This window comes from Ceratosolen solmsi, unplaced genomic scaffold (genome assembly GCF_000503995.2).
Source record: "Ceratosolen solmsi marchali unplaced genomic scaffold, CerSol_1.0 scaffold10, whole genome shotgun sequence".
NCBI lineage: Eukaryota > Metazoa > Arthropoda > Insecta > Hymenoptera > Agaonidae > Ceratosolen > Ceratosolen solmsi.
The window spans coordinates 15,657,184-15,729,272 of NW_011948412.1; the positions used below are offsets into that span (position 1 = coordinate 15,657,184).

The window sequence follows — 72,089 nt, forward strand, 5'->3', positions numbered from 1 at the left end:
CTTTTTCATGTGTTTGATGTCATGCCATTTTTCGGTACGACGAATTTTCGTCTGAACGAGATGGCGAAATCGCACTTTGATCGGATAATGTTTAAAGACAATAATAATACCAACGTTACAAACACTAAGAACAAAAACAATAACAACGTATTTGAAAAAGGAGATGTAAAAAGTTCATTATATTTCAGAGACCTACAGAGGGAACAATCTAAACATGAGGTAACTTATCGTTTAATTATTATATTATTTTAATTTACTTTCTATAAGCATTTTAAAAACAGTTAGAAAATGTATTGTAATATATAGCGATATTTATCTATTATTTCGTAAGCGCTCTTTTTATTAAGGTAAACGAATGTAATGCTATATGTTTACAATTTGTCTATATATCATAAACAATAACGATATTTTTTACATAAAAGTAAAATTAAATCAATAATTTTAATTAAGTTTAAAGCTAAAGTTAGATATATCTATATAAACTTCCGTTTATCTGACTTCTATTTACTTTGTGCATTATAAAACATCTAAAATTGTCGTCAAGTGCTTTATTTTCGTTCCTTTATATAGTTATATAATACATAATTGTTATATATGTATTTAATATTGAAATACAACTACCTTAAATTACATTCTCAATGAATGTAATTATATATATATATATATATATATTATATTATGATTAATCTGTTATCTCAATGCTTTTTACATTTGAATAATTTTCTAATGTTTTTTACACATATTAACAGCAAATCTTTAATGATTAAATATTTTTTAAGATTTAATGTAATTTTTAATAGATAGCCAGTAAGTTATATTAAAAATATATATTATTAAAATCAGTATACTGCCTAGATAATATATTGAATTTCAAATAATTTTGTTTTCCAAAAAAAATTAATAATCAATAAAATAAATTTTTACTTAATATTTATATTTTTATAATATTTATATTATTCTATTAATACTTATAATATTAATATTTATATTATAAAAATATTTACTTAAATATTGTAGAAATGTGTCGTTTAAGAATGTAGTTCTTTAAATCACCCGTTCGAAGAAAACATTGAAAGCATAGACAAAAATGAAAATATTTCAATTTATAAAATATTTAAAATATCATTCATAATTCATATTAAAAATATCAACACTTTGCCTTTATAAATAGCGCCTTCAAATTTAAATTATAAACAATATAAAATTATACAAGATACATGCAATGCATATTAAAAAAGCAATAGATAATGATAAAAAACGTTATATTAACCAAGTAACCTCTAAACTTAAATTATTAATATAGACATTTTTATAATATATTAAACCAAAAATAAAATTTATATCAAATATCAAATAAAATATACAGAAAACTATTTTTATAAATGTTTATATGTAGATACTATCAAGATAAATTAAAACTTTTGAAAAACACGTAATCAACCATTTTCTATCTCAATACTTTAATAATTCCAGACATACGATTTTTGTGTTTAAAATATTTCTAGAATAGATCCTAAATGATCCTGAATAAATCCTGAACTATAAATATAACTAGTGATTGTTTCACTGAATAACGAAGATATTATGTTGTGTTGAAAGTTTGGAACTATTATCTTATTTGAACTATTATCTAACCAAATTACCAGAGAATATTATTCAACTATTAATTATCTTCAAATCGTTAAGAGTTGTTGGTGCTCTATTAATAGAACGAATAGTGTTAATATGGGTGATTTTTTTAATTATTTCTTTTTAATTTTTTTAATTTAATAAATTAGTAATTTTTAATGTTTTACAATAGAAAATATTGAAAATAAAATAATAAAAGTGAAAGATTTTCAATAATATATATTCAATACTAAATTATATTAAAGAAATTTTAATTAATCTTTCTTTATTTATATCATAAAATGAAAAACGCTTCAAATATTTTAATAACTTATTGAAATATTTAATGTTAATAGGAAAGAGAAAAGAAATTAAAATATTTAATGATAAATTTTCTTGGAAAAAGACAAGAAATAATATAAACCTAATCTATATCATCAGGATTAGTTTTTATTCATCATTATATTCAGTTTGCAACATTATAAATGTAAATCATATATATTTCAAAATTTTATTATTACACTTCAATGAATGAATATTAAATGTAGATTAAAATAATTAGTTTAAGATAATCGATCATTTTCAAATAATTCAAGTTCAGAAACATCTTTTTGCATCCATTACAAAAATGAATTTATTGATAGGTTAAAAAGTTTAGTTATATTTCTCTGACAATTAATAAATATCATAAATAGGTAAAAAATTATATAAATTTTACTTTGTTAATAAACGTTCTTAATAATCATTCGAATATTATTTATATAGAATAATAATATTTATATACTTTATTTTTTACACACACAAGTTACGTAATATTTTTTAACCTTCAGTTTCAATATAAAATTTTTGTCTATTATAAAATACATGAATACATTTTTAAATATGCAGTTTAAATGCATGAATATTATAATATTTGAATAATTATTATATTTTATCTGTATTTCTTTTAGAATCATTTAACGTCCATTAATATATCATTAAAACGAATGTATATCTAAACAAGTTTGTAAATTATTTTCATAAAAGACATTCTTAAATAGTTGTAGATAAAATTCTTTAAACTTCTAATCTATAAACAGTAGGAGTAATTACGTCGTAACAAAGGTGTATTCGTTCACATTAATGAAGCTCACATTTCATATCTGCCTGTGCATGTTCACAAACTAGGCCTTACAGTTGTATAATGAACCATCATATATCCGCTTATGTATAATATCAAATAAGCATAACTACTAAGTATTCTTTACTATTTATAACTATTTATAATTGGTTTATAAATTATGAAATAACTCTATTAAAACTTAAAATTATATTACGAAATTATTATTAATTTTGTTATTGAGTATCTTAATTTATTAATATTTCTTGCCAATCATAAATAATAAAATAGTAAATACTTATAATGTTTATTTACAATAGCTAAAATATTAAAATGACTATCATTTAAGAAAACGTATTAAAATTATTATTTGGCAATGTTAATTGTTTTATTTTATAAATAGAATTCTTTAATTAAAGAAATATCATTGATTTTATTTTCAGTATTTCTGAACATTCATATTGATAATAAAAATAGATACTACATACTACTATAAAAATAGATATAACAGAAATTTATGTAATAAAACTTAGTATGCATATTTGTTTATATGTGATATATGCGTGTTTAAAATAAAATCCATTATAATTTTTTATTTGCATAAAAAGTTAACAATTTATAAATTTCATTGGTTATAATGAGTATAAAATAAATATTCTATGAAAATGAAAACTCGTAATATTAAAATTTTTTTTTAATTCTCAAACTAAATCAAGTTATTACTTTTGCGGTTTAAAATTTAGTAGTAAACAATTGTTCGTTGGTATAACTTTAAATTTCTTGTATTTAATATCTCATATTAGACTATGCAATAACACATTTCAATTAAATTTACTAATACAATTGCTCCATGCCAATTTCAATGTACAAGCAATGATACATAGTCAATTTTTGTAAATTTTTAAACAAATTACAATTAATTGCGATAGAATGACGATGAATATATCTCTGTTTTCATGAAATTAAAATAACTGTAATAGAAAATTATACATTTCTGTGATTAAAATATTGGTTATAATATAACTAGAATAATTTGTTAATATACTAATCTTAATATTTAATAATTAATTCACTATTTTGTTAAGCAATTATAAAAAATATACATTAATATAAAAATTATATAAAAAAATAATATAAAAAATTTTCATTAATGTATTTAATTAAAATAGTTATATAAAATACATGGCTTTATATAGAAAATTATTTTATCATTCAGTTTGAGCTTTTAATAAATTTAGAGAATAATATTTCTTACGTCTTATTTTACTATAATATTTAAAAATTAGCAATTAAAACTTACTATAATATTTAAAATTGTTACTTATACTTTCCAGATTTAAGATATAATACAAAGTTTACTTCATAATAATTTAATTGTTTGATTATTATCTTTCATAATAATTTTATAATTTTAAAATATATAGTAAATAAATGTTAACTTATATGAAAAGTTATTCATATTTTCACTTTTTTTCTTATTTAAATGTTTATAAAAATAATAAATAATTTGTATTTTTTATACAAATAATATCCAATAAGTGCCCAATTATTAAATCAGTAAATAATGTATTAAAAATTTATATCAAATTTTCTATGATTATATATAAACTAAAGTGTAGAAAATTTATAACTGTATATGTTTATGTATGAAATTTAAACGTAAAATTATAAAAAAATATATGTAAAATATATAAAGTATATATAAATTAAAGTGTTATATTCCGAAACAATTAATAAATGATTGCATAATTTAAATTACAGAAATCCTTAAGATGTTTTCAATGTCAATGTGACAGGTTTAAAAGTCATCATGTGATTTGTTATTCAAAAGTCAATTTTAATTATTTTTTTAGATCAATTTGGATTCATCAAATTAAAAATGCCGTAAATGTAAAATTAATTTATTATTTTATTTATAAAATTACTTATAATATAACCAAATACATGTTTCATTATTGATTTCAGATTTTTGCTACTTTTGCTCTAAGTTCCTCAACCTGGGGAATAATTAGTGGTTGTGCAATTTTTTTACTTACGAATGCAGATCCGCAGAATACTCTGTAAATATATTGCTTGTGTACAGAAGAACAAAATGTAAAATGCAAATATTATCGGCGAATTTTTAAAATTGTATTTCATTAATTGATGTTAAATTTATTCTTATGTTAATTTTACATCGAAGAAAGGGTTCGTCAGCTAATTCGTCCGATTTGCTCCTCATGGTTATATTATTTTATATTTTTTTTTAATTATATCTAATGCAGCGAGCTTGCATTTGTGTTTAATATATTCCAATCTGGGATAGTATTACAATGAAGTTATAAAAAATTCTAAATTAAATTCATTGACAAAAATTGGAAAATGCAATGATGGGCTATTTAAAACGAATGGAAGATTGTATAACACGTAATAAAATTCTTTATTACCTGATTATCCAATCAAAAAAATGACTTGAATATATAATAAATTATTTCAGAATATTGAAAATAAAATCAAATGATTGAAAATTTTAAAAGGTCTTTCACGTCTCTTATAATGATTATTCTTACCAGTCAAATTTCAAATGATATTGATAATTTCTTTATATTTCACCAAATTCAAAGTAGTCTATAAAATATTTGATAACCTAGTCTAATTACATATGCTATTAAAAATGGCCTTTTATTACACTAGTATTCTAATAATTAAATTAATACAATCAATGAAATTAAAGAATAACGTTGAATGTTTTAGTGACTGTGATAAGGTGACGAATAAATATTTCATGATAAAACGTACAAATCTCAACAAAACTAGCAACTGTAGTTATAAAAGAATCTAGTTTTCGTATTATAAAGTATTAACATTTTTGAGAATTAAATTCAATAAGTAATAAAAATACTCTTCATAAAGAAAAACGAGTAATGAATATCAATTTGAGTATGGAATCCAAAATTTAATATACTATTATCTATGCTTACCTGATTAAATATAAATAAAATATATAGTTAAAGTTTTTCTGTCAAAAGTTAGAAAAATTTTTTATAAGTTTTTTCAGAATAAAATAAAAATTGTTGCTTAATACAATAATATTTAGTGTATTTTTTATAATCTGTCGACATCTATAATCATACAATATACTTTTACAACTACACGAAATTTATCAGTAATTGAAAGATATTTTATACACCACTAATTTAACTTTATCGGTAATCCAATAACTCTGTATCAAATTACTTTAAGATTCTCGATGATATCATCAAGGATAATTCATTCAAATGCAGAATTGTAATTTCGTAAATTTTTTCTTTCTGATTATTTTGTATACAAACTACTATAGGAATAGATTTGGCAAAAAAAATTTAGTGCCATGCATCAATCTTGGGTAATAGTAAAAATATATAGAAACATTTTTGTACGCAAACCAAGTCTATGAATTTTGTTAAATTTCGTCGAAATCTATTAATGTTCAGTATAATAAATATTTTAAATCACAGTATTTGAGACATAAGTTATATTAGTTACGGTCTGTTTCATTGTATTATATGCAAATAAATCGCAGAATAAAAATTTAATTAATCTACACTAAATTTAAAATCTTAAAACAATAATCAATAGAGTTTTATACGTTATATACTTGCTCAATAAGTTAACTAATAAAATGAACGTGTAAATGAACGAACGAATATAATAAGATTTTATATATAACTTTTATTGTATTTGCATTATTGCTCAAAATGTTACGCGAACTGGCTATATTTTTGTTTCTAGTGAAATTTTAAATACATATTCTTGTTAGCAAATGATTTAAATTTTTAAATGATTCAAATTTATATATATATATATATACATATAAACCTGATCTGAATGAACAATTGTAAGATTGGTGATTATGGTTAATGATGAATCGAATTTTTTTGTAAGGAAAGAAACATTATAGAAAACATTAGTACAACATTAAAAAAACTACAGCTTAACATCACACGTTATAAAATCGAAAATTATGTCAAAGAATTGAAGGGAGATTCGATGGCCTTGGTTAAGGTATAGAATTTTTCTTTGTATGAAATAGAATTACAATAAAATTAAAAAACTTCTTTTTGTGACTGATAAGGCATGCAAGTAATATAAAAATTTCGATTATGACGAAAAATAAGATAACAAAACGACCAACTATTAGGTAGTAATTCTATGTATATAATAATAAATAAATAGATGATTTAAATTGGATCTTGTAAATATAAATTTATATTCATTTATTTTTCAATTTTATTTTTATGCTTTAATCGCTGCTCTTTCAAAAGAGAGAAAAAACTATACATGCATACATATAATCATAGCGTAATTCGAAAATGCATCTAAAACAATATATTTACTGTTTTACGACAAGAAAAGAATTGGTTTTTATACGTCATTTGTTATTACCTCTTCTTGCGATGTTTATCGTATTGCCATATTATTTTATAATATTTCTCGATATTGTACATAATATATCGACATAACATTTGTAATTAATATATTATAAATAAATACATAAGCATAAGCAATTAAATAAACTACCCAGTCTTGAACTAGATATATCGACGCATATTTTGTCAACAATGATTAAAGTCTAAAATTTACATCCGTATCTACGATGCAAATTTGCATTGGCTGATCATGATCAACTTTCAAGAATTTCTATCTGCTATATAAACATAAATTAATTTATGCTATGTAGAGTTAAAAAGTTTTCAACTTTGTTTTTCGATAGGACAGACGTCAATCCGTATTGTACAGTCAGAAATCTAATGATTCTTTAATGGCATTGCACTGATCGCTATATTATAAAGTGCAATTTACGAAAGACTCAAATATTCTGTTTAAATTATCAAGTAATTAAGCAAAAAAAAACAATTATTTTTATTTTCACGAATTTTTATATTAAACATGATGGCTCTTCAAAAATTAGCTTTTATGTTTTTTGGTGCAGATACAAAATAACTTTTTTATCTTCACTCCAATTTATATTAAATCTATTTTGTAATCATAGTAACTATTTATAATAATAAATAATGCATTTTGTAATGACAAGTAAAAAATTGTATTTATTTACTTTAGTCTTCTTCGGCAGTTTTCATTATAAATATATATAAACATATAAAGTATATATTAATAAATGACATTAATTAATCTTATTTATGTAATGTATGTAATGTAATCGCCTATTAATACATTAATGAAAATAAATAATATTCAAAAATTAATTCTAATTATAATTGTTTAACATTTTTTAAATCATTACACTACAACATTTTTTTCCATTTTACATAGAATATCCATATAAAAATAAACAACCTATTGAAAAGTATATCATAATTGATATTTATAATGAATTTTCATGTATTACTTAAAATTAAAATCAAATAAAAATTAATATATAATAATTAATTTATTTTCATGTAGTATTGTATGCTATAGTATCGTACACTGTAAAGTTAGATATTAATTTAATTCCATATAAAATATTTAAATACATTTATTTTTTATATATAATGTCTTGTTACGAATATCATTAAATAAGTGACTGAAAGGAAATCTTACTTATCTTTTTTATAATTATATTAATATTATATTAATCAGTCATACAATATATAGTTAAAATATTTTAATAAATAACTTTATTAAATGCGAATTTTTAATAAGCATTTGATGAATCATCAAGTTAATAATATATTATAAGTTTGATTAAACTGGCAAATAGTGAAATAATGACAGTTAATTAAAATTATCTTAATGTTATTATTTCGATAAAAAGTGAAATCCAATATTTAACCATAATTTTTTACTTCGGATAGAGTGGGTTAGCAGTTTATTAATGATTGTATATATATTTAAATGCATTAGATTTAAAATTCTAATAATTATATTTCAATAATATTTAAATGCATTTATTTATGAAGCATGCTTTTATTTCTTATGAATTCGAACAATAATAACTTGTATTTGATAATAAAGAATGTTAAATATGCCAATAATGTACTGCTAAATACTAATTTTAATTAATAAATTACTTACAGTAATAATAAATTATATGCTAAACTTACTTAAAATGATCTAATAAATATTTATATATCATATAAACAATATCATATATTTTGATATATCATATAATTGAACAGAAGATCATAAGATAATTAGATTTTTCAGTCATTTTATTTATACATTTCTATTTTTAAACAAATAAATATTTTTTTTGCAAAATTTTTTTTTTCATTTAATCTTTTAACGTTAATTTCAATTGAAATTTTATTCATATGTATTATAGCAATAGCTCGAATAAGTTTATATCACACGATGTAGTTTTTTTATAGGGTAATAAAAATAATTTACTAGGATAATAAAGATTGCAGTAATAGTTGCTGTTAATTTTTTCAATTAGGTTTAAAGTTTACTTTATTTTTTATTTTTTTACGTTCCATTATACACACATTTATATTTTAATTTTTTTGATAGGTTCTTAGAAAAAAATTAATGGCAGTTATAAAAATACATAAATAAGGAGAAAACTGATATTGGAACGACTTGAATCTCCCACATAGATGACGACCAATGATCATCATAGCTTTGTAAGTAGGCGTGCCGAATTCTATCCATTTTGAAAATTAATTCAATTTGTGGACTGCAGAGTGCGTTTACGTAGCACCGGAGTGAACATTATAGATCGATTTTTCCCGCCAAACTAATCCGTTCGGTGATTTGTATTGTTGTGATTTGATTTTAATTTATTCGTGTTTTATTAAATTAATAATTTACCGTTAAATATGGATTTAGGCGATGTACCTGCTCGACAATTAAAAGTTCGTGATGATATCGGAATACAAACCCAAAAATTATTTCAAAATTTCCTCGAAGAGTTAGTTAATATTGTTATTATTCATATATATATATATTAAATTCTTTTTCTTGCTAGTGAAATAAATGTTATTATTAAATTCATTGATAAATTAGAATTGATATAAATGCAATTCATTTTTAATTTTAGATTTAAAGAAGAAGGTGAGGTAAAATATCTGGAGCCAGCTAAAGAACTTGTGAGTCCGGAGCGTAGCACATTGGAAGTGTCTTTTGAAGATATTGAAAAGTACAATCAAGTTTTATCCACAACTATAATAGAAGAATATTATAGGTACATAGTTATATTACTATATGAATAAATATATTATATAAATATATTTTTTTAATATTATATGACATTTTCAATTGATGTAATAAGTATTCTTTTAATAATCAAAAATGGTTATTATATACCATAGATATTGAAATATCTTTAGTAAAGAAAAAAAAAAATTCTATATTTAATCACAGTTTCTTATTTATTAGTATTATTATCTAATGTTTCATTTATAAATCAATCAATATTGTATCACAAAGAAATTATTTGTAGTTTAAAAATTTACAGAATAATTTATTTAAAATGTTCTTTTAATTTTTAATAAGAATCAATAAATATTTTATAATATATTAAAATAATATTAAAAATTCTTTTTTTATATATTATGTTTTTTAAAAGCGTCTTAATAAAAACATTACAGTTTAATTAAGTCATAATGGTAGAAAATTAAATTAAGCTAAATATTAAGTAATCTGTTGGGAAAATATTTTTTTTTGTAAATATTGTTATTTTACATTATGTAAAAGTAAATTTTATTTGTAAAACTAATACCAAATGTGATTCATTATTCTTTTAAAAATTAGAATACCATTTCGACTGCACTATATTATCTATCTCTATTTATTTTTATCTTTCATATTACAATACTATCAATTTGTATTTATATTTATCATTTCTATTAGAATGTAATAATAATTTATAAAATTTAAAATACCTTTATTTTCAATTTACAGAATTTATCCTTATTTATGTCAAGCTATTTGCAATTTTGTAACAGATCATGGTGGCTTGACAAAAGAAAAAGAATGTTATATTAGTTTGACTGATGTACCAACGAGACACAAACTTAGAGAACTTACAACTGCAAAAATAGGAACCTTAATTCGTATTTCAGGTCAAGTAATCAGAACTCATCCCGTTCATCCAGAATTAGTACTTGGAGCATTTTTGTGTCTTGATTGTAATATTCTAATTAAAAATGTTGAGCAGCAATTCAAAGTAAGATATTTAAAAATTAATAATATGAAAACTATATATAATATTCAGTCACAGTGATTAATTTTTCTCCTTTATAATTTCTTAAAAATATACTAGAATTATTCATAATTTTCAAATGTATAATTGGAAAATATAATAAATATTAATAATGAATTTTTTAGATTTCAATATTTATAAACATGTGTTTTCATTTATAAATTTTCTTGAAGAGTTTTTTGTTTAATCACTCTTATAGATATTTTTTAATTTGTTTTAATTTTTATTTTAACAATATTATATGTTTTAGTTTACAAATCCAACAATTTGTATCAATCCAGTTTGTAGTAATAGACGAAGATTTTTACTAGATTTAGATCACTCAGTATTTGTTGACTTTCAAAAAGTTAGAATTCAAGAAACTCAGGAAGAATTACCACGTGGATGTATCCCTCGTTCTCTCGAAATTATCTTAAGAGCAGAATCTGTTGAAACTGTTCAAGCTGGTGATCGGTACAAATCTTTATAAAATAATTTCAATACGAAATTTATTCGACGTAAAATGTATAATGTAATGACTAATTATTCATAGATACGATTTTACTGGAACATTAATTGTGGTACCTGATGTTGGAGTACTTTCAATGCCTGGGGCAAAAGCTGAACTAGGTTCGAGGCATAAAAAAGGTGATCAAGCTGATGGTATTAGGGGGTTAAAAGCTCTTGGAGTTAGGGATCTTAATTATAAAATGGCATTTCTTGGATGTAGTATTACACCAACTAGTTTAAGGGTAAAAATAATACTCAATATTTTTGTAAATTTTATATTTTACTGTTTTAACTATTTTTCTTTTGAATAATATAAGCAGTTTTCTATTACATATTTAATTTATATTGTATAATTATTTTTATTAAAAATTTTTAAATAGTTTGGAGGTACAGAAATGGCATTAGATGAGATTTCACAAGAAACAATGAAGAAGCAAATGACAACTGATGAGTGGAATAAAATTTATGACATGAGTAAAGATAAAAATCTCTATCAAAACTTAGTTTCGAGCTTATTCCCTTCCATACATGGCAATGATGAAGTAAAGAAAGGAGTGGTATTGATGTTATTCAGTGGAGTAGCCAAAAATACAACTGAAGGAACTACACTACGTGGTGATATTAATATTTGCATCGTTGGTGATCCTAGTACCGCAAAGTCCCAATTGCTTAAGCAGGTTGTTGAAATATCTCCAAGAGCTATTTACACGTCAGGAAAGGCATCTACCGCAGCTGGTTTAACTGCCGCAGTTGTTAAAGATGAGGAATCATCTGATTTTGTTATTGAAGCAGGTGCTTTAATGTTGGCTGACAATGGTATTTGTTGTATTGATGAATTTGATAAAATGGATCTAAAGGATCAAGTCGCAATTCACGAGGCTATGGAGCAACAAACTATTTCATTTGCTAAGGTAGGTAATAAGTGATAAATTAAAAAAATTAATATTTTATTAAAATCATGATATCATAGATAGATTGAAAAAATATTATTTTATATTTTATTATGATAGGCTGGTATAAGAGCAACTTTAAATGCCCGTACATCAATTCTTGCAGCTGCTAATCCCATCGGTGGTCGTTATGATAGATCAAAATCCTTACAGCAAAATGTTATGTTGACTGCTCCAATCATGTCAAGATTTGATCTCTTTTTTATTTTAGTAGACGAATGCAATGAAATTATTGACAATGCTATCGCTAAAAAGATAGTTGATTTGCACAGCAATAATTTTGTTACAATAGAGACTGTTTACACTCAAGCAGAAATTCTACGATACATAAATTTTGCAAGGCACTTTAAGCCTATTCTAAATGAGGTAAATATACGATTCATTTATTTTTAAAATGATGAAATCATTGTTGAAATATGATTAATTGGAGTGACTGTTTGCTATTATTTGTTATTTATTCAAAAGCATTTTATGTTTAATAGAAAGCCGGAGAATTGTTGATAAAAACATACACTGACCTACGTCAGAGAGAAAGTCAAGGAGGCGCAAAATCTACATGGAGAGTGACTGTAAGACAATTAGAGAGTTTGGTTCGATTATCAGAGGCACTCGCGAAATTAGAATGTCAGGATGAAGTGACTGAAAAGCATGTGAAGGAGGCTCGTCGTTTGCTTAGTAAAAGTATAATTCGAGTAGAACAGCCAGATATCGACCTTGAGGAAGGGATGGAAGCTGCCAATGAAATGGACGTAGATGAAGCTCCACCACTTATGGCAGCATTTAATAAAATGGATAATAATGGTGATAATGCATGTAAGGTTTCTAAATTTTTTCATGTAATAATTAAATCAATATATTAATTAGCTTTTATTACATGTATATATTAATCATTTTTAGTTAATTGTATTTTTCATTTGTTTTAATTAGATTTAATTCATTAGTTTTAATCTTCAATTAATAAATTGCAATAGATTTGTAATATAATATAATATAAAATTATTTTATAAATTAATTAATATTTTATTAATCAATAATTATCTTATTAATTAGTTAATTTTTAGGTTTCTTTTAAATTAATAATTAAATATAAATTTAAATATAAATAAAATAAATAAAATATAAATATGAATATAAATATAAATATTATCTCTATAGCTCACGTTGATGATGCTCAGGCATCACAGTCAAAGAAAAAGCTGTCAATGTCTTATGAAGAATATAAAAATCTTACTAATATGTTGGCGATATACATGAGAGGCGAAGAAGCTCGAATAGAAAGAGAAGGTCTGTATAAATTAAATGTATAACTGCCTTAAAAGTACACATTCAAATTTATGCACAATAATGTATAAAATTCTTAATATTCAAAGTACTATATCATTTCTAAAAATGTGCTTATCAATCTTTAAATGATATATAAGATTTTAGATAGATAGACAATTTACAAATTTGAAGTATAATTTACATAAAATATGAAATTATAAAATGACTTATTATTCGATTTAAATAAATATGAATTTAAGAAGTAATTTTTTTTATTTAATATTTCTAAATTATATAGGTGAGAATAAAGAAGGTATTAGAAAGTCTGAACTGGTTGCTTGGTATCTTGATAAAATACAAGATCAAATTGATTCTGAAGCCGAATTATTAGAACGAAAATCTTTGATAGAGAAAATCATTGACAGACTTATATATCATGATCAAATTATTATCCCGTTAACAACGAATGCTGCAAAATTGGAAGGCGAAGATGAAGATCATATGCTAGTTGTACATCCTAACTATATTATAGATTAAAATTCATGTATAGAATTAAATTTAAAACTTAAAATTAAGTCAAACACATTGTATTATAATAAGGAAAATTGATACAGTTTTTATATTATATTTTTTTACCATGTAAAATAGTATAAGAGTTTTGCAAGAAATTTTTACTATATGTTTAAAATTATTAAAAATTTTACATAATGCAGGTCCATATGAAAATATCAGTCTATTTCACTTTGAGTTGACGAGTGTTTTATAATATCGAATTAAATTGATAAAGCTTTTAATATCTGACATAATTTAGAATTCTTTTTTTTTAATAAACCAGAAAGTATGTAAGTTTTATATTTTTTGACAAATTTATTTGTAATGTAAATATTTATGCATTTTTTAATTTTTTTTATTAAACTAAAAATGTTTTAATTATATAATTAGATAACTAAATTTATTTGCGTTTATTAAGTAATTTTTTTAATGCTTATATGCGATTTAATTTAATAAATAAGATTTAATTAGAAATACATTAGTATTATTCATTTACACATACCTTACTGAGTAATTAACTGTTATATTTTATTATTTTCTGTATATCTTTAATGTGAGAAATTATTTTTAAATGTATTTATTAAATAACTTGTTATTAGATGGTATTCTGTAATTTCTATCAAGGTTTTTATAAATTTTCGTTTTCGATTTATTCATAACTACTAATTTACGATGCAAGCATAACAAAAGTTTCTATAAATGACGCAGAAAAACAGAAAGCGAAATCTCACAGATAGCAAATATTCCTTTTATTCTAATAAACAGTGTATGAATGATTAAAAATAATGTACATTTATTTTTGCTTTCTCATCATAATGCATTTATAGAAGATAATCCCCTAGTGATTGGCTATTCACAGTTGATTTGTAGTCATGATTACAACTACAATTAAGACGCTCTTTATCTACATCTACAAATACAATATCTACATAGCATGTAATAAAACTGAAGAGTATATTATATGTTAATATTTTATCGATAAAAGTTTCATACTACAAAAAAGCAATCTATCTTTCATTATAAGGAATAGTGTATACATGAAGGTCTGTCTCTCGATTTCATTATCCGTAAATTTATTGACGTAACTTATAAAAAATCTCGATTATACCTACATTGAATCATGAAATGTTATGCATTACCATTTATAAAATTTTTATAAAAATAATTAAAAAAACTATATATATATATCTGTGTATGTGTGCGTGCGCGCGCGTGTATGTGTGTGTGTGTCTATAATATATTACAATATGATGCATATAATATAATAACACATAAAAAATATACAGACTAATTGTTTAAGAAAAATAGTTAATAATTAATATAATATTAATCACAAAATCATTAAAATTGGGTATACGTATGAAAAATTTGAATCTTTATTATTGTGATGATAATATTCTTCAAATAATAAAATATTTATTTGAAGTAATTATATCATGCAAGTATAGGTATTGGTTTCAATTTATATATTTTATCAATGAATCAGCATAAAATTCAAAAATGTTTAAAAACTCGATAACTATTTATATTAGGTATAGTATGAAAAATTTTATAATTAAATTTTATCTGAATTGAAAAGGTTTGGTAAAGAATACATCGGTATGATAAATGTTTTATAAAAAGAATATATGCATCTGTAGACTAATCTATAGCTCTATAGACTAATATTTCTTGTACTACATACTGCAATTGAAACTGATTTTTTATTCGATTGATTAGGCGTAATTTTCGTAAAAAATAATATTTTCGCACGATGGAAAGTTTGAAACCTCTTTCGGGTAGATAATATAAATGAAAATTCAATTATTATGTTTACATTTATTATAATTACATTTTTAATACTTTCAATTGCCTTTAATGAAACAACGAATTATGATATTAACAATAAATATTTATTAAGGATAGTGAACAAATCATACTTGTAAACAATCAAATAAATATTATTTATTTATTTAGTAATCCATTACAATAAGTAATGTAATTCATTATTTAACTACACGGGAGAATTATTAAAATAGTGTAAATTAATGTAATAGAAAATCGTGCCGATGTCCATGTACATTAACATATGCACGATACAGAAACTGATTAACGCTAAGTCTCACCTCGCTTTTCCTTCACGGCGAACTCTCTAATTTGATATCTGAAAGAAGCGATAGTAAGTGCTTGCTCAAGACTTATTATCTTGGAAAGCAATACTTAGCGTTAACTTAATAAACTCCATCTCGGGCAGTAATCGGTATTCGTCGCTCGAAGACTCTTTATATCTCTATATGTCCGAGAAAAAATCGTTAGTCGGCTTCAGTTATTCGATGGTTAGCGGTTGTCGCTCTTACCGATCAGGATGACTACCGGGGAATGGATAAATTCCGAGCAGCTGCAATCAATTGACGATCCCGAAGAGGATCACCTCCAAAAGAAAAAGGTAATCATAAATTCCATGATTTCTCGATATTCCAATGCTATCATTGATATGGCTTTGCTACTAGGCAATTCATATTTAATTTTTCAATTTCAACGTTGAAAATAGTACAATAATAATTGTCATGTTTTTTTGGTGGGCACGTCTTTCAAATTTTTTCAAATTTAATTTCTGAATGAAATGTTTTAAGAATAAATATTAAGCTGTTTTTTTGTATTGGATTAATGATAATCGTGTGACAGTTTTGCGTAAGATAATAATGTTTTACATTTTTGGTATGATGCCAGTCATTAATTTTTAAATAATAAAAAGGTAAATGAGTAAAAATTAAACATTTTTCTTTCAAACATTGATTCGTAATACAACTCGCAAATATATACTTGTTTTAATGTGTTAGTAATATAGTAAACAGTAAATAGTTATAATACTTTAAGGGCTTTAAAAATCATGATATGGTTATATTATTGCTTTAAGAGGCTCAATAAAACAACAAAGCGATAAATGGTGGTGGGAGAAATCATGCCATAAACATATTTCTATTTCTCAATGTGTTTGTAGATAAATTTAGCCCTCGTTAATGTACATTTCTATTTAGCCGAGAAATGGTTGGACGATTGGTGGCGATTGTCCCATTCTACGAAAGTACTTGGAAAATAAAGATAGTATAGGCTGGATGGTCTTAAAATTTTTCGTTGCCTTTACCCGAGGATTTTCTCAGGTATGTTGTTACTTTATTAAGACAAGGAAATTAATTATATGATCAGTGTTCACAATAAATCGTAATATGGTTTGTATCTCATTACAAATATAAAAAATCAATATGTTTTATAAAACAACTATTAATACGTTTCATTATAAAAGATTCCCGAATATTATTATTTTAAATATTTATAAAATAGCAACCAATTTTTAATATAGCTAATTTAATTCAAAGTATATAAACCGTGTATTTATATTAATGCTGAATATATTTCTTATAATTATTTAATCTCAATATTTTTATCGCTGCACTTATTTATTATTATACTTTCTTTTATCTTGAATTTTATCTATTACGTTAGAATTAGTAAAAAAAACACCTTTTCATTATGCATTTTTTTGCTTTGCAATGACGACATTATATCATATATTACAATCGATATGTCACTATGATAAGAATTATTTAATATCTAAAATTTATAATATAAATCCATACTATTAATATTTTTAAATTATTGATCAATAAAAACAATTAATAGTTTTGGTGTTTTTATTTATTCGTTTTATTTATTATTTGTTTTTATTATTCGTTATTCTTTATTATTCGTTTTCAATATTAATTGTTCTTTATAGTTAGATTCATCTTAAATATTAAGTATTTGTTACATATCATACAATAAAAATACAAACGCTCAATTTATCCACATCTTATTTTAAAAAGATTTTAAATAAATTATAATTAATTCTTTAATATAATTCATTCTTTGACTAAAAGATTATAGTATTTGTACTTTTAGTTTTACAATTTATTAAATAGTAGAGATTGTTAATCTGAAATAAAAAAATTTTGAATATAAGATATATTAATATTAATTTGTGCCTATGAATTAATAATATTAATAATTGAATAGTATTTTGAATTACTTAATACGGCTAGATAAAGCTACTTTACTGTACAGTTACTTACTAGGTCTTTCATTTTTTTACATATTACTTGAAATATAAAAACTATATTCGATATTTATATGAAAAAATAAAAGATTTAGTTATTTTGTTATTTAATACTTAGAATATTTATAAATGTTAATTGAAATGTCTTAAATAATATACTGAAATTAACGCGAATGGATTTTGAAATTGATGGAAAATAAATAAAAATGAAACTTAAAATGAAGTTGATAAATATATGATATATAAATTTACTATTTTATTTTATCACTTAATAATTTTATATTTGAAAAGTTATTAGAATTTTTATTAAAATATGTATTGATTGAGCATTTTCAAAGCAATTTTAATATCTATTATTAATGATTATGCATTATTCATTATTATATATTATATACACCAATTATTTTTGATGTACAAAAAAATTATTTAAGAAAATAGCATTATATTATTTTGATATTATTTTAATTAACGAGTTATATATTCATATATATATATATATATATATTATTTTAAATAAATGTAAAAAATAATTAATATTTTATGGTTCTTTAATTTTAATTATATTTCTGTGCGCATATAGACTGATTGATTAAAAATTATTATACAAAAATATAGCAAGTGAATAATAGTTTTTTATTAAATATATTTTATATTATTAAAGATTATTATAAATATATAACATTATAGAATATATCCTCCGAGTAATTTGATTTGCAAAATTATTTGTAAATTTTTTATTACATCATTACATTATTCACGGCCTAATACATTGGTAATAAAAAAAAAGCTGAAGAGAAAAGAATAAAAAAGGATTACATTTTAGAAAACAGCTATTTTTTTCTAGTGTAATTGTCTTCAGATTTAAACAAATGCATATATTTTTTAATGATGTCATTTTATTTAATTAAAAAATAATAAAAATAATATTTTTAAACATCGTTTTCATAAAATGATTTAATTCATTTATTGAGATGATTTCCTGCGTAATATTCTTATTATTATTTATTTACAAAAGCATAACGCAACAATTTATAAATAAGTTTAATTTTCAGGTTACTTTTGCTAACAATCCAATAACTGGAATTATCTTAATGATTGGTGTTGCATCGATTGTGCCAGGAACCTTTGTTGCCTGTTCAATAACTGGTTTTCTTGGCCAATTAATATCAATGGCAAGTACTATATTAGAATTATATTAATTTATTTATTAATGATTTTATGATCTAAATAAGAATTAATCATTATATTTACTTTATTATTTTTGTTCATTTAATAATAATGATAAGAATTTGGAAAATGAAAATAACAATCTACGTGAATTTACAATTCATATAAAATTTCTTTTTCAAAATAATTAAAATTATAATTGTTTTTTAAAATTAGATGTTTTCTGTTATACGACTATATATTATTAATTTATTTATTTATAATAATTTATTTTTACCACATTTCGTAAATATAAAAATATTTAACGTTCCAATTTTTACTTTTAATTAAAGTTAAATATTTCTATAGATTTTAAAGATATTTAAAATATTATTTTATAATATTTTTTAGTTCAAAATAATTTAATATCATTTTATCTAAATTATATTACCATACAGTGCTAAACAATCACTGCTCTGATAAATAAGATATTAGATAAATAAGAGTTAAGAATTGGTGAAAATATTATCTTATGCACATATTATTAATGTAAAGTTTGATGATAAGGTGGAAGCTATTCTGATAATTTCAATATTAATCGGCGTATATATAATTATACACGAATACAGCATATTTAATACAACATATTTCTATATTGTAAGAAATTATATTCAATATAATAGTTTCAAGTATAATATTTATACTTGATTTTACTCTACTGTAAGTGATTTTATGCTAATTTAGTTCATCATTTCATCAGAACTTATTATAAATGTTATTTTTATGAAAAAGTGGTTAATTTTCAATCATTTTTTCACAACACTTAGAAAGTAATGAAATATCGAATATAGGAATAACTGAAAAAGGTTGAATAGTAATATAAAATTTGCAAAAAGAGTATTTTTGTTTATAAATCATTTATTTTTTAACTTTTCTGTTTGTATTCAATTTTTGTACTGAATTACTTGTACCATTTGTTATTAATAATATACTAATAATATTTTTTTTATTATTTTATAATTATTTAAGTAATATCTTTCCATAAATTAAGTAAGCACTATAAACATTGAAGTAATATGATTTATCGTAAATAAAGAAAGAACATTAAAGCATTATTTATATATTGATTAAAATTCTAAAAGTACAAGCTTAAAGGTTTTTTAACAAAAACAATTTTTATACGTGATTTTGAATATAAAATAATAATATGATAGATTTTTAATCACCCCGAAATTCTTAATGCTGTATAAAATCCATATTTATCTGCTACACAAGTCGATATTGCAATAATGAGCACCATAATTTAATATTTAGAGCATAATGTCCAATGAAGTGTTGAAATATTAAATATAATCACAAAAATAAATGTGCAATAATTAGTAAATCCTAGTAATCAATATTATGTGTATATGTATAAGTTCAAGTTGTAGCTATGTGCTGATAATTTTGTAGAGATAAACACAATATTAAATTTATTGCAATTTAACATAATTATATCATACAAATTAATTGTTTCGAGAAAATTCAAAGCTTTTAAAGGTAAATGTTAAATTATATCTTTTCACTGATAAGTATTACAAAAACAGCTGATTTTTGATATTAAGATTAATAATTCAGTCTTTATGAAATTAATTTTTCTTAACATAGAATAAAATGTAAAATTTGACATTATTAATCTAATTATTGTTATTTTGAAAATAGTTTTTTTTTAAATCACCCTAAAATATTTAGTTTAGCTAACTAGTAAAAAATTGAATTCAAAATGTTAATATAACATTTAATCGTATGCAGTTAGTGAACATTTTTTGTGCAATTTTACACAAGTCTTTAGAGTTTTCGTAAATGCTAAAATTTTTTAGAAATTTTTAAGAAGATTGTGTACTTGTGTGATTCAATCGGTGATTGACAGGTATTATTTTATGTGATGAAATTAGTGAGCGGGTGAAGGGGAGGAGTATAGAAACCAAGCGATTAAAGGGTTACACCCCATATAGAAATTGTAGGTATTTTCTATAGATGACTAGAAAATAGAAAATTTATATAAATAGACGAGTCCTTTATACTTTATCGTAACAACAGACGGAGTTGACCTATTTAAGTTATGTACAGCTGTTTTGATGAGTCCAATAAGCTGACCCGAAATGAACTTTGTGTACTTTATCGAAAATCACTTCTTGTAAATATCTAAATCTATATCAATGTCTCTACATATAAATAATGTAAATTTTTGTTATTGTTCTACATTATTTAGTAGTAGTCCAACAATCTATCGGTATATTGTATTATTTACAAATTTTATATTCTGGGTTAAATAATGAATATTAATAATTTAATATTTCAAATATATAAAGTCCGTTCCTTTCATAGTTCCATGTAAGTATTTATTGAAGTAATTACTTTTATATCGGACAATATCATACATCTAGTAACACGATTTGTTAATATTTTTTTCCACTTGAATAATTCAATAAATATAGATTAAAAATTTTAATATTTTAAAATTACTATATATCCTTTGTTTATAAATTTTATTGTTCATAAAACATTATATCGTTTACTTGTTCAAATATTAGTATTTATTCAATAACATCAACTATGAGATATTTAAGCATAAATTCATATTATTAAAAATGATACTTTTTGCTTATAATTTTTGAAATTATTATTTATAATTAAAAGAACTGATAATTTATAAAAATAATATAAAAGTTTTAATTAAATTTAACAAATGAATCTTTAATAAATTAAATTTTATGCACAGTATACGTTTATATTTTATTGAACAATAATATGTATGTTTTACACTATATTCCTTTATATATATATATATATATATATTTTTTTTTTTTTAATGTCAATATATGGCATATTATTTTAATTTATTTATAGTTATTGAAAGAACCAAAAGAAAACATAGATAATGGATTGACTGTCTTTAATCCATTAATTTTTGGCGCAGTATCGTATTATTTTGTACCTATCATATATGGAAAATTTGATGGGTTCAGTATGTTAATGATACTATTAGGAGTTATATTTATGTAAGTAATTGTTCCTTTATCAATGGTTTTCTCATATGTAAAATTCTTTTAATTAATTTTATTGTCCAATAAATACAATAACCTTTTTTTATACGATTATAAATGTTATCTTATTTAATTTCTTTATTTATGGAAACTACATATTGTTAATGTATTTTATTGTCTCACTTATAAATTTCTAAGTATAAAATTTATTTCAGATAAAATTCTATGAAAGGGTTTTAAACAATAGTTTAATAATTTAAAAATTTATATATTTATCAATAAAATAGAGCATCTTAAAATAGCTTTAAGCGACTTTTTAAAGATATAATACAAATCAGTAAAATATAATATTTTATGTTCTATGTTAACTAATGATTTCATTTGTTATTATTGATTTATAGATATTTATGTATTCATTTCTTTAATTAAATTCATTATTCAATAGCTCAAAATTATTAGAAAAGACAAATTTCTCATTTATAAATATAATTCATAATAAATTATATTATGATACTTAATTATTATATTTGTGTTTGTTAATTTCTTAATGCAATTTATATGTTTGCCATACATTTAATTTAGTATAATAATAATATATGTTCAGTTAATATCATATAAGCCATTAAATTATATTTAATATATTGTGTATATAGTATATTTATTTTCAATTTTTAAATAAGTTGCGAGTTATTTAACGAGCCACTTGAAAGTCTAATAAGAAATAATTTAGCCTATTAAGACTTATCAAGAAAAATAAAACAAGAATAATATTGCATAGAATAAAGCATCGCATTGATAATAAGATAAATATAATTGATAATTGAGAAGGTACTTTGTGAGTCTTATCTATTAATCGAGATTCGCCTAAATATATTATCAGAGATAAGAGTTAAGAAAACTAAAAATGTTACTTTTACTATAGAGTTTCAGGAATTCATAGTTAAATAGAAATTAATCTTATGCCGACAGTAAAAATATTTAAAAATAGTTATACATATTTGAAAATAAGTATTCATAAATTATGTAATAATGGAAAGATATCGAAGGAAAATAAGATATTCTAGATTTAAAAATTTCAGCTTATAATCAGACAATGTAAAATAATTAAAGCTTATAATATATAAGATTTATAGTATTTTAGATAATAACTTGAAAGTTCTATTTTTTCTTAAATATGTCAAAATACTTTATTCCAGTGCGTATTTTTGGAGAGCATGTGAAAATAGTTGTGTTCCATGTTTAACTATGCCATTCAATTTAGCTGAGCTTATATTACTCTTTACATTGAAAAATGCAAACAGTCAGCTAGATATATCAACATCTGAAATATTAACATGGCCATTATTAAGTATGGTAAGTTTTTTTTTTATAAATCTCCAATTTTTATCCTTTATATTCAATTTATATATTATGTATATAAATAATAATTTTATTATGTGACATTTTATATATTTTTTTTTACTAATAACTGTTCCCCATTGTATGAAGAACGTATAAAAATATTAAATGCTTAGAAATTAGAATTTTCTACATATTAAAAAATGTCGCAAATTATCTTTATTATTTACATTAAAAATTTCAATATATTTATGTGTTCTTATTATATCTAATATATTTAATTTTGTCACAAGAATTATCATCATTATATATAATAATAATATTCTTTGCCGTTTAGAAATTCATAATTAATCATTTATTCGAAATATTTTTAAATTCATTGATATTAGCACCATTATTAATTATCGATAATTATAACTTTAATGTTAAAAATTAAATTAATGAAAGAAATATGTTTTGATAAATTGCAATATATTTTAATTATTTAATTAAGATATTATTTTCATTTTAATATATTGAAATTGCAAATAATTTTAAATCACTAGAATTATGTTAAAAAATATTTGATATCTATTTCTAAAGATTATTTAAATAATATTAGATATGAAAGAATATATAAATTAGAATATTTACTTCATAAATATTTTAAAAATTGATACAAAATTCAATTCTCAGAATATTTTCTTAAATATTTTATAAAAATTATAAATAAATTTCTGAATATAGTTTCTTTAATTATCGATATATTTAGTAATAATTTATTATTATTTAAATTATTATATTTTACTTACTAATATTATTTTTAATTTTACTTACTGTCAATTCATTTTCTAAATTTCTTTGCTTGTTATCCTAAAAGTATTCATTTAATTAATTCATATATGTAAATAATCTAAGATGAAACAAATAACTTGTAAGAAACTAAAATATAGATTTTTGACATGCATACAATTATTAAAATTGTTCAACAATAATAACTAAATTATTTCAACTAGATGTCATTTAAAAACCTAAAAGTCGGATTTCTTCTTTTATGAAGCTAACATTTTTATATTTCACTAATGACAATTTTTATAGAATTATACGTGCATCTTATAATGAGAAATGAATTTTATTTTATTGTGCTTTTTCAAAAAAAAAGAAAGTATCTAATAATAAAGCTGTAAAAAATTCTCGTCAATGACAGTATCACTGTAAGAATTCTAACTCACCTGCTTTAAATTATATATTATTCTTTTCTACTCTTTTTTAATTTTCTTAGTTTAATTTACTATATACTTGCAAATTTTTAGTTTTTGAACAAGTTGCATATATTTAATATTGGCTTAAAATATTGTTAATAATAATGTTAATAATAATAAAATATGTTTATTGAATTTAATATTATTAATAGTATCACATGTAAGCTGAATATTTATATTACTTATACAGACGGTGTTTTAGGTAGTATTTAAACTGAGTTTTAAATTAATATTAAATGTTTTATATCCTTTCGTCAAATAGATATTGTAAAAAGAATATACTAAAGTTCAAAATTAATTTAAATTAATATAGTTATTAATCTCTGAAAAGGTCATTAAAAGCTACACAAAATGTGTTTTTGTAAAAAATAATTTAAATGACTCGAATATGTTCATAAAATTAAAGTAATTAAAAAATAGTTATCATTTAATTAACTAATACAATACAATCAAATGTAAATTATATTCCTAAAGGTATCTCAAATGATTAATAATAACATTAGAAGAGCAGCACGATATAAGATAATTTTCTATGAAGTGTATTACCCTGTATAGAGTAGCTATTGCTATAAACTTGATAATTAAATATATAAAAATTTATGTTAAATATAAATGTGGTTAAAAATCTAAATTAACGTAAAAAATCAGTATTGAATAATTAATTGTAAATTTTGTTTGCTGATTTTGTATACTGAATCTGAAAAAAAATTTTAATAATTGGTTCAACATCATTTGTTCTACCAAGTAAAATGATTCTACCGAGTAAAATACATTTTATTTATATGATTCAATACTCATTGAGTAAAAATTATATCTATCTCAATTTTTAGTACTTATTACTTCTTTTTATTACGATGGAACAACAACGGTTATATAATACCGTTGATTTAATCAGTTATTTTATAATTCATGATTGATGGATTATTCACACGTGCTTTTGTATAATCATAAAATTCTTAAATTCTCATGGCATTTATTAAATCACGATTAGATATCAATAAAAAAGTGTGCATTATTTCAAAGTGAAAGTAAATTTCATGATATCAAAGTCTTTGTTGGACGGGCGCAATATATTATGTACGAATCCCAAGCTCACATAACACATCGGTATCATCTCGTTTTCCAGAACAATGTGACGGCACCGGTAACGACGATAGCAGCTACTACGGATGCAAGCAAGCGCTTTGTCGAGAATGCGACAATTGTCGTCCACGACCTCGACTGGGGAATGGTGAGGATGCGCGTGCTATTTATTGTTTTCGAGTCGGGTGACAAACAGATATGGCCTACTGCGGCTTGTATATCATACAGATCATTTTTACACTTGCTTTAGCATTTATGTAGATTTCCCTGATTTTATCCTGTATTTGTTTCATTATATTCATTTTTGTTTTTGTTTGAAAAAGTACATATAATTGCATATAGGCAATGTAATTACGTAAACTTAGCTGTGAAATTCTTTGCTAACATAAAGTTTATTCAGAAAATTCTTATAAATACTTGGCAAAAGAACTTTGAAATTCTGAATAATTTTAATAACTTTCAAATGAACTTATCTATTTACACTTTGATAGCATCTATTTGTATGTCTATTTATATTTAAATCTTTTTATGTATATACGTAGCTATATTAACTCGCAATAGAATATCTACTATTAAATAAAAAAAAAAAAAAAAAAAAAAAAAAAAAAAACTGAAGCTACATTGAATATTAATTTGAAAAGAAGATATTCATTTACTGTCTCGTTATTAATATAAGTGGATTAAATAAAACAAATGATTGGTTTCCTTATGTCGTATGAAATACTTCTATTGAAATTCATGAAATATATATAATATACTATAATGGAATCATAAACGATAATAAAGTTTAGCATACAAGATTATGCAAAAAAATGTTGAATACTGTGAGATGAATATGATTAAATATTTCTTTCGAAAGTACAACCTAATGTTTAATAAAACTATATTTATAATAACAATTTAGACACAATAAAATACTAAATGTAATTAAAACGTGCTACTGAATATAGCAGTCAGAACGAAAAACTTTCAAATTTTTTAATCATAAATTAAATAATAAATTATTATGGAATTAATTTTCAAAAGTAATTCAATGGTAATAAAGTTATATAATTGAGTATTATGTATTTAGATAGTACGTGCATCAGTGACTTCAGCATCGCAGTTGTTTGCAACTGACAGCGTACCTTTGGGCGCTATTCTATATTTAAGTGTTTTAATATATTCACCAATTACGTGTCTTTTTGGATATATGGGCTCATTAATTGGCTCACTCGTTGGTAAGTTTTAATTTTGTATATATCAAATAAATTATCACCTCGGAAGCCAGGCTTATTATTGGAGCACACTATTACATTCTTAATAACATATAACAAACAATTGTAAAGATACAGTTAATCTTTAATAGGGAAATACCTAAAATATCTATATTTCAATAGTATGAAGTATTAGAACATATGAATTTTAATTAACAAAAATTACAAAGAAATTTAATATTTATTGAACATTAATAAATTAAATGAACTTTACATATATATAAGTAATATTGAAAATTGACTTGTGAATTTAATCGTAAAATATGTTCCAAAAAGAATTATAAAACCAGTTCAGAAAAATAGTAAAATATAACGTGCAATACCGCATGCCTAAAACAAAAAATCAGGAACAAATTATAAGAGATTTATAAAGTCTTCGAAGTTAATTATATATATTTATATTCTTTGTTAGAAATACGTGTAAAAGTATTTAATATAACAAATTTCATTATCACTTTAGGTTTTCAGATTGGTGCGACTTATGAGAGTGTGTATTGTGGTTTGTGGGGGTTTAATGGCTACTTGATAGGAACAAGTTTAGGAGGCAGTTTTCTAGTGCTGAATGGCCAAGTTGCCATTGCTACATTTGTTGCTGTTGTTCTCTCGGCCTTTCTACAACACGTATTGCAGATAATTTTTTTACCGGTAATCAATATTAAGTATAATGTATTATTTTAAATGTAAGCTTTATATGTATTATAAAGTTTTTTTTCATTAATTTACGTACTATTGTGTGTATATGAATTTAAAAAAACGTATTTACTTGTTTCTTTCTTTTTAATTTTATATGTAAGAAATAAAACTGAAATAATTTGTTTTCGATCTTATACGGAAATAATTGCAAATATAAATTAAATATTTTAGATAGGCCTTCCTGTTGGCACAATACCTTACGTACTGACAACTTGGTTATTTATTGGACTTGGTAAATCTTCTAACGGAACGTTTTCTTATCCTATTACAATATCATTTCCCGAAGCGCAACGCCACGAACTTTTATTACGTCATCGGATTGCACAATTGAAAAAGGTGGATGGGTGATTTTTTAAATTACATATTAATAATAAATCTTTAATACTTTTATTATCTTAAAAACTTTTATAAATATTGAAATTTGTTCCTAGCACTTTCAATCGATTATTTCTTGGAATATCGTGTTATTTTTTCATTTATTATTAAATTCCAATAAAACTATAATTATTTAAATCCTTCTCCTTAATTGTACCAAATAACTTAACTTTGTAATTAACTTTAAATATTTAAAAATAGCTCGAATTAATTTTCGAAAAACTAATTTACTTTATTATTTTAGAATAAAAAAGAATGCGATCCAGAGCTTCATATTCTTAATGGAAAAGAGCCTCCAACGTAACTAACTTATTAAGCGTATGTCCTACTAGATAAATGAAATGAATTTCCTTTTCACTGAACAGATTAGTCCTTGAATGCATATATAGTAAAAATATTTTATCTCAAGAAAATATATTATAATACCAAGTATGAATGTTCAAGCCCTCGGTACACTCCTGTGATTAGTTATGGATTTAATGTAAATATGAAGATTTCACATTAGTACTGAACTCGTTAGTATTGAAACCTTCATCTCATCGATATTTTTTTTTGTTTTTTTTTTCTAGTATAACAAAGATAAATATTAATAAATATTTGTATTTTATCGAAATTTATTTAACCAAAAAAAGATGTTACATGGTTGAAGATCTGAGTATATTACAGATTATTAGAAAAATTTGCAAAATATTTCAATATTTTATCTATTATTATATCAAATAAATCCACAAAAATAAATTTAGTCACCGTATTTATTTATCTTTTGACAATAATGTATAAAAATTGAATTCAAAAACATACAAATATTATAATAAAGTATACTATTAAAATATATTGTATTTTTTGCAATTAATATTTATACATAATGTATTAATGCTTATAAAATATGCATGTTTATCATTTATTTCAATATATTTTCAAACTCTATATTGTAATAAAAAAAAAGAAAGTCTTTAAGGTAAATTGAAATATAACGCCTAAAAAATGTGTGTGTATATAGAAAAATGTATGGAATGTAATTCTTTTTAATAAAAAATTAGATTTTAAAATAAATTTTAATTAATTTACTTCTTTAGACATTTATTAATTATAACATAGATCATTGATTTATAACTAAATTATGTAAATGGTTATTTTATATTTAATCTTTGAATGTTTATTTTAATTGAACTTTATTTATATTATTTATATAGACATATAATAATTAATTTATATAATTATGCTTGTGGTTTAATATTTTAGCGTGTTAGTTATTATAGGTTGAATTAAATTTTGAAAAATAATAAATCGTTAATTAAAAATGTATTTACAATTAATAAGGATTTATATTTTATTATATATTTTAGACTCATTATTTAGTATGTTTATTTTTTCGATTTTTTCTGAATTAAAAACTTTATATTATGTTTTATAATGTTATAATTACATTCAATTGTATTTATACATTTTTATCCGAAGAAAATTTTATATGTGAATATAAAATTCTGCTTATGAATATATAATTACCAATTGTTAAATGCTTTTACAAATAGTTTATTGCCACTTAGTAATATCTAATAAACCCATCATATTTAAAAAAAAATTAATTAATTTTCACTTGGTGCAGTGGATTTTGTCGAGGCATGTGGGATATATTGAATTCATATTATACTCCATTTATCTGCTTGTATCGAAATATTTTTATTCTTATTTATACATAAATAAACGAACTAAATAATAAATTTCTTTTAATAGAGTATATACTCTTTTATTTTATTTTACTCAAACTATTTTATACGCTCTATTTTTTGACTTGATCGCATAAAAATCCAACAAGTCTTCTTAACTAAAAATTAAATTGTCTTCCTCCTCTCTTCGCTCATTCTTCGTTTGTTGGCTCGTGAGATGATTTTAACGTCATGCACTATATTGAAACTATTTTTTATTGTATGCAGGGATTATAACTTTATAAAATATTGTAGTAGTTTTAATAGTGAAGTGTTATAAAATTTGAAGTTTGAGTTTGCAAGTCACGTATTGCATTGTGTTAAAAGTTATACCTTAAATATTGCTTTGTTTTTAACAATCTTTATTGTTATAACAATAACAATAACATCTTACATTTATAAAAGATGTTTTAGTAATTTATTTGAATTCTTACACTTTAAAGTCGGAATAAAAAGGCCTTATTAGTAATTAAAGTAAACCATAATAAAATGTTTATTAAATACTCTCGGATTTTTTTCTAATTAATAACTATATATATATGTAATATTGGATTGTTTATAATTATGCTACAAAATATCAATTAGTAGCTTCTTTACTTTCGTTATTTAATTATGTAGTAGCAATCCCCGTATAATTTAAAAATATGAAGATTAAAGAAGTAATTAGGAATAATCGCCTCGAAGTTTAGAATGTGAACTGAGTTCAACAATGCACAATCGTACATTGTTGACATAATTTTTCGAGTCGCTGTTCTACATATCTTATTTTCTTACAATGTGTAATTTCTCTTGAATTGATATTCACTCTTTTATAGCTATATGCATTTAACTTATATTATAGCGACGCCAAACGTGAAAAGTATCTCATTCTAGTCGTAACATTTTCAAATGAGAACTTTAATTACCTGAATTTGTACGGTCATATAGTAGGATTTGAAACATTGATAAAACAATAGTATATTATTTTGCAATTGACATAGCATAAGAATATATCTTATGCCACTAATTAGTATATCGATTTAATTTTAGGTTCAAACAGCAATGCAAATATTTACATAAAATTCTGTTGCAGAATTTTGCATGAATAATATTTAGAATCCACGGAATATAAAAATTATTTTAATACAGATAGGCTTTTTATGAAATGGCATATTAGAATACTATGTTATGTAATTAAAATACTTAGGATAAACTTAAAGTTGTAAATAGTGTAAGATTTAAATAAAAAATCAGTATAAAAATAATTATTGTGATATTATATTAGAAGATTCTTAAGGATGCATGATCATTAATTGGATCTTGCAGTAGATGACTTTTTTATTTTAATTATATATTTAATTCATATATTCATGCATATGTAATAACTATATTGTTTTTAACTATTTTAGTTAAAATAACAGCCACATATACATTATACATATGTGGCTTATAAAATATTAAAATGATTTCATTATAATGACTATCGTATTTTAGCCCAATTTTGACAATTATTACATTATTGTATTAAACCCAAATTAGTACAATTAGAAACTTCAAATAGCTCATAAAATAAAATTATTATATTTATATAAGTAAGTAATTAAATAACTGATTAAAATATATGAAATGCTTTCAAAAATTGAATGAACATTTTAAAAATATATTTAAAAATATTTTGTTTATAAAATGTTTGATATATTCAATATTACATAATATAAATAACTAAAGTTTTTAATAATCAAATTTGAATTAAATGTTCGTAACTAATTAGTGCAACTCAAGAATTAAAATATTTGTAGATTAAAATTCGAAAATTTATAAATATAAATTTTTATATTTATATTTATATTCAATATATTTTTATATTTCAATTAATATTATATTTTAATCTGTATATTGGAAATTCACAATATTAATTTCATTAATATTTAACCAAATAATACATATATAATTGATAAAATTTCTATTTAGAATTTTCACAAATATTACTATTCTACCTCTAATAAATTGAGAAATTCCAAGTTGCAAAATAAATTAGATATCTTTATCGATTTTTTTCCTGTTGATTATGATAAAATATTATTTAAATAAGTTTTCCTTTTTATATATACAAAACTCAGTTAGAAAATTGACTTTCAATAAATAATGGATTATAAATTGAATATAGTTTAGCAATATACTATTTTGGTATGAATAGGAAAAAATTGAATACGTGATTCAAATATCAAAAAGCTACATAACTATTTTCGTTTAATTCATAATTATTTGGTAATTAATATTAATTTAAGATCTAAATTCTATATTGATAATTGTACTACTGTTTTATGTGTCATTTATTTAAATGTAATTAATTTAATTGTTTATGTTATATTGACATGAAAATTTTTCATTTTATTAATATCATAAAAATTTGAATCAAACCTGCCAATATACTATTAAAGATGAGTTAGTAATTAATAGAAAAAGTAACTAAATACAAGATAATAACTAGTTACTAATATTTTAATGTAGCCGATTAAACTATGCAAATGCCATTCCAATGTACTTTTCACTTTCCATCGTGTGCACTAAAACTTTTGAATATTGAAAAATGTTATGAATTTTATTGCTGTATTTGTGGAGACATTGCATCCCTTCAAATATTCAAACCACGTTTCAAACACGATTATCTATTCATACAGGTATGCAGCGTAATTTAGAACATAAATTTTTAAGCTTGGCTATGGCACAAATAGTTTTCACAATTATTCTTAAAAAATAAATCTTAAAAAATCCATTTCCATTAAGAAATCCATTAATAAAGTAGAAGATATAATACTTAATGCATTATGCTAACTAATTTGTGAGAGTCACAGCAAACACTTATAAAGGCAATTATGACAATTTATGGTAATTATAATTATTTTTGACTAATTATTTATAGAATATTTAAATCAAATAAAGATATAAAATATGGAATGTTTTAAATCTAAATTTAAAGAAAAAAACTACTTTTTTTACTTTCAATATCGATAGTAAAGGCCTAAGATTATAATGTTGAAAAATATGTTAGAAATTTTATATTAAACAATATTGTATTGTTTTAAACTAGCGATATCTAGTCAAACTTGTTCATATGTATGACAATATGTTCGTGCAAATAACAATTTTAGGATTACAGTATTATGGCTTCTAACCTCTTCATAAAAATCAATTTCATAAAGAATATTTCTCAAGCTTCTACTATGAAGTAGGGAAGAACAGATCCAAGTGACGCGGGGACAAATATTTACACATGAAACTCTTTAGTGAAATAATTATGAGCATATCAACCAATCCATAGTAATAAGTAAAGAAAAGTGTGAAAAACAGATGAGTCATCCAAAAGATGAACAAAGAGCAATCTAGAGAATCAATAGAAGCCGTTTAGCAATAGAAGTAGTTTGGCAAATGTACAATTTTTTCAATTATAAACCATACTGAATAACAAGATCAATATAAATATTAGTAATAATTTATATTGATGATTACGCGTTAATTGTCATTATTTTATGATCAGGCTTATTTAACAACAAAATAATATAGTACTATGCTTTTATTAAAATATTAAAGACAATATACTACTGTGATATAAAATTTTCATTTCGACATTCATATTTACTAATTTACTAAATAAATACATTTCAAAAGATAATTTAACGATCATCTCAGATCAGTGATTTAACCATTTTAAAAATTATAATCGCTTAATTGTTATAAATTTTCATATGTTGATTAAATAATTAATTCTTGAAATATTTTATTTCCAATTAGTAAGTTACTTAAAATATTAACAAAATTATATATTCAACGTAATAAAAACAATGAAGGAAGCATATTTTATATATTATGTACATTCTTTACATAATTAATTGCCAAACTTTGTATAAATAGCTATTGTTTAACTAATACAAGTTTGACTATTTTAATAATTACCTAAATGAGAAAAACTTTAATAATATATCATTTTCTGACAATAATGGTTTATAATTTATCTTGATAAATTATATATTTGTTAATATTTGAAACTATCATATTTAATTGTATATCTGTATCTGTGCATATATCTTGAATTTTCTAACTAAAAATAATAATATCTGAAAATTTATGACCACGTGCACAAGATATTTGATTGTTTTAAGGGAATAATTAGGTACATAATACATTATAAAATATATTGTTTTTCAAGTTGAGTTTAAAATTGATTCATATTTTTTTAAGACGACAATAATTTTTTTTTTTTAATACACAAAATGATTTATTAAGAATATAAAATATCATGTACTATTTAGAACTTTCAATTTTTATATGCAAATTTGTATAGATAATTGAATACGATTAGTACTTTTGGGTAAACATATTGATTTATTAGTAAATTATATTCGAAAACTCTTATTAACACTTGTTATTCAGATATAAATTTTTTTAATAAATACATACAAAACTATTAAATTTAATTTATAATAAAACTAATAAAATTATTTGTACAAAAATGAACTATCAAATATCATTAATTACAAATCTCTTATACATAATTATTTATAATCACTGAAAATAAAGGTGATTTTAAAATAATATTTAAAAGAGTTAATCTTTTAATATTGTTATTTTATTAATTTATTCTTAAACATTAAAGAACGATCCCTTTAAAAAAAAATAGCTTAAATTTGAGTAATATATATCACTTAACTTTCAACAATTCATATGAGATAAATAAATGTTCCTCATAAGAGCCCATATCTGAAAAAATAATGCAGATATTGCTGGTATGTTTAAATTTCGCAATTTATTGCATATATAATATTCTCTTTAAATTTATTACTATTTATAAAGTGGAAATTTATAATGATTTTAATATCGTGTACATATAGATGAAAGTATACTATATATTTTATGATAATATATTTTTTAATTATTCATATCTATAAAGTTATTATTTTAATTAAAATCTAATTTAATATAAAATTAAATTTCTCAACATATTTTTGAAATATATATTTATTTATTGTATATAAATATCGTTGATGATTATTATTAATTTTTAAATAAATATATAAATATAATGATTATAACATTAAAGAGTGAATAATGTCGTATGCTAATTTTATCTATACTACAATATCTAGTCAATTATAATCGGAAGTATATATTTATCATAATATTGATTTCAAATAATTTAATATATAATCTAAAATATTTGGACTTAGTTTATATGATATTCCAAGAATGTATTGATATTTGTACTTTATTGAAAGTTTGTAAATAAATTTATCTGTACTTCGTATCATATACGTATCATATAATGAGTATAAATAATAATGATATGGCTATGAATATTAGTAATATATAATGGAGAATTAATTTTTATCAATAACTAAAGAAGAAATGTTATGAAAGGGAAAATAAATTCCTTCATAAAAAAAAATTCTTTCTCATATATAACATTTCGGTGTAAATTACATCATATATAATTAATCTTAACCATTTTCTAATACAAATAAACAATCGGTTGTAATGTAGGGAATATTTAAATTTCATAGTATGTTATTTTAAGAATGCGTATTCTATTTTATTTAAGCTTTTATATCTTAAAAATCTTTACTATAAAGTTATAAAAAGCAAATATTTTTATTTTTCATCACCTTCCGTACATATCTGTCTGTTTTATGTATTCTAAATATTTTTAAATATTTCACACATTATCAATAAATAGTCATTTCTTTTAATTTCTTTTAATTATTTTGTTTTCCATCTGGATTAACTATTCACTTTAGATAAGTATAGAGCCATAATTCTTTTGGTATAGGAAAAATTTATTAAGAAATACGTTGTATTTTATAAAAAAACATTTAATTAAAATTACGATTTCTTCATATATTAATAGTGTTATTTATTTGAAATAGATATAGTGAAATTAAAGAAAAAAAATTGTATTTTCAAAGTTTAAGTGTCTTAAGAATATCAAATTTAATTATTAAAAATATAAATTTAATGAATATTTGTTTTAATCTAAATTTGATATGTTATTTTAATTTTTGTACATTGCATTTTTCATCTGGTACTTGAAAATAATTTATTCGTTTTTTTATTATTATTTTTATACATTATATATATATGTATGAGTATGCGCGTGTGAGATGTCTGTGTGTGCAAAAATACGCAATTTGCATTTGCGCAGCCGCTTCATATCGCCCATCGACGTCATATGAACGCAAAACTACCCTCCTGACCCGGCTCTCCACATCTGTCTCTCTTTCACTTCGCCTCTTTCTCTCCCTCCATATTCCTGGAGCCCTATTCTCTCTTTTATTTAATCACCGATTGCCCGTTTTAATTTTATGGTATCGACCAGAGTTTTTTATTTATGAAATTAGCAGTATGTCAACATTATATAATTATTAAAATTACTAAAGAATCGATGGAACAGATTTTTGGTCGTTGTTGCTTAAGTGGTATAGGAGGGAGAGGTCAAATGAGGGCGACCTAAACCAGTCAACAAAAAGATAAAAAGTGAAAAAAGGGAAATAGGTGGATAGACTTTTAAAGGGGAGTCATAAATAATATTTTTAAATAAAAAAGCATTAAAGCTAATGTTATTATTCTTCTTAATCTGTAGTATATAATTATTGCAATTTTATAATAAACTTAACGTATTGTAATTTTAATTTAAAATCTATAGAGAAAATATAAAAAAATTATATAACTTTAAATATATTATTGAATTTAAATACTCTTACATGTTTTATAAATTATATTTTTAATTTTTAAACTATTGTATGAAATAGTTAATGAAACATTACTCTTTTTTATTTATTAATGTAATATTTATACTAAAAGGTATTTGAAAGATTGATGATAGCATACTATATATATTGACAAAAGTATTTTTATTAGTAACATTTATAGAACATTATAGAAAAGATTTCTATATTTTGCATTTTACATTAGTTTATAATTGTATTTACTGGCATTTTATATGGCGGAAATATCAAGTAAATTCGAGAATCTAAGAATGCAATACTTTTAAGAGATATGATAAATGAAGTAATATAGTTTAATAAACATAAGAGATTGATTATAATATATATATATATATTTTTTTTTTTAAATATTTTGTTTTTTATATTTGTAAAATTAGGAACTTTAAATATTATAATAAATTACGTTGGAATCATTGTTTTTAGTAAACATAATCTTTCGTGACTGCAATGAATCCCTATTAATTAGAATTAATTGCACTATAAAGATTATTATTGTAATCTGCAAAAAATTTCATTATTTTATATTTATTGTAAGTTATTAAATAAGTCTTTGAAACGGGGCTAATATCTTTAATTAATTAATATATTAAAAGAATTTTGCTACAATTTAAAAAACTTTAATGGAATCATTCATATACTTTCAGTTAATAATATTATTTATGATATATAACCATTGTCTAATGCTGATGTATTTGAAAACAGTTTATTGCTATGAGTATTGTCTTTATAATGTCCTGTTATTATTAAAGTATACTGTTTATATATTATTTATATTGCATGTGATTAATCTGCATTAAATATAATAAATATCTACTAGATTTTCCAAAAAAATTAAATAAATTTTATTTTATCTATTAAATATAGAAAATTAAATAAAATAATGCGATAAGTTTTTTATTTTCATTATTATTGTTTTAAAACTAAATCTGCATTTTGGCAATAAAGCTGATTTACAATTTAAATTAAAATTTTGATTCTCCTTGCTAAGTTGATGAAATTATTAATTAGAATATAACGGAGTGATTTGAAATGAACATCTTAATTTTGCAGAGTTATTTAAGATAGAAATCGAGTATCTTCAAATCGAAATTGTATCGTGTTTTTCTGCATTAGACAATGGGGTATGTCTTGGAATTCATGTCGAATTGATAAGAGACGAAGAAGACTTCCTAATGAAAGGCTACATACACTTGATTTTACGAGTCATCATTGATAACGTGATGATGGTAGCGTTGGTGGTGGTTTTTAATGCACTCTTCCCTCCCCCGCCCCTTAACTCCCAAATAACCCAATTGAAAAGTCCAAAGGTGCACTTGGTTGAGTTCAGCCACCCGCTGAGAAAGGGCCAGGAGAGCGCATGTACCCGACTTCTCCTTCTCTCGCCGGTGTCAGCCCGAATGCAGCGGCCTGGATGATGCCAGGCGACGCAAGCGCCCGCCCGAGCACATGGGCTTCATCCAGATTTAGCGTCGCGACGCCACTGCTGCGCAGATCGCGACAGAAGGGGACGTGGAGGAATAGCGGAGCTGAGGAGAGGCGGCAGTTTCGCTCTGGGTTCCAAGAAGGCCTCCAGTCTCACGCGGGGCCAGCGTCACGAGCCTTCCGAGGCTGCGTCCCCGAGGTGCCTGGCTGGTACGGACGGCTCGAGGTATCTGCGTTCTCGTCTGTGACAATACTAGGCACCGCGGAGAATATTAGGTAAATTACTTGTTGAATACCTTGTGCGTAATGACGCGTGCTACTTCCTTTTGGGAGAGACAGCGAAAGTGTGGTGCGGATTTCTACGACTCGTTGCATCACATTACGTTTGTGGGCGAAGGGAATCTTAGCTTTTTTAATTTGCGCTTCGGATCTGCTGGGCTTTTCTTTTCGTGCTAATTAAACAGATACGTTACTGGCCTATATATACCAATCTACACACAAACACTCGCACATTCACACACACGCACAAGCACATATATAATATATATATATATATATATATATATATGATATATAGGCTTTTGTATTTTTAGTAGAACGCGAATGTAATTCTTTTAAGCATTACTTGAAAGATTAATTGCTTGGATTCTTATTGTTGTAAACTACTGTTTGCTTAAGGTTCGCTCATACCACCTTGCGAATGGGGATACATATCGTTTGGGAAACTCGTGTGAGTACTTCAATGATGTTGATACATAATATATTCTTTCGAATAAATCAATTTCCCAAAGTTATTTGATATTTTGAATAAATATCAATAATTTTATCCTTTTTATTTACTGTATGAAATTCAGAAAATGATATTCCATATATCGCCATTTTACAAAACTAATGTATGTAATATTTATGAAGAACTTGTTGATCCAAAGGTTAAAGTAACATTTTATTTTCAAACATAAAAGCAAATTAATTAATGCGTATTGTCACATAAGTAAAATGAAAATAATTAATTACTAAAGAAACAGAATTCATTGTAAAATAAATTATTTCATTTATGCAAATATACACAAAATAGTTTTAAATTGCAAAATTCACATTTAACCTTAATCTTTATAAGAATCTTTTAATTGTCAATTCTTTTAATTTACTTTCATGTATTTATTATCAGTTTACAAAATCATTAAAATTTTTTTATTTTGCATATGAAAAAATTGTATTCATAAAATGAAAATTCAACAACATATATCATTTATTATTTGGAATATAATATTTTATTCTTAATTTAAAAAGTAAATTGATTTTTAATTAAAAAATTCAAATAATTGTACTTATCTTTTCACTGAAAAGCATAAAATTATAAAAGTATGGGAAAAATTTTAAGCCACCAAAGAATTTAAATAACAAAAAAATTAAAACATTGCAAGCTAATGAGATTTAATATAATACAAAGCATTAATAATTATAGTTTATTTAGTTATTTTATAAATTTTTCAATGTTACAAAGTATTGTATCATTAGAATACTATAGTGAATATTGAAATATTGATGAAATTTAACAAAGTTAATTTTATTACCTTTTTAAAGATATTTCTATTCGAGTTCAAATAATGAGACTTTTATTTACAAAATATACATATATCAAACGTGTACATATACACTAATCAAACATTTATTATTTATAATGTATTATTTTAGTTATTATTGAAATAAGATTTTATTATTTTTTGATAATTATTATTAACATTATTTTTTGAAGATGATTGAAGATTGAATATTTATTACAAGATATCTTTGTATTAAAAAACAACAAACGTAATTAAAACAATTGCTAAATATCGTCAACTTTCATGGGGTTTAAAACTTACTAAAAAATTAAAAAACTGGCCATTTAATGTGATTGAATGATATTGACTTAAATAACAAAATAAAGAAATCTTATAAGAGATCTTAAACTCATTTAAATTAGAATGAAAATACCATCTTTTTTGCATTTTCTTAATTGAATAGCTGTATATAATATATTCACTTTTCATTCATAGATAAACGCAAACTGAAACAATTTAATTGTTTTATATATTCTTTAACGATCTTCTCATTATATTGAAATTAATATTTTGGGAATAATATATAATTAAATTTGAAATTACAGTAGTATAAAAAATTACTAAAATATCAATAATCAAATATTTTATCACTTCGCTAATTTATTTTTAATAATATTAATAAAATGATTGAATAAATCATATGAAAAAAAAATTGTATTAAATAATTGTGATAGACTCTCGTAATACCTTATTAATTAATTGTACCGTTATTCTTTATTATTTCTAGCATTATTTCTATTATTATCATGGATTTTATTATTGTCAGTAATATTGTTAAAATAGTAAGATTACTCCATAATATTCACTTCGTATAATCATAAAGTACACATATAGAAAAAATGATTTCTGATTTTTATATAATTCGATTTGAAAATATATACAGACAAGATTTATTTCAATTCTTATTGAATAGAAAAGATCGTTATATATTTAATTATGCATAATCAATAAGCTCCGATTTAAGAAGCAATTGTGGAAATAACTATTTTATTTTGATTTTGACCTACTGACTTACAAAAGTAATTTTTTTATTTAAAATAAGACAAGTATTAGATTCATTTTAAAAAAAAATATGCATATTTATATATCAATTCTTTCCGATTTGTATGTCATAATGAAAATGTATTTCCAGATTAAACCCTATCATTTATCTATATAAATAATTATTAAGTTATACTGAAATTATGGAATTCATATTGCTATAAGTGTGTTTATAGATATATTTTTATTTAATATAGTTTTATAAAAAAATATTGTATACATGTTACTATTATTTTTATATGTATATATAAGAATAATATTTTATATTTTCAGTTTATACAAGGTGTGCTATACTCTTTAACTTTTAATAATAAATTTTCACGCGTATTGAAAACTCTATTTATTAGTTATTAATTTATTATGTATATTTATAGTGTTTTATTTATTTTATACAGTGAGAAATTGTGATGTGTGTTATAAGACTTTAAAATTATTTATATAAGTTATTATGTAATATTATCATACAAATAGATACAAATTTTTATAATTAATAGTTAACTTTGTTTTTTTACTCCTGATGTCTGGCGCCAATAGTAACATCGAGGTATATTTTTTATTATTCATTTTTTATATTCTCGTATATTAATGTCTTATTACAATTTGCAATTACGCTTTTACCTGTGACCCAGTTTAATTGATGGTTCTTCCTTACAACTTCGTTACATTTCTTATTATGCCCGTAACTTATACAAACTTTCTACACGTAAGATTGAAATATTAATAGATAAATGTTATGCAACGCTGGTACATTAATTATCATAAATATAGTAGATTAAAGGATTATAAAATGATATAAAATTGATCCTTATTTTATATATTGTACTAATAAGAAATAATAAATTACGTGTTTAATATAAATTTACAGTTTATTAGATGAATATTTATATAAATCTTATAAAGTATTTATGATATTTGCGTTAAAACTATTATTGCAATATATTATAATGATACTAATATTAAATTTAAGTTAATTTGATATTTACTATAAATTTACTACAATATACTAAATGTCGTAATATAAATATTTTCATTCTAAGCTTTGATTGTCGTTTTTGTGATTAGTTTCACTATTGATCAGAATGTGTTCTACTTTCAGAAAGTTAATTTTAAACAAAAAAAAAGATTGACTTGATGAAATTAATTGTAATTATAAGATCATTTAATAATATGGTAAATATTAAAAGTATTGGATTATAATTTGGTATTTATCTAATTTTTATTAATTAAGGTTACAATACGGAAATTGTATGCACAATTTTTTTATTACTTCTTTTTATTGAATTAATTCTTAATTTGTGGTGGATTCTAATAGGTATAAAGGATTGAAAATTTGATCTGTGCAAGCAAAACAAACATATTCAATAGCAATTTGGTATAAATCTTCTTACGTAGTTCGGATAAACTCATCTCTAATATATTAAATATTTGAAAAGCTCTCATTAACATTGTTTTAAATATTGAATAAAGCAGATAGAGATGAAAATTTTTATATTTGAAAAATTGGAACTTTGGAAACTATGAATTTTTAAATATTTTAATTATTTTTTTAATTTCTATACATATTTTACGTGCATGTTTTTTTTTATGAATATTGCGCAGTAACACTGTTTTTATGCTAAATTCTATTTTATGTGTAATAAAATAATAAACAGTGTTAATTTGTAGCAATAATTTGTATAATAAAGTCGCACGAAAGAATGATGTATATTTTCATTTTTAATATGCAAATTTAGGAGAAATAGAATGCTTTTCTATTATTATATCAGTGACATTGTTATTAGTATTGTTAAAAAATTCTATTACATGTCTCTCCGTGTAGCAAAAGAATCTTAGATCTTATAAAAGAAGACATATTTTCTACGAATAGAGTCATGAATTCCTCAATTTTGTAAAAGGAAGGCGACATGAGAGAGCAACATAGAGATACGCAACGATAACGATCGCGTAAAGAATACGCGCCTTCGTACAGGTGCGCATGCACCAATACAAGTGCACAAGCAATCAAGCTTATCGTCCGCAACCTTTTTTTCTCTATTTCAATCCCGATGTTTTCGCTGGATTCACGGACGGAAATATGAACATATAACTTGTTTATCTTTGTTTCAATTTTACATCATAAATTGTTGGTAAAAATTGTAAATTGTTGGCAAATCAAGATTTGGTATAATAAATTTATAATCTCTGCCTCCCTATATCTTCTTTTTCAATTGGACTAGAAAACTTACCACATACCAATACATGAAAATTGTATTACAATGAGTTTACCCAATTTGTTCTTTTCGTGGAATTATTGAAAATACGTCTGCTTTTTCCTCGAGCTTTTAGTTTTTTTAGTATGTGGATATGTACTTGCAGTTTGTATACATAAGTATGTCGTTGAATTGCTGCGTCATGTAGATTGCATTGAATTATTCGTGTAATTCCGCTTCTCACCACAGGCTATTTCAAACGAAAAGAAATATTTTATTATTTATTTATGCTGTCAATGATAATAAAGATAACATATTTTCACATAGTCTTTCTTAATATTATAAAAATGTAATGATAATCCATGCAGTGAAGGTCAATGAAATTTTGGAAACTTATACTGTTACTAAAGTAGCCGAGTATTCTATTTGATTATTAAGTGACGATTAATATATTTTAAAAATATTCTATATAACATATAATAGATTTAGATGATTTAAAAGCTTAATTTAAAAAACTTATTTCGAATTTAAATATAAGCTATCTCTAATAAATATTGATAGAATGTTAAAGAAGTGATATGTTTCATGTAAGTTTCTTTAAGGACATTTAATTATTTTATTTATAATAAAATAATGTATTATATCGAGTTGTATTTTGCTCATATTATCGTAACATGATATATATATTCAGATAAATCTAAACAATTTCGTATGTACGTGTATTAAATAGAACCGTTATAAAAATGCACTATGTTATATTAATAACATTAACAATTCATAAAATCAAAGTGGATCGTTATAAATCAAAATGTTTTAATAATTTCAAATCTGAACCTCAACTTCCATATAGTTTTAATTAATTAATTCATAAATCTTAATATTAGAGATTATGTTTATGTAAATTATTTAGTTTCATAATATTATGATGAATACTTCTTATGCTAACATAATGATTAATATAAAATCTGAGCAATAACTTTGCTTTGCAAAAGATCTCTAGAGTATAACTTGTAAATGTAAATTATATTTGCAAGTATGTAAGCAGGTCAGACTAAGAGATTAGGTGTCCTCATCTTGAATCATGAGGTTAAATATGCTGAAAATAGTTAATCATTCATAAGAACATATACTTAATACGATAATAAATTCTTAAACCACACGAAATACATAATATTTATTTATGCGTATAAAAATATTTCACATAACGCAATAGTTGTATTAAATTTCTTCTCTTACATTGCTGTACTAAATGAACGTTGAAATTATTTAAAATTTTCATTATACAGTTCATAGTTATAAATTCTGTAGCGATATTTTTAGAGGAAATACATTAAACGTTAATTATGATTTAATTTTTTTTGTATTAAAAATATGTTATATTTATTTTAATATAATCTAATACCTACGATTTTTTATTTCTGTAATTATATTAAATTATTAATTTTTTTTAAACGAGCGTCATTAATTTCAACTTATAATAACAAGATATGTTAATTTTACGACTAGAAGTTTATTATTCTGTTATTAAGATTAATAAAATTAATAATAAGCGCTTAGTTATAATTATTTATCGTTATTTATAGTTTTTAAATAAAAATGTATAAATAATTCTTACCAATTATTCTAAAAGGATTTAAAATTTATTTAGCATACATCCAAAATATTATTAATAACTATATATGGAAGCTGCTGATTACTTGTTTTTATCATACTATTGTCTAAAACGAATTATTAACTCAATTTCTATATATGAATTAAGTTCGAAGTTAAGTTTCCTTTGTTATTTAGACGGAACAAATATGCAGAAATAGCTGCTATTCACATTGTGAATGACGATGAATACAATAAATTCGAAAATCATCTTAAAGTCACCGGCCAACAACACGCTACAGTAGAGCATTGCCATACCAAGAACAATGATTTATCATTGTAAGCCGAATAACGCTTTCCAAGATCTATCGTCTTGAATTTGTAGTAGATTAGTAAACATATATATTAAGGTAATATCGTTGTACGAAAGCAGCGAGTAACAAAAAGCTTCCTGTTAAGATGGCCAATGGGATAGCGATTCTTACGATATTTACAAAAGTGTCATTGATCTGTCGAGCAATAAAAGCCTGGTGTAGTTATCGGTAGTTGGACATGACGCGAATCTCATCAAGTGAGCTGCGTACGGAAGTGCATGACGACTCGAGTGAGTACCTGCAACAGAGGAGAGTACTACAGAGGTAATGTGACGTGCTTGCACGTTGTTATATTATGACGGTAATGCCGTCGAGTTCCGATGTCGCGGACAAAGCGGTTTCGACGGAGGATGCATCCAGCGGGATGGAGGTGGCTCGCCTCGAGGCTGTACTCGCGGCCCTGGTGGAGACAAAAGTTGAAGCGATGAAGGCCTCTTCATCACTCGCTGCAATGACGAGACGCGCTGGCAGTGCCCCACCCAGTCCTAGGCGCCCGAGGCTCACCTCCTCCTCGACGCTCTCCTCTTCCCAGAATCACCATCAGCAACAATTTTATCAATGCCAGCACCACCACCAACAACCACAACAACAACAACAACAACAGCAACAACAGCAACAACAGCAACATCATCAGCACCAAAAACATAGGCATCATCATCACCATCGTCGTCTGCATTATCATGAGAAGAAGAGACGCCAGGGGCAGAAGCATCGACGCCATGGCTCAGCACCCTGCGGTGATTCCATCCACAGGACTATTGCACACCATCATAAGCAAGCACATGGTAAGTTAAAATTGAACATTCGGGTCTTTAGCGATACTTGTAACTCTATGGCTTTGCAACGATTCTTATCTCAATGTGCCTATAGTTTCTAGAAGCAAGTATGAATGACACTTTATGGTGATACATTCACTGTTTTCTCTTCATTATTGGATCATAATATTATTATTATATTTAATGGGAAAGACTAGTTTATTAATTTGAAAACTTGAAAATGACGTCATAATTACTACTATTCATGAAATTGTTGAACCTTCTATTATAATATTCACTCCACTGTGTCATACTTACATTTTAATCAGTAATTTATGTAGTAAAATCATTTTTTTTAATATAATAAACTAATTTATGAATTAAATATTAATAATTGTAATAATTTAGATCTCGTACTTTATGTAAAATTGAATATTATTTTCAATTTTTTACATTTACAATTTTATTTAACTTCAAATTTTAATTTAATATAAAACTTCAATTTTTAAACTATATTATTTATGTTACGCTATATTTTACTATATCAAATAAATTGTATATTAATAAATTTTTGCTGAAATTGCTGGATGTACTACTTTAAACAAAATACTAAAACGTTCTTGAATAAGATGAACTATATTGACTATAATATATTAACTCTCATTTTAAAACCTTCCGTTTCAAAAATATACAGTGATAATAATATAAATATACATTACTATTAGCTTAATAATTCAAATATATAATATGCATAGCACGTATATAAAAAAATATATATATAATATATTTTCAAGGTAAATATAATAAGGATAAAGAAAAAAAGTAGATAATTAAGTCAATATTATTTTATTTTAATAATATAGATTTTACACAAATTGATTAAATACGATTATAAATAATTATATTTTTAAACAATATTTAAATGTAGACGTATATGTATACTAATATATACGTATAAGTGAGTAATTTGTGATAGTTTTCAAAATATAATTCTTCAATATTTTTTGTTAATTCGGCACTTTATGCTTATTATTTTTATGATATAGAATAGATCATCGAAAATAATTTCAAATTGGAATATTTATTGTATTTATTTTCGTAATATGTTTTGTATTTTTATTATAAGAAATAGTTTACTTTAGATATAGAACTTAACAAAGAGTTGGATAGAACTGTAGCATTTCAGTCACGAAGTAGAAGAAGTCGAATTTAGTCAGGCTGAAAATAGTTGCTTAAAGTTACATCAAGGGACACTTTACTCGCAGGTGCTTACTCTTTTCTGTCTTATTTTATTTATAGAACAACTAAAGTTTGAAATTTAAAGATCATTATAATGTGTGTGCGTGTGTGTATTTATGTGTGTGCGATTTTTTAATTTAATCCGTCGGTGAAGATAAGTTTAAAAAAGCATTGATCCACATTGATTACATAAGAAATATAAACAGATTTTTATTTAGAAATTGTTTTATTACTTAATTATAATAAACGGTATTGTTTAGCAAAAAGTATAATCAATAATTATGATTAGGAGATATACATATAGAATTAACTATATAAAATGAGAAAAAATTTATTTAAAGTTAAAACTTTCAAAAATATTACGTATTTAATAGAATGAATATTTAATAGATTTACATACTTTTGCGCGCGCGCGCACACACACACACATCACATACACATTTTTAATTAACATAAGTATATTTACTCTGATACATTTTTATGATATAGCATATTTATTTGACTGTAATTAATGAAAACAAAGGGGCATACAGATGAAATGATTAATTCAACGTTGTGTACTATGCTATTACACTGCTATTTCCTTTTTTTCGATGACCTATATTACAGACTCGCATCATTAAGATATTTGAGATTTGTATTGTACAATTTATTAGACATTGAGTTACTTAAATGGAATGACCATTATTATTATAAATATAAATATATAATAAATATGAATAGAAATACAGAAAATTTAATTACTAAATTATGATTATGATTGTAAAGATACATACATTTATAAAATACTAGTGCTTTATAATGGAAGATATATTATAACGTAAATTTCATTACAAATGCTGAATAATAATAAATAATTAAAATATTATATATCATAAAAAAAGAAGGAATGTAATTAATATATTTGCATATAGTTGTCTTGTATCTATATATTAATATCAATGAACAAGCTCATTTTTTTGTATATATAAGGTATTTTTCAGGAATTGTATGTGTATATTCTATGAATTTTTATATATAATTTTTTTCTCTGAATTTTAACACATTATAAATAGTTAATGTAATATGTGTTTTATTTTATATGAACCTAAATATTGGTAAAGAGATTGTCTATCAAGAACAGAAAATATTGAATTAATAAATTATATGCTTGTGGATTTTCATCAAAGTGCATAATTTATGATTTTATTTGCATAAATTATGTTTCATAATAAATATTATTAATAAAAAAGTAACTTGTGATTATATAAATGAAATTGAATTGATATCATTTATGTGAATTTATATAGACGTAGTTTAACTTTGGCATTGTATTAATATAATAATTATTAGATTCTTTTCTCAGTAAGTAATGGAAAGGTCGATAAAACTGAGAAATACCCGCTTAAAAAAGTAACATTTTTATTAATCGAGTTTAAATAAATTTTCCAAAATCTTTAATAGAAAACATATATATCTATATAAATATATAAATATATCTTTGTAAAGATATATACAATTTAATGTGATAAAATTATAGCAGCGAAGTAATATAAATTGTGTATATTTAGTTTATAAAAAGAATAAAAATATTCAAATAATAATGACAAAATTATTCCAGATATATAGTCAATAAATGAATTTTCTATAATTAAATTTTATTAAATATTTTTCTACCTCTAATAAATCATTCATTTTTTTTAGTAGTTTTTGCAAATCTATGAAATTAATTTCTATGAATCAAATAAAATATCTAATGTACGTCTATTTTTATGAATGGAACATTTTTATGGTATAAAAATTCATTAATAATAATAATGCTTTTTACGTACTACTTTTTATATAATTTTTTATCATTTAAATTTTTTTTAATTTTTACATGTAAAATACAATTAAAGTTGCCTCGAAATCGAAGAAAATTTTTATAATGTGAATTTTGAAATCATTAATCATATATATTGATTATATACGATTGATATATAATTGATATATATATATATATATATATATATATATATATACAATGCTTCTAAATTCACATAGTGTGGTTTTAATGCCAAGAAAAATAGTTATTAGTATTTCAATTTATTTTTCAATCTCAGAATAATTTATCGCTCTCTTTAATGGTCTCCCGTTGATAAAATACTTTCAGTATTGTTATTCGGACAGATATTATAATTAATCATATTAATGTGAAAAACTGCTGTCAATTAAATTGACACATTTCATTTATTGACAAAATACATAAAACATATTCTCGTAGCAAAATCTTATCATCGCTTTATTTTAAGCAACAATATTATATTGTTTTGATAGAGATTTGTATGGCAATCGCAATCAGTAAACAAATTACTAAATTATTATGAGATTGATTTGAAAATTTTTAGTATATTTAAGACTAAATAAAATTCTGTTTTGATTTTTTATTTATCATTTATCACCAATATATAAATAATCAGTGATCAGCGCGCTCGTAATACAGTCAATAATCTTGATATAGACAAATTGCATACTATGTCAAGCACTTTTATCTTCTAATGTATAAGTGTTGTTGAGTTTAGATTTAGAACTATAATCACAAAGTGGCCTTACAAACGAGTACACGAAAGGGATGTTGTGCACTACAATGATCTGCTAAATTTCCGAGAATAAAATAGATTGCGGCGCTGGCTTGATTTATATTTCTAACCTGATTTCATTATTTATCTTTAAATTGATATTGTAAATTTGCTTCAGAAGGCATTTGAGATGTACTGTATACTTTGTAATTAAGATACGGACTCTGTGCATCAGTAATGATGTTTGTACTATTTAAATATTAAATCTCCTTATCGTAAATGTACGGAAATGAGATCTTAATTATCCACATTTGTATGTAAATAATTTTGATTGAAAAACCCTGATTATAGTGCTAAACTCATTTATATCGTTGAAAAAATTTAACAGAAATAGTAAACAATTTTAATTATAGGTTTTTAATATTTATTAGGCAAATTAATTTATTTAATTCATACAATAAATTACTTATTTCATTCATTTAAATATCATCTTAATTATCGTAATTTATTAAGCAGTTTAATATAGCATTTCATGTATATATAAACATTTCAATTATTTAGTGTACATAATTGAAAGATCTCTATTTATAAATAGCTTTCTATAATACAGAAATATATTAAAAAAATCTCTTTATTCATTTCAACTTTGGATCGTTCAATTTAAATAAATATTTATATTTAATGTATTTTAAATATTTTTACAGTTATAATAAAAGTGTTACATATGAAATTACAAAATATACTTCTAATAATTTGACTTCAATTCCTGTATTTTATTATATTAGATTGTAAATTTAAATTTTTTTATTAAAATTTTCCATACCATAACCGATATCCGCATTTTGATAGAATCAAGGAAATAAAATAACAAGAGCCATAGTGATTAGAAAATGAGATAAATCCATGATTTTTACTTTTTAAATAGCTGTTTACTATAAAAAATTAATTTAAAAGTCCTTTAAATAGCTTAAAAGTAATGTTATTAAAATTTTTCATCTATTTATAGTACTATGTAAAACAATTATAATATTTACGTATTTTGTGTGGAAATAAAAAGTAAATAAGAATAGATAAGAACATAAAGAGGTAGAAATGATCTTTATCTCTGTGAAATAATGATATATAATCTAATATATTACAACAATGTGTTTCCTGTTATACCATCCATTCTTTAATTTGAAAAACAATTTCAACCATATTTTTATACATTTTATTTATTGCTTTTTTAAAATAACAAGAATTCATTCAAAACTTTTAGCTAAACGTGCAATTATTTATTCAAAAATTAACTATAAAAATTATTTGTAAGTAAGAATTTTTAGCATATAAAGTCATAATATATATATAGTTCCTGCTTATATATCAATTATCTTCATTTTTTCGTTTTTAATAGATTCATTGCTTATGTTTGAAGGGAAATTTTCTACTTTTTTTTTGGAAATATTGATAAATTACTAAATAAATAAATTGCAATTGAAAAGAATAAATGGTACTATGTGGAAACTGACATAATTTGATTTTAACTTAATACTCGGTATTAATCAGATCATTATGGTAACAATTAATGAAAAAATATATAAAAAACCGTATCTAATATGTATAAATTCTTATTTTATGATGACATTTTATTATATTATTATTCATTATATTATATTTTATTAAATATATATGAAATAAATTTAAATATGTAATTCTTTAACTTATATATAAAATATTCAATTTTCATTATAAATCTATAATTAATGAGCTTTATATTAGATCGTTATTATATTATTATATTATATATTATATTATATTATCTACAATCAGATCGTTTTTAGATGAAAAATCTAATTTCTTAGCGATTAACTAGGTAGCATAAATAAATTTTGCAAATGAATAATTCAAGCAAAAAATAATTATTTTGTTTTATATTAAAGTAAAAGTACAACCTAATTCAATTATTAAAAATTAATATAATAACATATTTATCATAGCGTATATATATACATAATATTTTATATTATTATAAAATTGCACCATTATCATTTTATCAGGCAAAGGCCGTCAAAAGTCTGTGGATATTCCATGCGATGGGCAAAAGCATTGGAGACACTCTCGAAACTCTCATGTGCTATCTCCAGTTATAGATCCCAGATTCGAACTTCTAGGCATCGATGCTGAACATGATCACGCGCTTATGAATTTCGAAAGGACAAGAAAAGCACTGAGCGACGAATATCAAAAGCTGCACCAAAGTGCCTGCTATATTTCTCATAGCACCGCTCATTTGTAAGAATTTTCGCTTAACTTTTATTTCTGAGTGCATTAGGTTTAGTCGTATGTTCAAGTTCACTATAGTATCGAAGAAGTTTTATAATTCTGAGAATACGAATCAAGCATATTTACTTAATTATTCTATTTATTAATTAATATATTAACTTATTAATTTATTAATATTAATTTATTTTATTTTAATAAACTTAATCTATCGTATAAAATGTATCATTTTTAAAAAAAACCAATGCAAGCCTATTTAATATTGAATGTATCGTATGTTTATATATACAAAAAAGGTTTATTAAAAAAATGTACTTAAGGAAAACGGTAAGTTGAATTTTGCCAGATATTCTACAAGTATATTCTTTTGATTGGTTAATAGAATAAGAATATTATAATCGCACAATCGCAATATAATTTAAACGCAAATAATGCTTAATATAAACTAATAGAAGTATTTAATAATTAATAAAGCAGCTTATTCGTTCATTAGCTATTTATATTTTATTAAAATATATTGAAACTTTGAGGATATGTTTGATTTATTTATTAATTTTTGAGTTTCATTAAAACACTCTATAAATTAAATATCTCTTTTTAGAATGTAATGTTTGTTAAAAAATAAAAAATTACAGATAAATTATACAGATTTTATTACTCTAGTAATGTATATAATTTAGTTTAATCTAATAAAGATCTAAAATTTAAATAAAAAAGATTTCATTGACAATTATTTTGTAATGGTTTAGTATTTTATAATAACTATAAATATATCAAATTACTTATGTAAGCAAATTTTAAAAATATACTTAGTCGTATTTTTTAATGGAAATTATTATTTCCTTAGATATACTTTAAATAGTAAATATAATTTAGTTTTCAAAACTATCATATTTTATGTCATTGATATAAATACTTGAAATATACATACTATAGATCAATGTTATTTATATTAATTAAGAATATATGTATCAATATATATTTAAGCATCTAATTAATATATGTTTAAAATCATTAACATGAAAATTCTATTCTTATTTGTATCAATAATTAATTACAGTGACTATACTTATTACTGAAAAAAGTATTATAATTTATAAGAAATAATATAATATAACTCAAAATCAATAATAAAAATTTTTTAAGCTTGCATTTATAAAATTCAGATTATTTAAATCTATAATTCCTAAGCTATTGTCAGATCGTTTTTAGACCAAAAATCTAATTTCTTAGCGATTTACAAACAAAATTTGTAAGTGAATAATCCAAGCAAAAAATCATTATTTTGTTTTAAATTATTTAAATATATTCAGTAAATAAATAATTGGATCATATTTTTAAAGAAAATTCTATCATAATAATTACTTACATTTTTGTCAAAATATTTTCTTGTTATATTGATGTACAATATAGTTAAATTACTTTGTGATTTATTATGTTGCTAAGTAATTCCAAATTGAAAATTTTAAATAAATATTTTAGAAATAAATGGAATATAATTTTTTAAATTTTAAATTAACACTTTAGAAATTGAATAAATGACTATAATAATATTCAATTAAGGTATTGAATTTTATAAAATAAAATTTAATTAAGGAGTGTAAGTATAAGCTGAAAGTAAATATAAATTGTAATTTTCTCAAAAAATATAATATGATTTATAATTTTTTCTAATACTGATCTACAGAATGATTCGATGTATTTATAATGTATTCATACAAAAATTTTTGGTTTATTTTGGCTTTAAATTTCGAAAGATAAATTCAACCTAAAAAATATATTAAAGTACGAAATATTAAACCAAAATTATTGACAAATGATTTTTTCTGTGATATTATTTTAATTATAAATTTTATTAGTTATAAAATTAAAATTTTTAACAAGCACTTTTATAATTAAATACTTATTCAATTAAAAATGTTGTAAGCATTATTGATTATATTAATATTAATTTACATATATTGTTTAGATTTACAGTGATATACCAATCATTTTATTTTAAAAGATATTACTATATAATATAATATAAATATATATAATAGCACAAATTATATCTTTATTTAATTCTAATAATATTTAAATATAATTTTTGCGCATTGTATTCTTTGAATTAAAATATGTATTTGAGTAAGAGAATAAGAAATGCACAAAGAACTGAATTAAAAAGAATATCGATCTTTACATGCAATTTGTCTTGGCGTTTACTTTATAATCGATAAGCTTCCCCTATACTGTTATACCCATTGCCATTATTTTTTAATGGACAGAAAAAGTCATTACGACGAAGATGACTATCTGACGTTCAACTTTGCCGATATGCCCGGTGATGAGGATACCTTTAACAGTCCGCCAGCAGCTGATAGTCACGTCGGCAATTCCAGACTCAATTCTCACGAACGCTTTCACCGTCCTCGTAGAAAGCGCAAGCGGCCTAAATTAGAAAAGAGCCTCGTGGATGTCGAAGGCCTAGAGGTCGACGACTTACCGCCCAGGGCACGCTGGACCATCGTCGCTACGGCCTGCCTCCTTCTGGCCATGTCGTTGCTTCTTGTCGGAGTTACGCTGCGTATGGCACCCATCATAGATGAAATGGGTGAGTCCTTATTATCCTCAATTCAATTCTTTCCACATATTTATGAATATTCTTAAAGGATTCGAGCTGACTTTCTATAAGGCTTACTTATGGCTATCGACCAAGATGTAATGTCTTTGAGCCGAAGCGTAATGTAGCCAAATTTGAAATTTGATTCACTTTTAAAGGAATTTTGAAATGGATATACTTTTAATTTTTGAAAAATCACATAGAAAGCATATCGTTTTTATATTTAGAGTTTAATGTTTATACAACTGATAATAGTCGGTATTAACCATATTATTACAATATTAACAATTTAATGATTATTAGTTGCATTTATTTGCAATAAAAATATAATTATTATACTTTGTATTATTTTACCAAATGCTTTATTCAAAAGGGAATGATTGCTTTAGGCTGTGGTATTCATCGCATTGGTATTCATCGAATTGGTATCATACATTAATTTTATACATAATAGAAATATAAATTACAAACAATCCATATTATACTCCCCCCCCCCCTTTAAAAAATCTATTTATGAAACATAAAATTATGCTGCATTGTATTTATATTATTAATAGAATACTTAACAAATAGAATAATAGAATACAGAAATTAATTTGTAACGGTGCCATTTAAGGTATCTTACTTTTAAGATTTTTCAGAATTTATCTCATATAGAATATAAATGTATAAACCTTTTATTTATACATCAATTATCTTAAATTAGAATTTTAATTAGAATTTATATAGTCATATATTTATAGAACATAAAAATTATATATTACATATAATCATACACCTTCTATGTAAATGTAAAATAAATTTACTTTTTAGCATTATATATTATTACAAATAAGAGGACTGAATATTGAAAAATAACTTTATTACATGTTTGTATATATATATATATATATATATATATATATATTTTTATTATTTTATTTTTATTTTATATATTTATATATATATATATATATATATAAATAATGTATAATGATTTAATATAATAATATGTAAATTATAACATATATAGCGCATATAAAATACATATTCACTCATCTTAGCAATTTAATAAGTAATATTGTTTATTCCGTATCTTATATTCAATTTTTAAATAACTTTTGTGTATTCAAATTCTTGTTAATTCTATAAATATTTTGTAATAAAATAAATATCATATCGATCAAAATTATTGATTTGAATTTATATACATATGCGTTTATAAAATTGTATGTTTAATACAGCAAAATAATATTATATAGCATGTTTGTTTTGTGTAAAATTTATATTTAGGATCACATTCAGATACTTTAGCTATTAACTAAAGTCATTGTTATGATTAACAAAAAAATTGTGAATTCTAAAAATGTCATATTCAAAACTTTTTGTTCATAAAAGCAGTTTTGAAATAGTTTGTATACATAATGATATTAAGTTTTAAAAAATATTACGTTTAAACAGCATTAGGTTTTAAAGAATATTAAAAAACAATTTCTTTTCAGCTTTTTCTAAATTCTTAAAGAGTTATTCTATAATAGCAGTACGAAATTTATCAATATATCTATACTTATATATATACTTCAACACGAGTACAGCTATAAATAAGATTTTTTAAATCTTGATTCTAATTGTCTCTAATAGTTCCAAAATGTCTCAATAAAAAATAAAATAATTAACCAAATTGTATTTAATTGTTTACATATTATTTTATTATTTTTTTTATAATATTATTTTATTATATTGTCAATGTTGATAGAACTTTCAATCGGCTGCACAAAATATTATTAATTATAATATTTATGCAGCCATAATTATTAATTCATAAATGCCAGTAATTATTTTTTTTTTTCAAAATTGGACATGTTCAAAAATATAAATTTAATTAATAATTATATTGGAAATGATTATACTTTGTATTATGTCCCCTAGTCGATTCTAAATAAGTTTAAGCTGAAAAATAGTTATTCAATTAATTTAATTGGAAAATGTATTATTGAAATATGCTTTTAATTTTAAAATATTACTTACAGAATTGATGTATCAATCATTAAAAATTTTATTAAATTAAATATTTTAATTTCTTCGATACTTAAATTTTATAAATAATAGATAATTTTTATTTATAATATTTTTGTTGGTTTATTATCTATATAATTAAAAATTTGAAAATTATATTTTCAATATCAATAATTCATTAGTCATTTTTTTTTAAGTAAAATTTGATAAACTAAATATTTATGTTGTACTTATAATTATTAATAATTAATTATAATATTAATTATTGAATTGCATATAATTTTAAACTTTGTAAAACATTTATTCTATTTAATTTATTCATTTTAATTCAATCATTTATAAGGTGAATACAAAAATTATAAAACTAAAATTTAGATATATAAGAATATTAACAAACAAATAATGCTTTTAACTAAATTCTATCTTTTAGAATTTGGAAGCTAATGAGCTTCTTAAATCAAACAGCGTTTTAAAAATAATACAATGCGTATTATTTCTTTTTTTTATGAAATTATATTATTTAACTAAAAATAAAGTAAACTTAACTTAATCTATGTACTAATTTTATTTGTAACGTTTGATATATTTATTTTGAATGATATTTTAATTGACGAATTTTAATATATTACAATGTAAAGAAATCTTATAATATAAAATAATTTTTATATTTCTTGTTTTTAACCTAAAATGGTAAAATGGTTCTATCATAACAATATTCTTTTCAGATTTATTACGAAATTTCATTGTATTTTAAAATAGTATTGTAGCTTTTTTGAACATAATTCTCTATCAGGATTTACAATTGCCTATCTCATATTAAAAAAAGATTAGTATATATTCAAACTTTTCTCTTAACGCTTTTAAATTTGCATACGTTAATACGTAGATGAATTGCTATTCAATTACAAAAATAAATCAAATTATATGTCTTGAATTTTGAAAATGTTGCATAACAAATTATATAAAAAGTTGAAATCCATCATATGCATAAAGCGCTTATTATTTAATGATAATTTACATATATTAATCAATATATTACCAAATCATAAATTATTATAACTATTCAATTATGACAAGTCCCTAGTCAATACAATATCAAACATCATGCGAACTTGTGGAAATGAAAACTAATAGTTTATAATTAATAGAGATACATTATTCGTATTTTCCACATGACTTTTATAAATTATATATGATTTATATTTTAGCGTAACGAACGTTTGAAATAAGTTTTTAAATTTTTGAATTTTCATAAATTTAATATAATAGTGTAATATTTTTTAATATTTAAGTATAATATTAAGTAAAACAGGAAAGTAGTATTTAATTTGTGAAGATTTTTTATCTCATTGTATAATTATTATTCATCATCTACATATTAAAGAAATTCATATTATATATAATATTTCATCAAATTTTTGCTCAAATATTTTAAAATTTTAATTATTTTACAAACAAAAGTTTTTTAAATAAATTATTATGCTACATTTCCTAGCGTATAAAATAACTTGGAAACACTGATATCAGTAATAAACTTAACTAATTATAAATTATATTTAAAGTTCTATTTAAACATTTCTGAATTGACGTAGTATTATTGACGATTATAGTTATTAATTTTGAACTTACTGTTTATATTATACTTGTTATAAACAACTTAAATATTAATAATTAATCAAATTAATGATTTCAGCATAATATTACTTTTTTTTACATTTACATAATTTTTTTATTACAGTTTACTTATATTACGAATATTACCTATCTTCAAGGATTATTGAGATTATTGCTTTAATAATCTATATACTTTTATATTTTCGCATAAATAGATATTAATCAACATTATATTGAACTTGAAGGAAATTGAATTTAAAATTAAATATGTTAAAATGATTTCTGATAAGAAATAAAACATTTCTTGAAAAATTTAAACAATGGTTACTAGTAATCTATAATATTTTTAATAATTTCAAAATTTTTTATAAAACAGTGCCCGCAATTACTACGTTAGAATATAATATTCATAATAAAATATAGCTTGAAATCATGCTTATTTAATCATAGAATTTTTTAAGAAAGTAAATAATAATTAATTTTAAACAAATCAGCAATTAAAAGAATATTTTTATTTTTATTTAATTGTTTAATAATATTTTCAACTATTGTTACCTATGTAAAGAGAGATGGAGGAAAAGAGAGAGAGAGAGAGAGAGAGATTGAGAGAGAGAGAGAGAGAGAGAGAGAGAGAGAGAGAGAAATAGTTATTATTTATTTTGTTTTAATTGCAGTTATTGTTATACTTTTGACTAATAGTGACTAAAAATGTTGCATTATTAGATAACTATGTAATTATCAAAATAAAAATCTATAAATCTAAAAATATATAATTTAAATATATTGCTTTCTATTCAAATAAAATTAAAAAATTTATTAAAAAATAATTTCTGTGTTTGAAAGTGTATGAACATAAGTGGTTAAATTTGACTCTATGAGGAATAAGGATTTGTTTTGCGAATGTTTTTGTAAACAAATCTGGTTAGTATAAGTAATTTCGATCAATAATTCAGATATAGACGATGACGAAGTTTGTTTATTTCAGGCCCATTCTCAAAAACTAGAAAAGATTAATTCTATAACAGAACTTTTTCCTTCGTACTATTGATTTTCGTCACCACGGACTCGACGAGTACTCGACTTTTTTTTCGAGTCGCGAGAGAAAGCTAAGATTCTTTAAAGCTTCCCTTGTTTCTTTCCTTCGTTCTCGTATTAAAGTCTTAGGCTAGATTTCTTTCATACGTTCCTTCTTATCGGTATAATATTGATTTTAATAGTATTTCAAAGACAAAATGACAAAGAGTCGGACGAGCTTGTGTTCAAATGATGTATAACGTAATAGAAAAAGGAGAACATCCCTCTTCTGGCATTGCCTTGTACTTCATATAGCTCGAGCTAATTAGGTTGTCTCAAACTCAATAGTACTATTCTGCGTTCTCATTATCAGTTTTACCTGCAATATCACGAACATTTATACGTAAATTACATTTCCATTGCTTATATATGCGCGCACTCGACTAAGAACGTAGACTCAGACTCTAAGCAACAATCAAGCTCGCCTATCAATATGTCGAGTCCACATAATCATGGATTCCAGATTCAGAGTGACAAAATCATGCACGTATAGATGTGCATACTCGTGCGCGCTTGTCTATAGGCAGCAATGAAAAGAAGACAAGTGTCGAGGAGGAGCGTGAATATATACGTATTTAGAGCAGAGCGAGAAAGCGCTAGGAAAATGGGAGAGAGTGAGAGGTCGAGGGCGCTCCATGTCTCTAAATTAAAGGCGCACGTCTGCGCGGGCTTCCAGTCAGCCGGTGGGTTTCCACGAGGAAGCACATACACGGGTCGCGACAAATCGGGCAGGGCACTCTTCCGTGCGACCCGAAATAGCCGCAGAGTGCTTAAGGAAAGCGCACGCGCTCGTCTTGTCGGCGCATCATTACGCCGGGAACTTATCGAGATCTTTCGCAAGGCCTTAATCGAAGTATTACTTCCCACGGTACAGCATTTACTAGGACAATTCGATCGTGACGCAAAGTATTGTGAATTTGTTTGCTTGAATGGGTCGTTAGATTAGTTATGATTCCGGTTGCAAAGTGCTTTAAATGATTCGGGGGCATGCCACCAGTTGGCCACTACCTCGCTTTCAATAAGTATATTGTGTAAAATATCGGTACCAAGAGTAACTTGTTGATTTATTTCCGTTATAAACATGAAATTAATTTAAAATATTGTCGAGTTAAAGTGGTGCAGCTTCCGTGAAAAAGTAATCGATCATTATCGATTAACGGAGAAAGATTAGCGGGTGAAACATAGAAGTCAACGTTTTAGATTTCAATTTATCATTTTTTACATAAATTTTGCTTCTTCTCCCTGAATTTTAAAATAACTCGAAAAGTAAATAGATAGCATTATATAGCCAATTGTGTTCTAAAAATACTAAAAATAAATCTTCATATTGCTTCGATATAAAATAATAACTATAAATCTGAATTAAATATTAAATGATTTCTAAATTTATATACATATATTGGAAAATAAACAACATAATAGAATGAAATAGTTTGTTAAAAAATTAATAATTTCTCGAATTAATAAATGATACTTTAATAATTTTATATAATAATAATATAGATTAAAATATATTCCGTACGAGAATTAATTTATCGTATTGTCCTTCTTATTTAAGAAATATCTATATTAAGAATTATAATAATAAGTTAAATAAATAAACTGAAACAATTTTTCTGATTTTTATTACTAATTTTTCTATACACTTTAAACTTTATAGATATTACATCTTTATTGGAAGAAATTTCGTATATATTTACTATTAACATTATTATTATAAGCTGTAAAGTCTTCAGACGTAGAATTAAATATTTAAGCCTCTTACAATTTTACTAATTAACTATCATGCATTTACATTTTCTTTCTTTATGTTGTTTATTCTATAAATTAGAAGTATACACTTCAACACGCACGTGCGGGCAGACACGTACACGCTTATGGATATGGACAGGCACATATGTTCAATTGACAATTTTACTGGAATTGTCTTCTGCTGAGCTTCAATAGATTTTTAATTATATTGAGACATGAAAATATAATATAATAGTCTATATATTATATTTATTAATATAAAAAAATATTACGTATTGTAATCTTTCAATAGTATACGAATACTATTTAAAATTTTTTATTATTAATAAATGATGACTACCAAATAACTAATAATAATATTCATAAATAATAAATAAAACTTTATTATCTAAATATTATATATATATATATATATATATATATATATATATAATTTAAAGTATCTACAAAATAATAAATTATGAACCTGAATACTTACAATTATTTTATAACAACAATTATTTTAATTAAATTAAATAAAAGTTTATATTACATATATTATATGATTTAAAGAAAGAAAATACAAATTATATAATTGAATTATATTTCAATTGGAATACTATTAACAAATTACTTAAATTTTCATACATACGATTAATTAAAAAAAATTAAAAACAATGTATTCTTTACAAAGAAAAATATTAATACTTTAAATCATGTACATTCAATTATATATTTTTATTGTCCATAAATTATTTTCAATAACTTTATGATGCGTTATGGAACGTTTTCAATAATATATAAATTGGCTATAAAATTTACAAAATATTGTTATTACGTTTAAATAAAAAATTATAGATAATGTTTTAGACAATTTATTCATATCGTAATTATTTATCAATTTACATTATTATTATGAAAATAATGAAAAATGGAAATTGACAATCATTGAACCTAACAATTTTATAAAAATTTTCAATGGAATTTTGTTAATTATAGCAGCCAATGCCTAAATTAATAAATGTTCATGATCATAGTATTATCATATTTAAGGATCTTATTAAAGGAATATTAAATAAATAAGATACTATTGATTAGTTTCATAATTAAAATTCAATTTTAAGTACTTGAAAGTATTTACTTGCTATTACTCTATCTTTTTTTGTAATCTTTGGAAGTATTTTAACTATGATCAAATCATGAAATATATATTTTCAGATCTATTCTTACATAGCATTCTTATAGTTTTAAAAATTATATATATTTTCGTCGGCGAAAAAATATTTTTTTTATAATATTTGAAGAATTAAAAATAATGATAGATAACAAAACAATAAATATTTATCTTATAATATGTATTTACTAATCTTAAATTTTAGTAAATTTAAGTTTATCATAGTATTTTTATTTCTCTTTTATTCTTGGCAGATGCATCTATTGACATTTTTTATCATCCTTCTTACAAAATCTCTTTAAGCACGCGAGGAACTTGACCTTCTTTGTAATGGTAGATATTTGTGCTTTTATTTTAAATTTTTTGTTGTTTTGGAAGTAGGAAACTTAATAGTTTAGTTATATCTAATTAATAGTAATTATATAATGCTACATTTAGTATTACTTTTACTGTTTTGTCATTATTAACATGAACCACCAGAGAATTATGAATAGAGGATACTAAGATTGATTGTAGGCACGTGTTAAGGTTATTTAGTTGATTGGTAATTGGAATAAAAATAATAAACTATTATTGTTTATATTAAATTTAATATGGTAAATTATAGGAAAAGAATGTAATAAATTAGTTCATATATTTAGCAAGTTCAAATATTTAGCAAAAGGCATATAAATAATATAAATAGTGAATTAAGAAAAGTATCGAAAGCACACATAATTTTAATGAAACTAAAAAGATGTATAATTTCATTATTGAAATAGCATTTAATCAGATTAAATCTATTATTAATAAATTTAAATAAAATCAAGGGATTTATTAATTGTAACACAGAGTATTCATTTTCTAACTAAAGTTTCAAACAATAGAAAATATATTTTTTAATTATAATATGCGTTTAATGATATTTAATCAGTTTAAATGATTATTGTGTAAATACTGAAGAACCTCTTGAAAATAAATGACTACTAATGTTATAGAAATAGAATATTATAATAAGTTACTTAAACTTACTTTACAAAGATTCTTTTAAATACTCATAATACTGTATCTTGTGCAAACTTAATTTAATCTAAATAAAAAAATTAATGTAAATGAATGGATACAAATTTAACAGTGATTAATATAAGTTCCGTTCATTTCTTCTTCAATTTTATTTTATAATGTAGGGAAGAATTGCGTAGAGCAGAATTCAAATTGGTTTTTTTTAGATAATAATAATATTTTGCAAATCCGTTTTGTCATTAAATCAAAACTTAGAATTAGACAGCATTCAATATACTATCAAATTATAATTAACAAATTAATTTATTTTTAGAAATTATGTACGGATCAATAGTGTCTTAATATCATTATGATAAATAATTTTTGCAAATTTTATTAAATGTACATAATTTCATAGTCGCTTAAATTTGTTGTAAGTAATAGTTCTATTCTTCTAAATTGGATGAATTGAAGAGTAATTAAATATTGTTAATTACGTCGTTAATGTACATAATAGATTGCACAAGCAGATAGAAAAGAATGAAAGTATAACAGAGCAGGAAATATAGACGTGGCATGCAAACTTAGACTTTACCTCAAACTTTATTTTTTGTTTGGCCCAAAAAGATAGTATAGATATAGAAAGCTTATAGTACGAAAAGCTTGCACTGAATCTATTCTAAACAGTAGTTCTCTAGTGTTATATTTTCAACTTATATTTTTTGTTGAATATAAAGTATGTAAATATAAAATATTTCTTAATATTAAAGGTAGAAAAAATTAATCTATACACTTTTAATTTTCTGTACTTTTTATTTTTAAAAACACAATTTTAATAACAATAAAACGTGGAAACAGATTTATATATAATTTTTTCATACCTTGAAATTGAACATAAAAAATTATAAATTATAAGGGACTGAATGTCAAGATTAAAAAATATCATTATATTGAATAGTGCTTATAAATAAGTGAGATATCTATGTAATTCCATTAGAACTTAACTTCTTACAATATTATGCTACAGAAATTATCGTATAGTATTAAATAAATTTGCTATAATTAATATGTATAATAGGTTTGCTAAACCAATTCTAGACAGATATTTCGATATTCAAGTACATTTGAAATAAGTTGAATAATTTCGAGTATGATGAGTATAATGATAAAAATTAATATACGATTAAATTTTAAGTTTTTCTAATCAATTGTGTACGATCAATCATACAGTTATCATTGTCTGTGTTAATTTGTTGAAACACTTTATTATGTTGATTAATAGAAATGTGAGAGTTTGCTTTAAATGAACAAGGCTGTAACATATACTGCCAATTTACATTATTTTACTTAAACGTTCTCTTATCAACGTACCATAAAGATCATAAAATTACAATAAAATAAGCATAAAGAATATTAAACAAAAAACTATCTAAAATTAATTTATTATATTTTAATTAATTTATGCTCTATTATGTTGTATAAACAGATAAATTTTATATTTATTATAAACTTTCTCTAGTTTCATATCAAACAATAGAAGTAAAAATAGATTCACATAAATATTATTCCAACGTTACTTACAAATAAAATCTTATTTGGGTGATCCATTTGATTAAAGACTTTATTGATAGAAATGGTAGTGATACAAAAAATGCAATTTTTTACAAAATCAGGGAGACCAGCCGTATTTGTGATGTATAGTTCATTATAAGTGTTGTCATTAAATAACAAGTTAAAGTAAAATAGAAAAAATGTAGACGTAGATAAATTACGTCCATTTAGTCTATTTAGCTCGGTAGTAAGTACACCATTTTTATTTTATTCTTTTCGTCGGAGGTGTAGTTTTCTATAATAAACAATACCACATTAGCTTAAAGTTCTCTGTTTTACTTATGTTGTATATGGAAGTTTATATTCGCTTCGTCTTTTCGACATTTGTGATTATCATAAATAATTGTTTAATAATTGGAAATGATTCAATTTTAATGTACGATCACATTCCCATCTGAGTCTAAATAGATTACTATTTTTTATATAAAAAATGCTTTTTAAATTTTTTGAAATATTGATATTGTTTTGGTATAATAATTTACTTTTAAGACGTCTTTTTTATAAGATACAACTGTAATATATACGATATTTTCCTTCCCGATAATGTATTTAAAAAATTTAAGTAATACTTATTATAAATATTTGGATATGTATTTAAGTGCCATTTTAATTTTTGAAAGCGACTCTATTAATATTCTGAGATTTTAGAATATGTCCAGATTAGTGTGTCCTCTTTTTGTTGTTGATCTACGGCCAACTTAACCATAGCAATGTAAGAGTAACAGAAATGATAAAAACAAAATAATGAGAAAATTGCTAAAAGATACATTAAAAAAATATGACTAATTATTCACTTAACATTATTAGAGAATAAATATCTCGTCAGATATTCGATATAATAATTAATATAAATTTGAATAAGTTAAAATAAAAACTATTACAAAACTGTATTAATATGCATAATTATTAATTCTATTATTTATTACGATATTAGATTTCAGAATTATTTTATAATTTTATTAAAGTTATATGCAAAATATGACATTATAATGTATTATTTTGACACTTAAAATTAAAATTATAATATAAAAATTTATAATATATATTACTACTAATTATTATACATATTAAGATAATCATTCAGAATTGTTTAAAAGAACTATCTAACTTTGAAATATTGTTTTAATTTCAAATGCCAGTTTGATGAAACCGTTATATATATATATACATATATCATTTAAATATCATATAAATCATCATATAAATATAATCATTATATATATTAGGCCATTAAAAATATTCAGTTTGAAAAGAAATGAATAGGCAAGAAAAATAATTTACAAATGAACAGTATTTATTTTACAAAATAAAAAATTAATTATAATTATAACAAAACATGAATTTAGATTCTGTTTTTCATTTTTCAGAAATGTACTTAAAGTAATAATATAAATATACTATGTTAATAATCATACACTTTTTATAGACAGATTCAAAACATTATATTCATATCTAATAATTGGCATATTTTTATATTTTTATTAATATTTTTAATATTATATTAGATTATATTTAATTGAAGAATATAAAATTTTATCGTTTTAAAGTTTTCAAGTTTTTATTTTCCATATACATTAAAATTGAATATATTTATAAAAAAATAATTTCATTAATTTGTAACACTTATTTATCGATATTGCAATATAAACATTATAAATCAACATTTACTCAGTTTATACTTTAATAATCTCAAGCATGATTATCAATCAATATTTTGAATCTGTTTTTAATTAAATTGTTATTATTTATTTAAATTTTTTAATCAATTATAATTTTCTTTTAGCAATTATAATTTTAATAATTTTTCAAATCAAATTCAAACGTCTCTAACACGCTGACAAGTATAATATGTTAAAAATTCTAATTTTATTTGAACAAAATTATGAATTCAGGCACTTACTAGTTACGTAAATTTTTAAAGTTTATGTTCTTAGTAAAATTTAAAAATAATTGACCTAAAATCAAACTCACAAAAGCAAGTGATATATAGAAATGAATAGACTATTTTATTATGCCTACTACTATACACTTTTCGCAATGAGCACATATCCATTATTTACCATATATTGAAAGTTAGCTTTTATACATGCATTACCATTGTGATAAATGATCTTTACATTATTTAAATATTAGTGATTTCTGTATGTAAACTTTAAAATAATTATTTAAATTATTAATAAAATTATTATACAATAGCTAAAAATTAATATAATTTTAATTAACATGTATCATAATATAATATAGAAACATATTTTTAATTCATTTTCTCGTTATATGAATGAATTGGCGAATAAAGTGATATTTTAGTATTTTACCAATTAAAACGATCGTAATGAAAAAGGAGCTTTATTTTAAAAAGACTATAAGAAAAGAATTTTAATAAAATGGATTTTATAAATTACCTGTAAAAAATGACATTGTTTTTCACTAATATTTAGAACCGCTAAAAACTATTCACATATTAATAAATTCCTTAGATCTAGATTTACAATAATTATAATTAACATATTGACAATATTAGTCATATACTATTTGACATATAATTGTATTGCTTTTCTATAGAACATTTTATTTTTCTATCAAATTGCTATTTATAATCTTATATTATATATAAATTAATATATTTATAAATGAAAAGTATTGAAAAAATTAATATAAATATATAGTATTAGTTTTACCTTTAATAATCTCAGTAATTTGTTATGAATATTGATTCTAATATTTTAATCTATGAAAATATTAATCAAACATATTATACGTTCAAAATTTCGTTATTGCAATTGATATAATTGTCAATATTTATACTACTAATGAGAAAACGTTACGTAGGTGTTGTGACTTATTGATAAAATTACAATCTATTTGAAATATATATATATTAATTAATTAATTAAAATATATTAATAAAATTGATTACATTTTATTTTTATCTTTTAACCTACAAATATTTTTAATAACTTAAATGGTGTTTAATAAATCATTGTAAGACACTAATTTTCTGGAAAATAACGTATTTCTTTTAACTTGTAGAAAGATTTTTATTTCTAGATGAAAACTGTTAATGTTCAAATTTTGAAAATTGCTAAAAAAACTCATTTAATAAAAAAATACTTTTTGTCTTATAGCTACAATATATTCTACCGAATTAATTATAACAATCTAAATCTAGATAATCCTTTAATTCGATATATGGAAATCAATTTTAAACAGTTTTATAATCCATAACAACATTAATTTATTTTGGTTTATTATAATTATAATAATATGTATTATATAATTGTTCTATATATTAAACAAAAATTTATATAAGTTTATACAATAATTTGCAATCATTTCTGTCAGTTTGCAGTCTAAAAATGACAAATTTGTATATGATGAATATTTGAAATTTCATATACGAGCGAATGAATAGGACATATCATATTCGATTAAAATAAATATACAACCTAAATCCGTATATGCTTCATTCGTACAGAAAGTAAGAAGTTCAGATTGACAATATAAAATTTGGAAGTCTATAGTAGTGGTATAATTAAAATTTTTATAACAACAAAACATTTGATTTTGTAAAGTTGAAATCTAATAATTCAAATAATTAAATAATTAAAAATTATACTATTACTGTTATTATTATTATTATTGATAATACTATTGAAATTATTTATTCTTCATTTATTCTAATATATTGACCGTAATATAATATTTAGATTTTTATCAGGAATATCATACATATTTTATTTTCTCGTTAATCTGCGGTATTTATATACTAAATCTCATTATTACAATGTAATGAATCTCATTATAATTATATCATTATAATTTTTTATGTAGTTATAATGATCAAATATTAATTGTGTTAAAAGTGAAAGTTTAGTAACGATGAGTAACTTATCAATGTATTATAAGAAAAATTATTTAATAATCCCACAATACATGTCAAATTTAACAAAACATATTCTTTTATTCTTTTACTCTTCTTACACCATATGCTTCTATCAATAAGTTTTATTTTTCTGCAACTTAATGTTTGCTCTTTTTTCTTTTTAAGTTTCTTTTTCTAGGAACAGTGTTTTATTAACAAAACAAAATCTCTTTTATGATGTAAAAAAATTTTATTTCAAAATAGTAATTTCCTAAGTCATGTAGTTAAGTGTCTTTATATATATTGAAATATTGTTTTTATAAAAAACTTAAAGAGAATATCAATAAAACTATATAAATATTTTTTTTTTGTTGATAAATATTATATTATGAATTTCAAAGAATTATTATTGATTGATCATTAATAAATTTCTTAATAAACAGATTACCATAAAAACAATATTTATTTAAAAATATTGACTTTAATGATTGATAATCAACTAAAGTTTTATTTAATTGAATTTTTAAATTAATTTATATAATATTCATGAAATAAATATGTTATTTAAAATGTAAATATTAAATAAAAAATACCTCGGTTACTTTATTACAGAATCATATGTTAATTGAAAGTACCATCTTAATTAGATATTTTTATAAGTTATAAATTAATAATAAATTAAAAAAAGTTTTTACTATACATTTAATTGAAATGAAATTTGTATGTCATGTTTAGAAATAAGTTAATTTCACTTTTACATTTTCAATCATAAAATAGATAATTTGCTCTGTTTATCATACAATTCTTATTATAATTAAATTTTTAACGAAAATTAAAATATGTCTATAAATACACTAATACAAGAAAGACATTATTATAAAGACAATATTATATATATATATATAGCTTTTTATACATATAAATTTATATATATTTAAAGATATGTTAAATTTATATCACGTCGATAACAATAATGATTGTCTTGTACGCTAATTAAATTGTGCACTATAATATGCACTGATATTATAGCAAATAGAGAGAAATTTTACTTGGTTTGATTTTTTAGGAAATGTTATCTTCTTAATATTCTTAATTAATGTTTGTCTAATAAAAGTTAATAATTATTTAATCATTATTTTAAATTTTATGTATAATTGTAATTAACCAAATCTTAGAATAGATAAGACTTTTTATATATAAATTATAATTTTGTACATCTTATGTAAATTAAACAAAGTGCATTATTCATTTAGTACGTTATATTATAAAATTTATTCAACTATAAACACAAGAGATATATTTTAAAACTACTCCAAATATTTTTTATTTAAATTTGTCACTAAAAACTTTTTTATATTTTCGCTTTAAGGTTGTAATAATTCTTATTTTTATTGCAAGAAAGTTATACTGTTTATTCCGAGACAAATATTTTTTATGAATGTGCATTTATTTTTAATAGAAATTTTTATGAATATTAGTGTATTATAACTAAATTAGTTTATCTAGATTAACAATGTTTTAATACAACCAAATTAAATGATTTAAAAATATATTTATAATAATAAAATGATTAAAATGACAATAAATTTAAAGTAAAAAATAATAGAATATATTTCAATGCTTACATTAACAAAGAAAAAATATAAAGATTCAAAAAGGATAAATCATTGAAAGGTATAAAATAGTTAGATGAACGGTGGGGAGAATTTGGATAAGGCTAGAAGAATTATCTATAACCTCCATTGACTATATTAACTTCAAAGCAAAATATAATATTTATGTGGAAAAAAGCAGTTTTCATACGTATGTAGTAAAAGGGAAAAAGCAATTTCAAACCGGAACGAAGTATATGCATAGCTTTTCATGATTCGAATGTAAAACTGCAATTTAATATCAATTTTGAGCGCTGGATTCACTTTTCGTGCGTAGTCACTCACTTTTTTAAATTACTTTTCATTTTCATTGAAGTAAAATATTTGAATAAATTAAAAAGTGGAAATTTGTTATTATTTATATTTTATGTTTTCTTCTGAAATATGTTTTTACTCGAAAAATCTAATACAAATATATCAAAGCTAACAAATTTAGGATAAAATAATATTTTAGTGATATTTCTTCCATTTACACATCAATTTTAATGGCAAATATAGTAACTTTCATCTTTCATAATAATAAAATGTTCTCTTTTCGTCGTATATGAATTTTACATTTCTTAAATTCTTTAATTTGTAATTATTATTATATCTATAAAATTATTGAACTTAAAATAATATAATATTCAGAATGACATTCTAAATTTTTAAATAGCAAAAGATTATACAATTTGATGAATTTTAGCTTATAAAGAAGAAACTGCCTTTGAAATTTATTATAAACATTAGTTTGTAATTAAAATGATTTTACTGTTATTTTATTTTCAATAAGTTATTAAGTACTATTATTTTAAACTTATTTCAAATTATAATAAAATTATTTTTCTCATTTACTAATTATTGTAGAACTTGTGACTTGTGTGTCTTTATAATTTATTATGAAATTATTTACAATTTATATTTTTTATAACAATTTGTATAATTCATTATTTTTTTTAAACCAATATCACAAGATATTTATATATTAGAAATCAATTCCTATTCTAATAAAATATATTTTAAAATAAAAATTCGACAACATAATACTTAATAATAAATAATATTAATAGTATTGATATTCTTATTGGTGTTAATTAATTGATTAAATTAATAGTATGAATATACATTCGTATTAACACAATTTTATATTAAAAACAATTTTTACTTTAGTTTATTTAATTAAAAAAATAATGTTCATTCATTGCTATGCTATGAAAAAATTTTAATAATTGCAAAGATATCTCGTAAATTAAAAAGCATTAAATTCACGTAATTTAAATTTAATTATTAAAATTTCTCGTTTTTGCATTATATTAAAAAAATTAAATAGTATTTTTTACATTTTAATTATTAACTACAGCTTTAAATGTTTGTAGCATCCAGTTATTATTATATAGATTTTTTTATTTAATTGGTTATAAAAGGTTTTATAAACTTATTGCTATTTTGTAATTACTGTATTAATTGAATTAATTTACAAAAGGTTTATAAATTATCTGATTTTCTAGGTGTCTAATGTTCTAATATTCTAATTGTAAAAAGTTCTATTAACGATATTGCATATGTATTAATTTTCTTCATTTTTCCTATAATATATTACATTTTGATAAATTAAATAACTGTAAAGAAATGCCAATCTATCAATAAATATAATTTTCTTATAAATGGTGTGGAGTCTATTATTAAGTAAATAAGTTTTTAATTTAATTGATCGAAGACTGCATACACTTGTGGGCATTATATTTTGAATATTTCAGCAATCGGTATATAAGAAAAATAAATAGCAGTCAATTAATTAAGTGTAAATAATAAAACTAAAAAAATCGTTTATATTCAAACCAGAAAAAGCAAATAGATAAATCATTATTGGTAATATCGTTAATGTAATTTATTATTAATTAATATAGGTAATTGATTCAATTCTTTTACATAAAATTCACATAGAGAGGTTAAATAACTATTTAAAGTTTCTGTTTCTCGTA

General features: G+C 22.3%; 4 protein-coding genes across 4 annotated transcripts in view; all 4 read left to right on the top strand.

The window, feature by feature from the left end:
• The window catches only part of LOC105365288 (uncharacterized), an 8,830-nt gene extending 4,043 nt beyond the window's left edge, over positions 1–4,787 (top strand). The window contains exons 2-4 of the mRNA XM_011503407.1: positions 1–219; positions 4,463–4,597; positions 4,673–4,787. The exon at positions 1–219 is cut by the window's left edge and continues 88 nt beyond it. Coding sequence (XP_011501709.1) covers positions 1–219; positions 4,463–4,597; positions 4,673–4,771 — 453 coding nt within the window. The 3' untranslated portion in view covers positions 4,772–4,787. The remainder of the gene's footprint in view (positions 220–4,462; positions 4,598–4,672) is intronic.
• Positions 4,788–9,406: 4,619 nt separating this feature from the next.
• Mcm6 (minichromosome maintenance 6) lies at positions 9,407–14,154 on the top strand. Its single transcript, XM_011497663.1, has 10 exons — positions 9,407–9,581; positions 9,711–9,854; positions 10,574–10,838; positions 11,125–11,327; positions 11,407–11,605; positions 11,744–12,274; positions 12,374–12,679; positions 12,796–13,126; positions 13,469–13,597; positions 13,875–14,154. The coding sequence occupies exons 1-10, from the start codon at positions 9,490–9,492 to the stop codon at positions 14,111–14,113; spliced, it is 2,439 nt and encodes an 812-aa protein (XP_011495965.1). The 5' UTR covers positions 9,407–9,489; the 3' UTR covers positions 14,114–14,154.
• Positions 14,155–16,396: 2,242 nt separating this feature from the next.
• LOC105365299 (urea transporter 1) lies at positions 16,397–28,872 on the top strand. The gene is made up of 10 exons (XM_011503418.1): positions 16,397–16,553; positions 17,146–17,268; positions 19,253–19,372; positions 22,236–22,387; positions 23,569–23,725; positions 26,078–26,182; positions 27,107–27,254; positions 27,751–27,935; positions 28,155–28,319; positions 28,603–28,872. The coding sequence occupies exons 1-10, from the start codon at positions 16,473–16,475 to the stop codon at positions 28,660–28,662; spliced, it is 1,296 nt and encodes a 431-aa protein (XP_011501720.1). The 5' UTR covers positions 16,397–16,472; the 3' UTR covers positions 28,663–28,872.
• A 16,474-nt stretch (positions 28,873–45,346) lies between these two features.
• LOC105365304 (uncharacterized) overlaps positions 45,347–72,089 on the top strand; it is a 47,180-nt gene continuing 20,437 nt past the window's right edge. The window contains exons 1-4 of the mRNA XM_011503432.1: positions 45,347–45,472; positions 45,656–45,827; positions 51,610–51,844; positions 54,100–54,425. Of these exons, the coding sequence (XP_011501734.1) occupies positions 45,347–45,472; positions 45,656–45,827; positions 51,610–51,844; positions 54,100–54,425 (859 nt within the window). The remainder of the gene's footprint in view (positions 45,473–45,655; positions 45,828–51,609; positions 51,845–54,099; positions 54,426–72,089) is intronic.

Bases quoted from the DNA above. Each gene is read 5' to 3' on its own strand.
- LOC105365299 (XM_011503418.1), top strand. From the start codon at position 16,473: ATGACTACCGGGGAATGGATAAATTCCGAGCAGCTGCAATCAATTGAC. The intron at 19,373-22,235 runs GCAAGTACTATA...ATTTATTTATAG, and splicing joins TTGGCCAATTAATATCAATG to TTATTGAAAGAACCAAAAGA. The intron at 28,320-28,602 runs GTGGATGGGTGA...TTATTATTTTAG, and splicing joins GGATTGCACAATTGAAAAAG to AATAAAAAAGAATGCGATCC.
- Mcm6 (XM_011497663.1), top strand. From the start codon at position 9,490: ATGGATTTAGGCGATGTACCTGCTCGACAATTAAAAGTTCGTGATGAT. The intron at 11,328-11,406 runs GTACAAATCTTT...AATTATTCATAG, and splicing joins ACTGTTCAAGCTGGTGATCG to ATACGATTTTACTGGAACAT. The intron at 12,275-12,373 runs GTAGGTAATAAG...TTATTATGATAG, and splicing joins AAACTATTTCATTTGCTAAG to GCTGGTATAAGAGCAACTTT.